Source organism: Schistocerca gregaria, chromosome 5, assembly GCF_023897955.1.
Source record: "Schistocerca gregaria isolate iqSchGreg1 chromosome 5, iqSchGreg1.2, whole genome shotgun sequence".
In the NCBI taxonomy this organism is placed as follows: Eukaryota; Metazoa; Arthropoda; class Insecta; order Orthoptera; family Acrididae; genus Schistocerca; species Schistocerca gregaria.
In genome coordinates this window covers 159,593,131-159,665,219 of record NC_064924.1, presented here as the reverse complement: position 1 = coordinate 159,665,219, position 72,089 = coordinate 159,593,131, and positions in this window count along the sequence as shown.

Sequence of the window (72,089 nt, the reverse complement as noted above, 5' to 3'; positions counted from 1 at the left end):
TTCCCAAGAACTCCTGTAGGCGGATGAAAATCCTCGTAGTACAGTCCGGGTTACGCAAGAGAAGCTGCATAAGATTAACGTGTATACCGCAACTGAAAGTGGCTGGTAGCTTAATACGTTCTCCTAGCTCTGATTATACTCCCTACAATAACATCATTCAGAACACTTGCACAGGTTTACTGTTTATGATGCACACTTTGCTGAGACAGAGTGTCTTCGTCAACGGGCAATGGAAGCGCGCGAAACTATTCCATACCGTCCAAAACTGCTTTAAAAACTGCGGCAGTCCTTAATTTGAGAATTACATGAAAATGTGGAAACAGCCGAGATATTTTGAACATTTACTACGATTTTGTCGCTAAAGAATTCAGTAAAATGATTAATCACTGAAAACAAACCATTTTCGGATATACGTTTTTATAATCTTTTTTCCTATTTTGGTTTGATGAATACTCCCCTCCCCAAAAGTTTTTAAACACATTTTTGATACGCGCTGTGTTTTTCGTGATAAAGAATCGTATACTGGACACAGTCAGTAGTGTGTAAATGTGAGTGATCAAATCTTTTTTAATGCTTCAATATTTCTTGCGGATCGCTGAGAAAATGTGATGTTGCTTCCATACAACCTTGAAATTATTTATTGAAGGTCAATGCAGTTTGGAAGATACAGAAAAGTGTAATAGAATGAATAAAGGAAGGCTGGTTACAGTTAAACGTCACGTCAGTGACGAGGGCATTGTGGATTGAGGATTACACCCATGGAACAAGCATGATGTAAGAATTCGACCTGATGTTCACGGTTTAATTTTCACAGTAACTGGATCTAAAATTTTTGTAACGTAACAAATATAGATTAAATTAGATATGATAAAAGACGTCGTCTGGTTAAGACCTAATTAACAGAAGATATATTCGTAATAAAAACACTTCAATGGAATAAAAGTCAAGACATTCGCTTTTCAACCTTCGAAATGAAACTGTTTTACCATGAAGTGACGGAAGTACAAATTAATATGATACAAATATAGATAAATACAGAATACTGTTACAAAGAGACTGTCTAATAACAAGGAAATTAAAAAGAAACTACGGTGTTTGATGAAGTGGACTTATTTAGACTATATCCAATTTTATGCAACATTCAGATGGATTTAGTTCTGCATTGTCGTTCTTTGTTAAGGGTGAAAGAATGTGAAAGATAATTCCGTATTACTGCCGCTAATTTCGAAAGCTGGAACACGCAGATTCAAATTACAGGTCATCAAATTGCTATTCGCCACAGCGAGACAAGCAGTAACCAAGTTACATTCTCAGACACCTAATCGGCTCTAGTAACTTCTGCACACAAAACTCTTCGATTTCTTTCTAATATCGGAGTAAACATAGCAACATTATGTTAAAAATTTACTGTTTGAATTTATCCTTAAAAAAAAATGTCATTTCCTAAAATATCCCGTCCGCATTTCTTCGAGTAATTTGAACTTTATCTAAGTGTTGACGTACCCCCAACACCCAAAAAACAAAAACAAAACAAAAACCGCCAATTGAACTCGCTTCCTGCCTCTCCACGCAGGCAGACGTATCAGTTCAGTGTAAGTTTGAACACATACAATTGCACGTAGATCCAATAGTCGTAAAATCTCAAAACTGTTTCGAATTCACCCCGAAACTGAATTGCTCCTACACCATCCCACTCGGCTCAAATCCTCTTCTGTACGAACTTTAGAGTTGTTTCTCTTAATGACATGGCACCACTATGCCACTACAGTAAGTGAATTTCTTTGTGTCACCTAACGTATACGAGATAATGATACATCACCCCGGGTCTTGGTGGTATTGATTTTAGTACCATGGACGGTCGTTGTGCATTAGGTCACTCTCCCACTAAGACACACACGTTCGGCCGCAACGTGCCCTAGCGACCTTGCCACTCCTGGCCTTTTTTTTTCTTCATTTCGCACGTGCATCGTGCAGCAGACTTAGAAACTATTACGTAATATCTTCTGTAGTCAGTTCACAATTTTCTGCCCTGCGTTTCACTGTCTCACAAACACATATTTTCCCTGTTGTTATGTTCAGTTTGTAGTCTACATTTGTGTGATAGCATAACATAGGTTCCACATAGCATACCGGTGGTGTGGCCGAGCGGTTCTAGGCACTACAGTCTGGAACCTCGCAACCACTACGGTCGCAGGTTCGAATCCTGCCCCGGGCGTGAATGTGTGTGAGGTCCTTAGTTTAGTTAGGTTTAAGTAGTTCCACGTTCTAGGGGACTGATAACCTCCGATGTTAAGTCCCATAGTGCTCAGAGCCATTTGTACCATGCACATAGCATTGACGAACCATACCGCCGTCAGAGTAGCAGCAAGTGGAATTTCTCTAGCAGTTTCATGCTCTTAAACAATAAAATCCACTTGCATCCTGCTCGATGTCGAATCAGTTTCATACATAGTATTACTGTTCTGATCTTAAACGTTTTATCCCCCTTACCGTCAAAGGATAGCAACAGGAATATCTTTTCCTATACGTTTTTTATCGCTATGGATAGCATATACGACCCTAACATGAAAATTTCCGAACTGAGTTCTATGCTGCGAACCACAGGAAGTCACAGACTGAACTGGTACGAAACCTAGGCGTACAAAAATACTGCTACGTGGCCAGCTCTCTGGAAATGCTACTTCTGAGCTGTGAAAGAGGTTGAACAACCATCCGCCAAGTGTTACTTCGTCCAAAGAAAGACGTATGATTTAGTACAGTATCAAAAATGGTTCAAATGGCTCTGAGCACTATGCGAATTAACTTCAGAGGTCATCAGTCGCCTAGAACTTAGAACTAATTAAACCTAATTAACCTAAGGACATCACACACATCCATGCCCGAGGCAGGATTCGAACCTGCGACCGTAGCGGTCGCTCGGTTCCAGACTTTAGCGCATAGACCCACACGGCCACTCCGGCCGGCAATACAGTATCAAATAATGCGTGAAATACCGTCGAAGTATACAACTGTCAATATTGTTAGCAATGGAAACCATAAACGAAAGTATTCCTGATTTAAATGGCATAATTAATTGGCCTTTCAGCTTTTACGGCAACCTATGTGTAAATACTGTCGTGTCGGACGAAGAAATAGGTAGCATGACCGAAGAGAAGGCGCTGACAGTTCAGAGTCAGCCGTCAAATGTTTTTCAATCATATTTTAAACATTCTGAAGTGTATGGGAAATAATCGGGATAGTCCTAATTAAAGAAACAGCTTGAACTGTATATTGTCAGGCATGCGTTAACATCACAGGGGCACGAGAAATGATACAGGGAAATCAAGAAACTTTGACAGGCCGGTAACCAAATTTACCAGTGAGAAACGCGTGGGAACAGAGACATATTTACTTTTGTAAGTTCCCGATTTATTTACATCGTCCTTGAAGTATCTTAAATATACACTCAGTTATGTTGTTACTCTTTCCCGTAGTCGAAAACTGAAACCCACTCAACTTCTGGAAAATGTGGTAGTTGGTACCTTAAGGGAAAGTCGAAAACTGAAACCCACTCAACTTCTGGAAAATGTGGTAGTTGGTACCTTTTCAACACAAACAACATGATATGAAAATTAAATTTTGTGTTTGACTGCGTCCACAATCTTGCAATAATTTGCAAAAGATTTTGTCTTCTGTTTGCACTACTATTCAGTGCATTTAATTGTGATCGTGATTTAGGCCTAATGTGCCATTCTGGAATGACAACTGTCACTACGTAATTATTAGAGACCAGTTAACTTCAAGAATAGACACTGTTCTGAGTTTTTAGCACAGTCCAGGAGGAAAATGCCGTCATTTATTGTCTATATTTTTGTTAAAGTACGGTCTTGGACTGATGGGCAGTGGAGTGGAGGGGGTACACACACAAGTCCTAATACACTACTCGTCAAAACGAGCTGTCACATGATTTAACAAAATGGTTCAAATGGCTGTGAGCACTATGGGACTTAACAGCTGAGGTCATCAGTCCCCTATAACTTAGAACTACTTAAACCTAACTAACCTAAGGACATCATACACATCCATGCCCGAGGCAGGATTCGAACCAGCGACCGTAGTGGTCGCTCGGTTCCAGACTGCAGCGCACAGAACCGCACAGTTTTGCAAATGTTCGATACTTGTTGTTTATTGTATACAGCTGTAAGATTTAAATCGCCGTTGTCTGTGGACAGTGTCAGTGTTTCATATTTAACTTTCAACATACGTCCGCCGCTAACGAAGTGACCGATAGCGGCAGTGGCGGTACTTGTGCCATACAATTTATTTTGAATGTTATTTAATTGTATACCATACCCACTGTCTGTATTTTGTCAAGAATCCTTAGGTTGTGCTGACATATAACGGCTAGTATACTGATTAGTATTTTTCTGCAATATCTGCCCCCTTAGCTTGTTCAGACAGCCTCTATAACAAAAGAAAGTGAGTGAAACATTCAATAATGAACTTGAAGGGCTGTCACGTGACGTCCACCCAGACCAAATGCCGTGACCAGTGACGAAAAAAAAAGGAGTCAGCGCGTCTGACTGCCATGCAACGGGCCCGGGTTCGATTCATGGTCGTGTCGGATAATATCTCTACTTGGGGTATGTGTACTGTGTTGTCATCATCATTTCATCATCATCGATACGCAAGTTGCTCAGTGTGGCGTCAACTTAAAAGAGTTGCAACTCTGCGGCCAACTTCGTCAGATGGAGATGCCCGACCGTCAATGCCACTCGATTATTTCACTACATTTTTTCTGTGGTTTATAGCAACTGTGTGCCGTATATTACACTACTGGCCATTAAAATTACTACACCACGTAGATGACGTGCTACACACGCGAAATTTAACCGGCAGGAAGAAGATGCTGTGATATACAAATGATTAGCTATTCAGAGCATTCACACGAGGTTGGCGCCGGTGGCGACACCCACAACGTGCTGACATGAGGAAAGTTTCCAACCGATTTCTCGTACCCAAACGACAGTTGGCCGGTGATGCCTGGTGAAACGTTGCTGTGAAGCCTCTTGTAAGGAGGAGAAATGCATACCATCACGTTTCCGACTTCGAAAAAGGTCGGATTGTAGCCTATCGCGATTGCGGTTTATCGTATCGTTGGTTGGTCGAAATCCAATGACTTAGCAGAATATGGAATCGGTGGGTTCAGGAGGGTAATACGGAACGCCGTGCTGGATCCCAACGGCCTCGTATCACTATCAGTCGAGATGACACGCATCTTATCCGCATGGCTGTAAAGGATCGTGCAGTCACGCCTCGATCCCTGAGTCAACAGATGGGGACGTTTGCAAAACAACAACCAGCGGCACGAACAGTTCGACGACGTTTGCAGCAGCGTGGACTGTCAGCTCGGAGACCATGACTGCGGTTAACCCTTGACGCTGCATCACAGACAGGAGCGCCTGCGATGATGTACTCAACGACGAACCTGGGTGCACGAATGGCAAAACGTCATTTTTTTATGATCAATCCAGGTTCTGTTTACAGCATCATGATGGTCGCATCCGTGTTTGGCGACATAGCGGTGAACGCACATTCGAAGCGTGTATTCGTCATCGCCATACTGGCGTATCACCCGGCGTGATGGTATGGGGTGCCATTGGTTACACGTCTCGGTCACCTCTTGTTCCCATTGACGGCACTTTGAACAGCGGACGTTACATTTCAGATGTGTTACGACCCATGGCTCTACCCTTCATTCGATCACTGCGAAACCCTACATTTCAGCAGGGTAATGCACGACCGTATGTTGCAGGTCCTGTACGAGCCTTTGTGGATGTTCGACTGCTGCCATGGCCAGCACATTCTCCAGATCTCTCACCAATTGAAAACGTCTGGTCAATGGTGGCCGAGCAACTGGCTCGTTACAATACGCCAGTCACTACTCTTGCTGAACTGTGGTATCGTGTTGAACCTGAATGGGCAGCTGTACCTGTACACGCCATCCAAGCTTTGTTTGTCTCAATGCCGAGGCGTATCAAGGTCGTTATTACGGCCTGAGGTGGTTGTTCTGGGTACTGATTTCTCATGATCTATGCACCCAAATTGCGTGAAAATGTAATCACATGTCCGTTCTAGTATAATATATTTGTCCAATGAATACCCGTTTATTATCTGCATTTCTTCATGGTGTAGCAATTTTAATGGCCAGTAGTGTACGTGTGAGGTCTGTCCCGAGACATCTGAAGTGAAGCTGCCTCTTCGCTCGCGTGCCGTGTGAGTAGACCTATAAGCACAGCGGCACCTAGCAGGTAGTTGATGGTCGCGGAAGGGCAGCTGTTGACAGTAGTGGAGCAGAGCTGTGTTCCCGCATACCTGTCTGCCGGCTGCCGGGCAGACCGGACCCGGCCCCTGCCCCGTGGCGCGGTTCCTCTGACCCTCCCCATTATTATCAGTCGCGTCCGGCCAGATCAACCGCGGGACATCTCACACACCGTCTCCCCCCGTCTCTCGTAATCACAGTTGTCCCGGTTGATTGTTACAGCGGCAATATTTAACACGACTATAGCTCCGCGACTGGTGTTGCTTGCTTATTAATGCCGCATAAAAGCAATGAGCAGTCACCGTCTCGCCCATGCCTGCTCGAAGCACGTTTCGGTCTGCGTGACGTAACTTCTGGCGGGACAAAAACAGTTTGGAATTACAGCGTTCTTATTTTCCTGTTAATTCTGTTCCCCAGTGGATACCGCTAGCTACGGTTTAGCTGTTCTTTGGCCATGCTGATGATATCATATAGGCTGACAACATACCTGCAGATGCTCTTCATAGTTGGGACGCATAACAGGAGAATGGGAAGAAATACAGCGTCACAGAGACTGCAAATATTATAACTACAATTTATTTCCCACTGAAAATCATGGTTTACAGATTGGGCTGGTGGTGGACGTTACCTATTATCGATTATAAGACTGGGTAACATGACGTTCACAGACTTTATACATATATATATTTTGAGTCGTTAGTCTTCTGACTGATTTGATGCGTTATGCTGCCCCCGACGACTTCCTCTCCTGTGTTAACCTCGTCATTTAAAGTACCAATTCCAACTTACGTCCTCAGTTATATGCTGGATGTATTCCAAGCTCAGTTTTCCTCTACAGTTGTTACCCTCTAAAACTCCCTTTAATGGTTCAAATGGCTCTGGGCACTATGGGACTTAACTTCTGAAGTCATCAGTGCCCTAGAACTTAGAACTACATAAACCTAACTAACCTAAGGACATCACACACATCCATGTCCGAGGCAGGATTCGAACCTGCGACCGTAGCGGTCGGGCGGTTCCATACTGAAGCGCCTAGAACCTCTTGGCCACTCCGGCCGGCTCCCTCTAATACTGAGCAGGTTACACACTAATGTCACAACAGATGTCCTATCATTCTTTATCTTCTTTTTGTCAGTGTTTTCCATATATTCCTTTCCTCAATGATTCTGCGGAGAACTCCGTCATTCCTTACTTTATCAGTCCACCCAATTTTCAACATTCCTCTGTAGCACCACACCTAAAATGCTTCGATTGTCCGCTGTTAAGGTTATCCCACAGTCCACGTCTCACAACTATCCAGTGCTGTGCTCCAAACGTACATTTCCAGAAATTTTTCCGTCAGATTGAGGCCGTTGTTTGATAGGCTTACTTTGGCCAGGAACACCGTTTTTACCATTGTTGATCTCTTTTTTATCTCCTCCTTACTCCGTCCATCATGGGTTATTTTGCTACCTATGTAGCAGAATTCCTTGACTGGATACGTAGTACGAACAAAAAATGCAAAAAACATAAAAGTGATGAGATACAAACAATGGTAATAGGTGAAGTAGCGATACGTCTTTAATAAGCTGCGAAAGGAACACAGTCCTTATTAACGTGCCCGACCGGCTGGAGGATAAAAGGTTCATTCTAGCCCTTTTGACTTTAGCTTAATGTTGCTCGTACTGCTTCAACATGCCGAACATTGATCATGGTTGATCGTGAATTTTTAACTCGTTCCGTTTTGACTTTGAATTAGTACTATTCATACTGTTGTGGCACTTTTTATTTGTAAGCATGGAATTTTCTCAAGTTTCTATTGCATTCCTTTTTTTTTTACCTTGTAGCTCTTTGGTAGTGGAATCAATGTATCTTGGCATTCACTTTAAACATCCGTAAATCACTACGAAAAGCTACAGGCTTTATCGTCTCCATTGACTTTACAAGCACTGTCTTTTGTCTTTTTCTCTGGGAAGGTATTACTAATGGCGTTGGCTGTACATACATGATGCTTGCATTCGTATTGTGGAATAAATGTCAAATATGTACAAAACTGTACAGTTGTCCATACTCAGAATATAGCAGTACAGTTTGAATTCGAAGTTCAATTACAGATTATGACAACAGTGTTCCCATCGAACGGACCGTTACATTATATATTTTTAACGGTCTTGTATAAAAACCTAAAAGTGTGTAGTGTTTATTACCGTCCTAATAGATGAGGTATTGAGATAATTGCTGAATTTTCGAAAATAACTATTAATTCTGTTGTTTCTTACTGTCTTGGTCTCCGGTTTTTATCCAGGCACTAATCTCCTTCAGGTACTTACAAAGTTAGCCAGATCTGACTGCGGACATGTCACGAAGTACATGGAATTTAAATTAGATTCGCACGCTAGTGTTTTGTTCTGTATCAGCAAACACAAATTGGGAGCCACTGCAGAAGAGCACACAAAATAATCCGGCAGACAAATTCCTTGAATCCTTTTGAAACTCTATCGCATGTATTCTAGCATGACTAAACGTGAATGCTCAGTTTAGCCAATATTTTAAATCTGAATAATTTATTTGTATTTCAGTTAATGGAGTCATTTCCATGACACTGCGCCAGGAATGTTAGCGGTGGAAAAAATGTTCTCTATATGACGCATCAAACGGTAGTACGTAGTTCTAATTATAGATCCACTATTATCAGTTGCTAGATCTTCTCTTTATGTGAGATTCAATAAATGCAAAGTCATTAGAGAAAGATTCCCAGTTTTTAGGTATTATGTAACATTTGAAACAGCAGCACATACCGAGTAGCGTAGTATTCATAACGCAGTTCAGTTTGAGTGGGATTGGAGTTTTTCCTTATCTATTGAGTAACTTTATTATGAAGCGAATAATATTCGTACTAGCACACATTTTTCCATTTATTCCGTATTTGATACTACACATCTCTTAATATACTGAATTCAGCTTACATTCCTAAATGAGATCTTTCTTAGTGTGATGGGAGAAAAAGCCGAAAACACGTTTTACAAAAGAGAAACGCCGCGCTGGAATCTAAAGAAAAGAAATACCGGTAGACCAAGGAATACTTTAACAGAACAAGTTTTGATGCTCATAAAGGCCAATACGGCTGCACATAAATCCCCCCAGTGGACGTTTAGCTATATCTGAGACGTGCGGAAAGGTTCGTTGTTGAAGCGGCAGGAAAAGAGAGTAATAGAAGATGGGGAAATGTGGTAGCTCACTTCATTGAAACGATAGCTATTAATTTTTTTACGAAATGAGGACTGTGATTATAGAAGACGAATTCTTGCCATGGATCACACAAGAACACCAATTAACTATTTTTATTTTCATTTTTCTTAAAATCAACGATCCTCGCAAGATATTTGATCCTATTATGTCGTTTTTGTTGGAATAGTCTTCGCAACGCGTCTTGCATTCTCAGAAACGAAATTAAGACAAGCAGTTAAGGTTATAGTTTGTATGTTATCTCTTCTTTTGAAATGCGAGTTCAATAATTACAAAAAGTATAATAGAACATCTAATTTATAAAATGAGCACTGATGAGATCGAAATCCACAATTTCACCTAATGATTGTGCGTCCGATGGAAGATTTCTTATGCAGGAGAAGGTCGAGGTAAAAGACGTAATGTAAGTAAAAATTCTGAGTCCCGTTAAACGTCTCGATGAACATACAAAAGACTGAAATAAAGCTTGCGAAACAACTGTTGTCCAAACGCAAATGTGGAGCTACAGTGAATTGTACTATTCCAAGCCTCTGAGCACCATATGTGGAGGCTATTTTAATCCCAAACTGACGAGGATAAAGGTAGGTCTGAGGAAGGATTGCTTATGTATCCAAAACGTCAGTTGTGAAGAAAACTGGAGATCTCTGAGCGCTATAACAATGTGAGATGAACTACACGGTTGAATTGAAATTTCAGTTAGCGACACAAATAGGAACATAATCGTTAGCAAGCTCTATGTCAACAAATCTCCTTTCAGCGAGACGTTTACAGGCGCAATTAATGCAAGCTGTGGGTTAAAAGCAATTAGCAAGAAATTTTACGAATAAGCACTTTAATTGAGGAACGAAATACGCGAGTTGTAGTGAAACCGTCAATGTGGAGAAACTGTAAGCTGAAAATACCCTGCGAACAGGAAAAAATTAACTTTAACGCCGACATATAACGCATCTGGGTTGAAGAGTCTCTGCGAAGGTTTGAGAAAAAAAAAAGAATGAAAAAGTTTCTAGGCAGCCCTTTGTAATAACCAATCTATTTACATAACTGGAATTGTTTCAATCAGAAATATGCACCAGCTGAATGGAATTTTAATTTTTCCACGATCTCCGCGTTTTATGACACGCTGCCGGGTTTTTATAATTCATCCTCAAGATATGTTTTTAGTGATAAAGTGCGATATTCTGTTTCGTGAATTAATGAGAAGTTTTTGCATTGCCACAATAGGAAGTTGCGGGTCATTGGTGTGTATCTTCAATGTAACAAAGACAAGAGCGTTCAGTGACAGAAAAGGATCATTTCTCTGCGAACGTGACATCCTGTTCATTCTGAAGCCTGAGTCGGTGTCAATGGGAAGTATGCAATTTTCGCTCCGGTAACATTTAATTTCAGTACAATCCTAGGTCTCTTGTTGACTTGCTTACTCGAACGAGATTTCTTGGATGTTGTACACATGATTTTATATTTTAACCACTCATATTACCAGATAATATCGAATCTTGATTATTACAAGACTTCATTTCATACCTTTGTCTTTCTGTCATTTCTTGCCTCTAAACATCTACAACAAAATGTATGAACTGGCCCTTTCATCACTCTGCCGAAATAGTACCCTGTAGTCATTGCTACTCACTTTACGACAACGCTAATCCTTGCTGCGCAAGCGGAGATCCCGGTAAACAATTTGCAAGTAAGTGCCTACTAAATGACATCAGATAACCTCTTGAGATTCGTATTAGATAAGCTTCATACACTCTGATTCTAGTTTCAAATGTGAACTAAAATTTCTTTTCCATTATTTTTTCTTGTAATAACACTGCTGAATTCGTGTTTACTCAGATTAATGGTCTGGTAAAGACTTTTTATTCAGTTCACTTTCGCACTGATTTCCAAGGATACATGGAGTCGGCATGATATGTATATCTCTGACTCCCAAACAAAAAATAGACACCATTAACCGATTCCACTCAAGGCTACAGAAAGAGGAAAATAAAGTATGTTGGGCTCTGTGGTCTCAAACAGGTAAAAATAACCATCACCGTTAAGCAAGCACACACTGTTCTTAAAATTATTTTTACTATCTGACGTAATCGCATGAGATATTTTAACAATCAGCGTCGTCTAGACGCGACAAAAAATGTAGTACTGCATAACGTAATTCTCTTTGAACAATATTTGTACCTCAGCTTCTCTCAGTGTTAATAAAGCGTCAATAAAGGATGTGGGCCACTCCTCGTTACAACAATAGTAATTTTCCTACTTTAAAATTTCATCCTCAGTGATGTTGCGTTGCACGTTTTCCGAGTTCAGAACAGTAAATTCGACACTCGGTGCCTAGACCAGGGTTTCCCAAACTGTATTCCACGTAACACCGGTGTTCCGTGGGAAGTGAATAAGTGCATCGCAAAAACTATTAATAACACGGCGTTTCTTTAGGCGTATTCAGTTATTTCTTTCAAACTCCCTTATGATAACTGTGTTATAAGTTATGGTTAAAAATTGAAGTAATCACTGAATAGAACAAGATATTATATTTTTTACTGTAATAACTTCCAATATAAACACGGTGTTCCATTAAAGTATCACAATCCTCAAAGTTTTCCGTCAGCGGAAAGGTTTGGGAACCCCTGGTCTAGACTACAACTTCAACACAAATTTGGGTTCGCCATCTAACATAAGATATTGCATGTTGTTGACTGCTCTTCATTTCGTTTAACCGTGATGTATGCTTTCGGAAATCTACGTTTTTTTTTCTTCTTCAGTTTCTTTGCTTCATTTTGAAAACGTACAGTGCACGCACCTACTCTTACATTTTAGTTATTTTCATTTCTAAAAGAGAAGAACGTCTTACTGAACTTTTAATCAACTGATTTAATTGACACTCGTGAATTTTTTAATGCGAATTTTCCAGACAAGAGCGTCTGTGCAAGAAAATGGATCGAGTGGTAATAGGTAGAGCTGTGTTACGAAAAAGAGCAACAGTGCAAAACTGCAGTGAGCGGCGCGTTCCATGCTCACACTTGTATATGATATCTGACGAAGGAAAGTATATACGAAGAAATAGCTGAAGAAACAGACGTCCTATATTTTGATGTAGATACATCATCAAATACGCCTAGATGAACGAAATATATTGCAATTGAAACTCGCGTCAATGCTATAATTACGCTGGAGGTGACTATAGCGTGGAGTTGACTGTGTTGCTGCTGACGGTATGATCGCGGCCCTGGCTGACATGTTTTGCGGAAGAAATAAAATCGAACGTTATGTGAACCATCCCGAACATCAGTCTAGCGTTCCATGCCATTCGAGTAATGTATTCTTTACTACAGACGTCACATGATGCCGGAGTAACTTAGTTTCGACACGCATACATATGAGGGATGAAGGGGAGTCCAGGAAGGATAGTGCATAAAAAGAAGTAGGCAGGTTTTTAACGAAATGCTTAAACTCTGGAGAAAGAGCAAGTAAAAATAACTGGAAACTGAACTGAATACTCAGAACAAAAGAACGTTTTCCGATATAAAAATTCGCTGCACCTCATTTTTTTTTAAAAGTTACTTCTGTTTATCAGACAAACCACTAAGAACAACGGTTGCTAGAAATCACTCGTTTTCGTATTATTTCCAAGTTTTCTTTGCTGGTAAACAAAAAAGCAGTTCTACTTAGAACAATCAAGCAGCAAAATGCTGAACACATAGATATTGTACTCCATCTAATGATGGACGAAACTGAAACACAGAAACTAGTCTTGTTGTGTAATTCTTTTAAGTCTGTTATAATTCGGCTCTCGAAGAAATTTTGAAGAGTCTATTTAGAAGCCGTCTTCCGTTCACTTACCAATGACGATAACGGTCTTTTGATACTCGAATTACAAACGTTATTTCGTTGTGAATCCTCTGTGTACGACATATTGAATGAGGACGCTTGGTCCGAAGAGTATGATTTATTTGCTATAAACATGGCAAAATTGGATTGTTTGTTTAAACCTCTCGATTCTGATGATGTAGAGCGCGACTAGTAAGATAAGATTGTATATGGGCCAATCTGTTTCGTTTTTATTGGGACATCGTTAGTTATATATTTCAAGAGATTCAAAGGAAAAAAGTAGAGTGAGATTAAATGCGGACATCGGGGAGGTCCACAGTTGATCCCTCTTAGGCTATTTATCTTGCCCCTGGCGTTTGTTCGGGATGACTGCAGACAGCTGCTGTCTGATGGAGTAGTGCGCCTCCGTGTTACGTCACGACAAAGCTCACGCTTGTGAGAAATCTTTGGAGTCAGCATAAGTGTTGTTAATTATACACTTCGTTACATTTTGTATTAATCGTAGCCGATAAATGGAATATCTCCTAATAAAACTCCATATTCGAAACCTTACTCACTCGGCCTAATTTCTAGCGACCCGCTGTATACGAATCTGTATGTTTGCTGCGAGAGAAAGTTTACACAACCTACGACTCCCCTTCGTGCTGCACCCCAGATACCGCAACATTTTTCTCTTCTTGACACTTGTACAATATGTAAATTAGTTTTCCCCAAGCAGCGGAACGAATCGGAATAACTTGTCACTGGACCGGTAAGGCGGTAGCGACAGGCTGCTCCAAGCGCCCGTTTGAAATTTATCTCTATCAGGCAGCTACAGTAGCTGGTCACTTATCGGCACTATAATGTCACAACAATAATTTAACTGGAAAGCACAGTCTTGTCTGCAGTCGTTCACTGGATTTTGCTAAATCATCCTCTTTCCTCTTAAGGTAGTTGTATGAGCGTACCGGCGCCCTCTGAAAGAAATACTTTGAGCAACTCTTGTTCTGTGAGGACTCAGCACAGTGGTTCAGTCTCCAGAGTCTGTGACGAAGCTCGTAGCAACGTGAAAAAATTATTTCACCAGAAAAAGTGTGCAGTGATTATGAAGAATTTTTATGTTCTTCAACAAACTGCAACAACTTTTAAGCGTTTAACGCTGATTAAGGTTATGGGAGCATGGTCTTTTCAGAATATACTTCTGACAAAAAAGTGATTCCGGTAACTGGAGTTGGACGTCTTCGTTAATCCTACCTTTTGAATTCTTGTGGTGATACTTCCACAGAAATTTGCATCCCTTAACACATATTTCTTTAGAAGTCAAATGTCAGTTTTTATACATTTAGCTTTAAAAATATTTTAATATAAAGAAATATTTTTATAAAATCTTTTGCCTCCTGTTTCACTTCCTTAGGGGCTGAATTTCCAAAACCTGACAGACGTATCTTTTTTGCTTCTAACCGAGAAGTCAAATGCCAATAACCACGTCTGTAGCTTTAAAAATACTTTAGTAGCACTTAAATAGTGATTTATTTTCAAAACAAACTTTCACCTACTGTTTTACCCAATTTGTGGTTGGATTTCCAAAAATGCTGAAGTATGTATTTTTTTATTTCTGACTGAGAAACTAAATATCAATTTTCGTAGTTCTAGCTTCAGAATTACCGTAACAGCGATATCTTTTCAAAACAACTCTTCAACCCTTGCTTCTCCCCCATAGGGCTGGTATTTCGAACAGACTTTTACTAAACGATGCTGACAGTATAAGAGCAACGCCCTCTCCAAATTTCAAATTTCCATCCCTAGCAGATTTGGCTGGGCGGTGATGCGTTAGTGAAACTGTCAGCCCCTATTTCACCCCCTAAGTTGTTGAATTTCTCGAAGCACTGAAACGCGTAATTTCTTACTTCTAATCCGAAAGCCAAATTCGAATGTTCATAGATTTGGCCTCAAAAATGCTATTTTCGTAAAACATTTCATCCCTTTTTTCACCTAGGGGTTGAATTTACAAAAATAATGATACACTTATTTTTTTAATTTCTAACCGAGAAGTCAAATACCAATTTCCACATAAGTAGCTTTATATAGCTTTAGTAGTACCTCAGTAATGATTTATTTCCAAAATAATCTTTCACGCACTATTTTACCCCCTTAATGGTTGAAATTCCAAAAATGTTCAAGCACTTTTTTTTGTTTCTCACCGAAAATCCAAACACCAATATTCGTAGTTCTAGCTTCAAAAATTGCCTTAATAGCAGCATATTTGCAAAAAATCGTTCATCCTCTATTTCACTCTTTAGGAGTTAAATTTCTAAAACTGCCGACATAACTATTTTTTTTATTATTTATCACGAAGAAACCAGCTTCTAAATTTTCTTAAATATCACATTTTTTGCAAAGCCTTTCATCCCCTATTTGACCCCCTTTAGGGGTGTAATATCGAAAAATCCCTTCTTAAACGACGCCTACAGAATAAGATCAACACTCTCTGTAAATTTCAAGTTTCTATCCTTAGTGGTTTCGGCTGAGCGATGATGAGTCACTGAGTCGGTTAGTCGGCACATTGCCTCTTACATATAGCGACAATTATAAACTACTGCAAGTATCTGTCCACCTTTCCCCTTATGAAGAGAACCTCTATATCATTTGAACACTGCGATGTGTCGCCCGCTTAGTGTTCAGTCCATTCTCTCACGTACTCACAGCCGAGCGTGCGATGTAAGGGCAAATTGAACGAGCACAATTGCTCGCATTCATTGCTTACAGAGCGTTGGATAGGCAAACTGGTTCCCAGCCTTATATGTGGCCTCGGCGAAGAGCAGATGCTACTCTGCGCACTCGTTCGGAGCGACGTATTCCGTGAAACACTTCATCCGGGATTCTCGATAGAGTCATGAGATCGTATCGGACAAGTGAAGACGATGCACTACTCACATGCTATTACACTGCAAACAGAGGACATTAAAATGACGAAATACCGTGGCGAGTCCTCAGTTATAATTCTGGCTAGGTATTGATATTTGAGACAAATGGTTATAAAATTCAGTTATTAGCTTTCAACATTTCCATTTCGAAGACTGAGCGTTTTTCAGCTAGCAAGGCAAAGATAAGATAACATGCTGGAATTTGTTAGAAGAGGCAGTAAAACTAACTCCTGAAACAGCTAACTGGAGTGGCGGAGAATGTAATAATGATTATATCAAATGAAAAAGAGGTGGCTTCATCCATGACGATAGTACCTGACGAAATAATAATTTGATTTTCAGTTGGCAAATACACAATCTCTTCGACACTGTGTTCCTGAGCAATTCCAATGCTAATCATTCAGTTTTAAGGAAGACATTGCTGTCCAGTTTTGAGAATGGTGAAATTTTCGGTATCAGTGATAGGGCTGACACTTTCCACATGTATATGACTACAATGCAGTTCACACTTAAGTGTTTGGCAGAGGGTTCATATAAACACTATCTATTTTTTGTGCATTCCGCTCCCGAATAGAACATAGCAAAAATGATCACCCATCTCTTTCTGTGAAAGCTATGATTTCTGTTACCAAATTACTATTGTAATTTCTTCCTAATTAGGTGCGAGTCAGATAAATATATTTGCTTTCAGAGCAGAAAGTTAATTACATATTTCGTACATCATCTGGCCGCAGTGGCCGTGACACTCCCTCCCATATTTCGCGATAACACAAAAAGAGCTCACCTCCTTGAAATTTTTTGACGTCCTTCGTCAACCCTACCTGGTAAAGGTCCCATACCGTGCAGCAACACTTTGGAAGAGGAAGGAAAAGCGTTGAGGCACAGTCACTTGAGTAGGTTTTTGGTGTAAGTATTCTACCAATAAAGCGAAGTGTTAGCCAACATTTTCTACTTGATGGTTCCAGTTTAAGCAGTTTGCAGCTGTAATCCCAAGGTATTTAACTGAACTGCAACAATTAATTTTGTGTCATTTACATGCAACCGAAATTTAATAGAATTTTTTTCCGTGCTCATGTGGAGGGCTTCACACTTCTCATTGTTCAGGGTCAACTGCCACTTATCACACCATATCTTGTTTAAATCGTTTTGCACTCTATCGAATTACAGACATTCGATACCTAAATAATCCTACTGTTACAACTTTCATACCAGTACTGCTCTGAGACCCTGGGTAACTACATGTGCAATTAAAAAGTTTTTAAAAATCCCTTTTGATTTTAGTTATTCGGGTATTAAGCCGTAGCCAAAGGGCCATATAACCGACGTATCAAGCTTGCAGGTAACACCCGTGAGAGCAAATACTGGTATGGTTTTAAAATATCTTAAACCATGTTAGCTGCAAAACATTGGAAATAGCCCAAAAAAGCGATACTGTGTCGCCTCCTACGGAGTATTCATTCCCTTATTTTTAATTTCGGTAATGTAGTTTACTCCGGGTCTATTTAATTTTTTTAGTACGTGTATATTTCAACAGATGTGCCACTTAGTTACGACAGAATAGATCGTCACTACACAAACGCTTTTTAAGTTTGAAACATTCAAAGGCCGTACCCTGATAACTTTTTACACGCGGACAACTGATTTGTAGCAGCCTGACACTTGAAATTCCTCTCGTGAACAGCTCTCATGTGGCGAGTAAACAAAAATGAAGAAACGGAAGTGTTTAAACTTTCCGTTAACTTTAATCGTATTTGTAAATTCAGAGTTTTAGCTAGAAAGATGTGCACCAAACATTTACTGCTTATATTCAAGAGCGGTCACAGATAAAAATTTGAATAACATCGTACGAAGTGATGTAGAATAACGATACCCTTCTCAGCTGCGTTCTTATTATATTTAATTTGTTTCTAACTTATTTTTGTTTGTTCTAAAACTATCGTTCTCTGAAGTACCGAAGAACTTTCAGCACTCTGCAGCCAAATGAACGTTAGTATTAACCATAACTGTAAAAAAAGTTCTCACATTGGATAAGAATAGATTGTAAACTTTCCGCATTGTTTCCGGAATAGTTAATCAATGTTCACTGACATCTCCTTTTCCGTAGTCAGTTTCAGCAATGAAATGATAATTTCCGAAAACGTAAACATCGTAAAGAATTTAAATGGGTCGCACTTCTGTCAACAAACACTTTTCAAAGCAAAATATGAAAATATTACAAAAAACCTCGTACGGTATCTACACGTAAAACATCCGCATCGGATAACGTCAAACTACTTTTGTTGTGAGAAAATACGGACTATGCAGTCACCACACGAAGCCATTTACTAAATATTATTAGTGGTTGGTTTATTTAATCTACTGGGATAACCAAGACGTTTGCGTGTGTATAAAGACACAAATATGAGGAAGTGTTGTGATTAGTGACAACAAAGTAATTTATTTGATAGTTTTTAGTAGCAGCTGATTGTAGATTACCTACGGGAAGCTCGCTCTAACAGGTGTGATGTATTATTTTCCTTTTCTTACACAACAGAGGCAAAAAAACTTATTATTTGCCCACTGTATAAATTATTCTTTACACGCAAGTTCGACAGTAAGTTTTCCAATGAGAGGAATATCATGAGCAAGAAACTCCATTGCCTGAGAAACATCCTTATTTTTCCATTCGCCTCCCATCTTCGCTTCCATGTATTAGCAGAGTCTGATGGTATGTACACGTGTTTCGAATTTCACGTTAAGTTGTAGGTCCGCTTTCCCCGGATGGATAAGTGAGGTAGGTTAGGGTCACGCAAGTCGTCGAAGTGGCGTCCAATTGAAAGACTTGCACCAGGCCATTGAACCATTCGAAATTATAACTACCTTCTATTGGTTAGAGCTAGGCGCCATTATTTCACACAGTCATTACGCATTATTCTCGAAGTTGTAACAGTCGTTTTGTCAAAACTCAGTAACAGGTAAGACATACACTTACTATTAATCGTGCTACATATTCCCGTGATATGCGTCGATAAGAAATTCGATAAGCAACAACTTTCGGAAACAAAAATATTTTATTATCTATATTTCAGTCCACCAAGAAATATTGCAGGTTCCATTTCTTAATTGTTGACTGTATAATCAATTACGTCGCCACCTGCAGATTTTCATACACGTTTCACGTTCCAGAGAATTAACATATAGGTCGTAAAGTAATGAAAAATAATGAATTTCCTATTTTTACGTTCCTACGTTTCTTGAGATGCATAATTTAAATTTATAGTACTTTTAATGAGAAATTCGTAGAACATACTTGCAGGAGATACTACGGTCAAGTCAAAATTGAACGTATAGTTCAGTCATAGGGGGACACTTTTGAATTGTTATTTTATTCGCTCTTTCTGTTATCTGTGTTCATAGAACTAGTAAAGCGAGAGTGATACAACTATACCTTCTTATTGTGTATGAACCTCAAACTGAGCTGCATCATCTGGGGCGTGGACTGCCCGGACTATTGGGATAGTGTCATTTGCTTATATTACACTAAAGCCATTAATCATTTGATTAGCGCAGCACACAGCTTGCCTACAAACTGCTATTTAACCCCAATTTATGTCATTTATGTAAAATTAAATAGTGGTGTTTCCTAGTCAGTTTTTCTTACAAGCTCAAGAAAGTGTCAGAAAGACGAAGTTAGAGAGACATGCATGGGAATTGGAAGGTCAGAATTTCTCCCTACTGATTTCATTGGTTGTGGAACGATCACACGTACGATTTTTATACGAAGCACTTCACTCCAGCTCTGACTACGCAAGAAGAGTCCAACCACGAAATTAAATTTCCGATTCTTCCTGTTGAATGTGAATGCGATGATACACGGACTAAATCCTTAGTATTTGCTTAGTGATACATCGGCGTAGTCTAAAGTCAAATTTCCGAGTTCTAGAAATCGTTAGAGACGCAATGGCTATTCGCACCTAAAATACGTGCCGCAATCCACCTCTTCGGAATCAGATTGCGATGTTAGAAACTTTAAAAATAAACATTTATATACCATCAACATTAACTGGCGTCGTCCTATTACTGATTACTAGGACATGTTAGCCGGCCGGTGTGGCCGAGCGGTTCTAGGCGTTTCAGTCTGGAGCCGCGCGACTGCTACGGTCGCAGGTTCGAATCCTGCCTCGGGCATGGATGTGTGTTTGATGTCCTTAGGTTAGTTAGGTTTAAGTAGTTCTAAGTTCTAGGGGACTGATGACCTCAGATGTTAAGTCCCATAGTGCTCAGAGCCATTTTTTTAACGAATATCCAACTCACTCAGATTGTTATTCTCGATTACCCATTCTGAATGTAAGAGTGCAGCAGTACTGTCGCAAGATATACCGTTTTTAAGGTCATTTTAGGAGTATATCAGCAGTTCTACGCATTGATTGCAACCTTAGTTACTACTTTAAACGCAGTTACAAATTTCTGAGCATATAATAGAATATTTTAGCTTAAATTAAATATGCAGAACCATAGTTCTACGCTGCGCCACACACAGTAATGTCACTCACGGAAAATAGAGAAAGTGTCGATAGTTCATAACGAGAAACTTTTCTATTAGTTGCGATACGTTTCCGATACTTCTGATTCAACATGTAACAGCTAGCCGTAACACGTCGTCATCTCCTACTGGAATTAACTGCAGTTACCTGAAACAGTCCTCCGGCTGTGGTGGCGACAGTAACTTATTTTGTACTGATGTGAAAGTTTCTAAAGACGATACCGTAGAGCTTCGAAACCGATAGCAATCATACAAATAAATAATAAGAATTATAGTGGAGACAAAATAGTAACGGAATACGTAATAAAATAAATCTCATAGTCCTGAATTTTTCCTTCGTTCATACGTCTTGTGCTTGTATACAAGCTCTGTGTCCCGTTCGTCATGTGACTGGAAGAGGTCTAGAGCTATCACCTACTCTAATTTCCCCCTCACATGCAGGAATGTCCTGCAATCACGCCCGGCATTACGGCATTGACTAGTTAACCGATTAGATGGGAGAGCGATTGAGGCTTTGAGCGAACGGTGGCCGAGAGTGCGGGCGCGCGGCACGAAACGTGGCCGCCGACGACGGGCCAACTGCCGGCCTGCAGTCAGCCGCTCGCCCGGACACAGTAGCGGCGTATCGCTCTGTATTTTGTGCGCTCTGAATTGCCGGGAGAGGTATATGAATAGGGTATTTTCAAATTTACGGGTACTTATTCCGCCGTTTAGCTCACAAGTAAAACTACCGTATTAGAAAACTTGATGTGACGCTCAACACAATAAAATTTGGGAGTAAAACTTGAACGACACACGGCGTAGAAACTAGTGTCTCTCCTGTCCGAGCAGTTATTGCTTTGATTGGAAATCAGTTTCAATTTAGATCAGTTTTGTTGAGAGCTATGCAGAAATTCAGTTGCTTTTTGTTCTGAAAAAAATATTTATGTTGAAATATTGTCACTGATTCCAAGATATATTTTTTTATGTTTAAAATCATTTTCACGAACGAATATTCGGCTGCCTCGCTGCTAACCTGTGAACAATATCTTCAGAATATATCAAGAACAGCGAAACTGAACTGTAATGGTTTGTGGGTAGGTACTGTCCCAACGTCATCGAAGCATTTAAAAAACTTTACAGAACTGTAAGTCGTTCTTCTAGAAAAGTAATAAGAGTGAGCATAGAAGCAGTAAGAGTAGGTTCTTGAAATTAATGTAATATATTCGCGCACCAACTACTGTCAAACGCACAAATCTTACAAGAAACCGAGTGAGGTGGCGCAGTGGCTAGTACACAGCATTCGCATTCAGGAGGATGACTTTTAAAATCCCCATCTAGCCTTACAGATTTTAATTTTCTGTGTTTTGCCTAAATCGCTCCAAGAAAATGCCCGGATTATTCCTTTGAATGGTAAATGATCGATTTCCTTCGCCATTCTTCTGTAATCCAAGCTTGTGCTCCGCCACCAATGATTTCTCAGCCGATTGGACATTAATCTTCCTCTAAAATGGTTCAAATTACTCTGAGCACTATGGGACTTAACATCTGAGGTCATCACTCCCCTAGAACTCAGTACTACTTAAACCTAACTAACCTAAGGACATCACACACATCTATGCCCGACGCAGGATTCGAACCTACGACCGTAGCGGTCACGCGGTTCCAGACTGAAGCGGCTAGAACCGCTTGGCCACAACGGCCGGCAGTCTTCCCCCCTTTCTTCTTCAACGCACAGTAAACAGATAATGTTATACCCCTCAACAAACCGCATCTATAGAGATATTCGTTCCACTATATTAGCCTCAAATACTCCGAGCAACAATATGTGATTACGTGTCTCCGATCTAGACAGCGCTGTAAAATTGCGAATGTTGTGCCATTCAAGCAGAACACGACAAAACCAAAGTATTAAAAGCGTTTTTATTTGTTTTTTTCCTTTTAACCACAAAACGATCTTCTCCTACTGTTACGTCTTATCGAGTATCACTGTTTTCAAACTAAAAAAAAAATTCAATTTATGAAAAAAAGTCAGTAACTTAGTGGGCTACAAAGTTAAGGAAACACATTGTTTTTTATGTTACCCTCTCGTGACAGTTAATCAAGCTGAAATTTACGAAATTAATCTGTCGCTTTCTTCAAAGTATAAAAAGTTATTCTGAGGGAAAATGTTAGCGGCCACGATGTGTACAGTACTATCGCCACTCTTTGCTTCCAGTCCAACTTTTCATATTTTCCGTTTTATTAAATTAGATTTTTATCTTAGAACTCAATCCGCGCCTGACAAATTCCTACAATGAACTCAGTAGAGAGAGAAATGCAAAAGAGCCATCTCTGTAGACGGGCATGTATCTCCACAGCTCTGTCTCCTTGGCATTCCACCACATTAAACTCCAGACAGCGTTGCTTCTAGCGACATTATAAAAAACTGCCTCGACCTTCCCCACGGGGGCGTTCTTAAAAGTAGTGCTTCCGAATTTTTCATGCTGATAATCTTTATGGTTTTTAAATAACACAAATGTTATTAACATTCTGCGTTTTTTTCTTCATGTCTACACATTTATTTCTCATCGTGGGCATGCTGGCGACGTACAAGTTTCTCCCAACGAGACTAGTTTCTTGATGCCGTCACTGCTTCATCAGTATGAAGGCATGGAAGGTGTTCCTTAAGTTTTACAAACATATGAAAGTCGCATGAGGGATTGTTGTAGGTATCGCAACGCTCATTGTTATGGCATTGTCGTGCTGAAAGATAGGGTGCTCCATATGTAGACGAACTCTTCGAATTCGAAACTTGATCGCAGCACGTTATTTCTCACACGCCAGTGTACCTAACGTTACACATCGCCATGTTACGCACTACAATTCGGAGCCCTCTAGCAGCAGGTTTCAAACATGTAGATTTGAGGAATAAAGAAGTAGAATGTTAATGACGTTTGTTTTATTTAAAAAGCTGTAAGACTTTTCATATAAAAGATTGAGGCATTACTTTTCAGCATGCTCTCGTAATTTGTAGTTTCTTTAATGCGCTTGCTAAAGATGGAACTTAACTGCAAAAATGGAATGACCTAGTTAGCTTTCATTGAGCTCCGATGAACAAAGGATGTTATCAAATATGTTATAGGCTAACACGTCCTAGCGAAATGGTAGTGATAGGACACAAACTACATGAGAATTGATGAAACACGAATCCTCGATAGGACTATGGTCCCGGCGGAGGTTCGAGTCCTCCCTCGGGCATGGGTGTGTGTGTGTTTGTCCTTAGGATAATTTAGGTTAAGTAGTGTGTAAGCGTAGGGACTGATGACCTCAGCAGTTAAGTCCCATGAGATTTCACACACTCGATAGAACTACCTTACCTTCCTTGTCACTTTTCTCTTTAATTCTCTATTTTTACCGCTTCGTAATGTTCACAGCTTTCTTCCTCCACGTTTCTTTTGTTTGAAGGCAGCACCAAAAAATCTAATTTCTGTAACCCAGATACTAACTAATATTATCAAAGGGCTCCCCTAACAATATACTAAGAGCCATTCTGATGCTGTTACCAATTTAGAAGAACATTTGATACGTATTTTTCTTATCTCAAAGCAAGCCTCAAACACTGCTCAGTCGGTTATTGCTTGAAACAACGTCCTACCCCCAGAACAAATATTTCTGTCATCCTGTCCTATTCCTAGCGTAATCTCAGATACAATGATGTAAAAAAAAGAAATAAATTGTCCTAACAGAGGGTGGAACAATTATGTGTGCAGTGTCTTGATCACTCTGCGGTCTATATCTGTGTGTGGAACTACTGATTTCGCTTCGATCAGGAGGATAACAACATTTCTGAGTCACGCCTTTTTTTCGCTTGGCTAATTCATATGCAAAGGCGATGGCTTTTTTCTTCCTTCTGAGTCCCATGTTTTCTTTCCATAGCAATGGTTGCCTGTTTCTTGCTCAATCGTTGATTATGATGTCATCGTCCCCCCTCCTTCTCCTCCATTTCCTTCTGATTCTGCTTCTTCTTCCCAATATTCCAACGCGTTTTTATTGCGGCGGACATGACAACATGTGTTCATTTTTCTCCTTTTTTATCAGTGTTTTTTTCGTCCTTACTTTTTCACGTTGCTCCTACTTGACCTTTTCGAGGCTGGAAACTTGCTTCCTCCGCTCTCTTTTTTTCTATTTTTTTTACATACAAACTTCGTCTTATTTTGTTGTGACATAACACACTTAACGCGTCTGACCTCTTAAACAGATAAGAATTTATTTTTCCGCTTACGTATATTACTAAAACACACTCTTGAGCCAAATACAGTCACCAATTTTTTAATTGAATATATGGATACGTTAAAGGGATTAAGAGCGGTTCACAATCTGGAGAAAGAAAGGGATTCGATCTCCTCTGTAAGAACGACGCTGGGATGTTAATACGGTTACTGCTAGAGACGACACACACCGAAGTTTATTTGCTGAGGGAGCCTGGGGAAACATTTTTTATCTAGGTAGGCAGGTAAAACAGAATTCTTCATTCAGTACCTAGCAACGTATCAGTTATCCGCCGATTCTTTAAGGAATCCAATTAGCATGTATAAAACATCCCCAGACGTTGATTATTCACTAATGTGTTTAACATTTGACCCAAAGCATCTAGTCGAGTAAAGTTTTGCAGAAGTTTCAAACTGTCTTTAAAGTTTGTTGGAAGTCGCTAAGTACTCTCACTAACAAACAGTGGGTAAATAGCCCGGGTAATTTCCGCTTCGTTTTAAGCGTCCGCTAGTTTTCCTCGCATCTCAGTGTTTATGACGTCATTTCTCTTGAACTGTGAGTCGCACAATGTTATAACTTCGTAAGTGCATCGAGTATTGTATGTGGATACTGTCTGCAAAATATGTTGCGAATAGAGTAGGTAGTAAAGAAGTAATAAATTAAAAAGTCGTGTCTGATACCGTTTTACTACTGGAACGCCGAAAATGTATTAAGCGATAAACTTTTACACTTTTGTCATTTTGAGAGGGATGTCAGCGACAGAAAGTTTCGTAAAGGTTTGAAATTGTGTGTAACTTTTGTTATAAGCAGGTAACTGCTCTCATTCTTAAAATTTGAATGAATAAACTCTGGGTAATTTGCGGGTTGTGAATTGCGCTCCCTCAAGACATACACACAGTTTCTTAACTGTAATAGTAAACTTACTATGTTAAGCCTTTAACGTAAGATCATACCTCTTAATGAGTAGTGTGATAGTATTTTAAATTTTTAAATTCGGCTAATGATCATATGAAATACTTGTATATCCCCTGAAAACCGTTAGACAGACAACCTGCAGCTGGGAATGGGTGATAGTCCCAAGGAATAGCTATTTAGTCATGTAGGATGTTGATTTCGTGTCCATAGTTGTCCATTGTGGATTGCAAAGTATAAGCGAATTTCTTTGGATTATTAGCTTCTTTGGGTTATTATTTATCAACGCACTTTTTCTAAAATATATAAACTATATTTCTGTTCAGATATCTTTCCTACTGTGGCGTCTGGAAAGAATACAAATATAACAGCGATTTTATGTATTATGCTAATTATTAAAACTGTTAATGATATAATTTTGTTCCAGTTTTGCACTTGTATCGTAAGAGAATTGTTTATGATCATTACTAACAACACAGTACGTGAGGTGTAGGTACTTTCCTTTACGTGGTAAACTGACCGTCTCCCTCTACAGTCGATGACCTAGTAAATAGCTCCTAATTTTTTTATTACGTTATTCGTTCGTTAACGAAAGTTCACCTTACTTGGCTCTATGTAGCATTAAGTAAAAGTTACAACGGTAATTTTGGTCTGACGACAAAATATTTACTTTCGTATGTATTTTTGCACGATTAATAGTCATATTGCCAAATTTCTTCTTGCTACTAAGAAGGGTACAACGACGGTAACACTGCATTAGAAAAGGACATCAGGAAATTAAATAGCAGTTCAGCACTTTAAAAACAGCGGCTGTCACGTGTCTTCTGAAGCATCGTCTGGTAAAAGCTGAAAAGCGCGTTCCCTGCAGGCAAAATACTGCAAATACTCACTCCATTGAGGAAATTCAAAATATATGAATAAAAATAAAATTGATGGGTAACCACCATTGTTTTATATGATCACCGTCATTGTTCTGTTTCAGTTTAAAAACTATATGTTGATTACACGACTCACTGTTGTTTACAGAACACTAGATTGTGACAGGACTGAAATGCGAAGTTTTACATCCAGATTATATTCACCATCGGTCGGATGAGTGCAAAAATAATCTTTTCCTGTTTTGTTATCGGGTTCCATTCTTTCTGGCTTCCACTATGTAATTTTATTAATAATTTTTTAACCTATTCTGTAGCTGCCGTGGCATCCCTTGCAATATAAAGATGTACTAATGAAACCGGCAAAGATTCGCAGCTGCTAAATATGTATGGGTCCTTTGCCTTATTTTTTGTTGTTAGAGTTTTTGAGGTGTTCTTAAATGATTTGTACAATAAAATTAGAGGACTTTAGAATATACAACGTTTTTAGTTTTTTGGTTGCTTTGTGGTGAGAGTGTCAACAGGTTTTCTGGACTAACAGTCTGTGAAAGAACGGCATACAACTGGCCATCCGGAAAATACTCTGAGCGTAAATGAATTCCCACGTATTTGGAATTCTGACATTGCGCCTTGTTTATTATCATCGCATTCGAAACATTGACTGGGAATTGAAATCGCTTACAATGAATGGGTAAATCGGTTGGGATAACTAGAATGCAAGGTATGAGAGCGACCTCTCGAGCTGCTGAACCTGTGAGAAGTGACATCACTTCTTATATGTTAAATCTGCAAATGTGTACAATTAGCGAGTTTTAGAGAAATTTGGTTGCGTAATAGTATTACTGGAACGCCGCCTTTAAACTTCAACTGTGTTTAGTGGTTTGAATGGTGTTTTCGTAGTTCAAATCAACTGCTAGAAGAAAACGAAATAGCAAATTTTCACAGTACAGCACTGCATTGTCTCCTCGCCATCGCCTTAGTAGAAAACCCGTAAGTTGTTGTTGTTTAAAAACTTAATATCATATGTTCGCCCCAAAGTAAGAAGTAAATCGCCTAGCGGTTCTAGGCGATTCAGTCCGGAACCACGTGACTGCTACGACCGCAGGCTCGAAGCCTGCCTCGGGCATGGACGTGTGTGATGTCCTTAGGTTAGTTAGGTTTAAGTAGTTCTAAGTCTAGGGGACTGATGACCTTAGATCTTAAGTCCCATAGTGCTCACAGCCAAACACTTTTCGAGATTTTTGCTAACAATCTTTCCCCTTTATATAACGGTGCATATGTTTTAACATTTAACGCGTTGGACAAGCACTCTCTTTCCGTTTATAAACATCGTCTTACGCTATTAGCACAATGATTGTGTTATAAAGAAAAGAAACTACTTTGTTACAATGGAACACCAGAAAACGAGATTAAACCCGAGACGTAAGTTGTATGCAGTATACCAACATATACAGAAATTCTGAGGAACGCTTCATTTTGTTTTATTAATTCCGTTCTTTTTTTTTCAATCTGGCGGCTGCCTATAACATGTGAAAAACAATCTTGTTGACTCACACAACCTATTATGCAAGTCAAAGGTTATCACTGAATTCTCAAATCCACTTCGCGAGTTCGCCATGATGTATTTGAATAGCTGCCTTTATACCGTAACATTGTAATTAATAAGTTTAGTTTCCTTAAAGGTTTTAATCTTTCTGCTATGGAAGAACTTCGCATTCCAGCGTCGTAAAGTAATTCGACAACATGACCTCTCAGGTTTTCTCGTCGCGATTGACTGACAATACGCCCTTGAGTATTCAGCCAAATTGTTGATTCCATTTTCATGTATGATACTTCGAAATGTCATATATATTACTTATCAATTATGTTTTTTTTGTCGGTAAGCCGTATATCGCATGTTACATAGTCAAAGATAATGACTGAGACACAATTTTCAAGGTTTCGTTCACCTCAAATGACAAAAAAGTACATACACTGTTTAAAATAATTTTTTTGTTACAGTCTATATTTTATAAAAAAGAAGGTAGAAGGTGCCATATTTGACAATCTGTCTAACTAACATGCACGACAGCTGTTACTACTGTTAAAATTCTTCACGCAAGCATTGGCTGCCACGTGATTCCGGTCATACACGCCGGTGTACAGAATTTAGAAGACGCCATCTATTGACAATATAATTTTAGTATAATGCGCAATAGCGGTTGGAAATGTTTACTTCCAAACACGCGCTAAGTATTGCCGATCAACTTTTACGACAGTGTGACTAATAATCTCCGTTATTGAGGCAAAATAATTCTGTTTGGTAGAGATTTCCGTCAAGTATTACTCGTCATTAGACGTAACAATAGAAGAGTCTTTGTCGAAACTACAGATAAACTATCACCCATATGTTCTCATGTTAAAATTCACAAGTTGACTCAAAATATGAGAAAAAATGGTGATCGTGGTTTTACTGAATGATTACTTCAGCGAAACGATCAAAATTCCAAAACTTTGTCACGATAATTATGATAGTTTTATTACTACAATATTCAATGCCAGAGAAACCAATGAACAAAATGTTTCGCAGCTGTATTCAAAGGCAATTTTATATTTAAAAATGATAATTGTCGAAGAATTAAAGAATTTGTTATTTATAATTTGTTACCTGGAGAGGCAAAGATTTACCTCATTTCAGATACTGTTCGACTAGAAGGAATAAACACCGTTTCAATTGCAATCTGTAGTATTCCTGATTCTTTAAATTTATCCAATTTACCATCTCATCAATTGGTTTTAAATTAAAAACGTTATTATTATATTAATCAGAAATGTTAACGTTAATCAGAGATTAATTATTGGTGCAAGATTAAGGCCAATTCTCTAATGCTAGTAATCATCACCACTAAATCCACAAACTCTCACACTTCCTGAACAAACCGCGGCTTTTGCAAATGATGCGAAAGCAATTTACAATAATAGTACCCTTCGCTATGACCATTAATATAGCACAAGGTGAGACGCTTCAAAGGGCACGTTTGTATTAACCAGAAACTGTTTTTCACATGGATAGCTACACGTGACTTTCGCGCGGGATTAGCCGAGCGGTTTGGGGCGCTGCAGTCATGGACTGTGCGGCTCGTTCCGGCGGAGGTTCGAGTCCTCCCTCGGGCATGGGTGTGTGTATGTGCGTATGTCCTTAGGACAATTTAGGTTAAGTAGTGTGTAAGCTTAAGGACTGATGACCTTAGCAGTTAAGTTCCATAAGAGTTCACACACATTTGAACATACACGTGGCTTTCTCACGAGTTCGCACATTCAGTGACACACACACACCATCAAAAACTAAATGTCACATTATAACTGCTAAAATTGTTTTCAAAGAATTTTTGCAAAAAGAATATAAGTATTAAGAAATAAAATTAATCTGACAAACACAATACCTGCTTTTTAAGTGTTATGCTACCGTTACTATCTTACTTATTGGTGTCTGGTCAAAATATTGCTCGATTTATTTGCACAGGTCAGCTAGTCTTATATAATATGGAGCCAACTGTACATCCGAAAGCAGACCACATTCCGAAAATAATCTGAAAATCTTGATGGCTGTTGTTGCCGTCAGCATTTTCACGTTAAAAAGTCCGCTATCCCATGTTCCTCGGCAGCAGGACTATGGCGTCCGTCACTTGTTTCCGTCGTCGACACGACAAGTAACTCAATGTTAAGATCTTCTTCCTGTTAAGTTCACAGTAGGGGAAGTAAGTTCGTCCAAGTCGGTGTAGATGTTTCTGTTTGCAGCGTCCGTTGTCGAATACCAGGCCTTTATAGCTGAGAAATGTCAGATGTAAGTTCGTCAATGACGGCGGTCGCACAGAAGCACTGGGTTTCCAGCTGCGGGCCGCATCCAGCACACGCTAGTCGCAGCTTCCTCGCAACCGGCCATATTTATTGCCCACTTGTCTGCACGCGCGTGACCGTCAGTAATGGCTCGCTCCACTAAACGCAGAAATTCCGGCATTTGTCGCGGCTATTGCACAGTGTCGCGCAGAACGCGGAGTGACGTGAATCGATGGAAATCGGACGCGAGGGCAGTTGCAGCTGGGTGTTTGCCGCAGATTGCGGCTCGGAGGCGGCCGTTTGCGTCAGCGACGCGGCCGCTCGCCGTTCATCAGCTGAACCGCCGCCGTTGCGCGGTTATCGGTGTGGCGGACGGCGAAGTCGGAACAAGCGCTCCGCAATTGTAAAAGGCCGTGCTCGACCGCCTCCTTTGCATGCTCGCCTGCCACCGCCGCTGAATTATAGCCTCGCGGCCCGGGAGGTCTGCGCCGTGTGTCGCCAGCATCCGGGAACTGAAGCCAGGCAATTCTTTCCCGATCCGATAATTACCCCCAAACTGCTTGTGACCTCTTTCATTACCATCTCACTGTATTTAAATTAACTGCGAACGGATTGCTTTCGCTAAGCTGCGGAATGTTGCCTAAGCATTTCCATTAACAGCAAATTAGAAATTAACACTTTATCGTAAGACAAACGCAGACTGTCGGCTGTGATTCACCCGTACTGAGAAGAGTAACACACATACAATGAAACGAAACGAAAGCTTCGATTCAGTTACGATTGCCTAAAGGGGGTAGGACGTCAAACGGGCCGACTTGGAGCAGGAGAGGCACCACAGGACATTTTAATTACTACTGTCTATGCTTTTACAAATAAATTCATAAAACTTTGTCAGAATGATCAGGAAGGATTGAGTACTCACACTCATAGAGCGGAAGTTCAAAAACGTAGCAAAATACCTTCTTTTTACATGTGAAATTTCATCATTTTTTCACTTACTACTGGCTGCATTTGTTTCTGTAGGTACACTTTTCTTCTTAGTAAGAGATATTCTTCGATAAATTTTGCACAGCATACAAGCACTACTTACAGGTGATTGAAACTCTAGAACTTTCCAAATCTGTTAAAAATTGTGGTAAAAATTGAGATAATTAACTTTAAAATTTGTGTTTTTTTTCTGAACAATAAGTTTAAAATGTAACAGTTCATTCATTTTTTCATAAATTAAATAAACTCTAGAGTTTTATACACATGTAACTACAGTTTGTACGCTGTGCAAAATTCATCGAAGAATCTCTCTTACTTAGGAAGAAAACTGTACCTATAGCAACAAATGCAGCCAGTTGTAAGTGAAAAAATGATGAAATTTCACATGTAAAAAAATGTATTTTGTTACGTTTTTGAGCATCCACTACCGTGAGTATGGTTCCTGAATCCTTCCTGATCATGATTTCAAAGTTTTATGAATTTATTTGTAAAAGTATAGACAGTGGAATTAAAATGTCCTGTGGTGCCTCTCGTGCTCCAAGTCGGCCCATTTGACGTCCTACCCCCCTTAAATACTAATACGCTCCTCACTGGCGCTTCTAATTAATTTTAATTCGCCTAAGTGGTGCCGGCCGCGGTGGTCTCGCGGTTCTAGGCGCGCAGTCCGGAACCGTGCGACTGCTACGGTCGCAGGTTCGAATCCTGCCTCGGGCATGGATGTGTGTGATGTCCTTAGGTTAGTTAGGTTTAAGTAGTTCTAAGTTCTAGGGGACTGATGACCACAGCAGTTGAGTCCCATAGTGCACAGAGCCATTTGAACCATTTTTTTGAGCCTAAGTGGTCGGGGTCAGAATTAACAAAAATTCTACTCCTATGTTGCGGCTTGGTGAAATATAAAACACTAACTTTCACGCTTTTATAATTTACTCATGTGTATGGAGGGACAACAAATATTTTGTTAATTTCCCAACGCGCTTCTGCTACTGATCATTTTTTTCTTCAGTTTATTGGCTGTCGGACCGTGGCCTTTCAGCTTTCTCAACAGTGTAACGTCAGTTATGACGATGCGAGCGTAAGGACAACACAACACCCAGTCTCCGAGACTGACTGACTCTTCAAAAGAACATGAAGCTCATCGTCAATGCTGACTGTAAAAATTATAAGTACAAATACTTTTGATTTATAACGGCAAGATTGATAAAATACTTTTTATCGATCTATTTCGTGTCCTAAAGGTGCCGAGTAGCTGAACGCATACTGAAGCGCCTGGAACCGCTCGACCACATCGACCGGCAGCTGAACGCATCTCGAAAATATTTGTTGTCCAGAGAAATGTATAATTAAATTGTAAAACTGCAGCTATGACCCCCATTTTCCTTTCATTTGATATATTTCCAACTGTCACCTTGTTGAGTGCTACTTTATTTTGTTTTCCGCCGCGATTCAGTTACACAATAGTGGTACCGCCGCAACTTCATTACTCCTTTAGAGTAAGATGGTGTGTTTGTAACAGAAGTTAATGAGGAGAGCCGGCCGTAGTGGTCGAGCGGTTCTAGGCGCTTCAGTCTGGAACCGTGCGACCGCAATGGTCGCAGGTCCGAATCCTGCCTCGGGCATGGATGTGTGTGATGTCCTTAGGTAAGTTATGTCAAAGTAGTTCTAACTTCCAGGAGACTGGTGACCTCAGAAGTTAAGTCCCATAGTGTTCAGAACCCTTTTAACGATTTTTTTACTTAATAGAACGAAAAACCAGTCCAAGTTGCCAATATTTTATTTTTCATTAGATGTCTAGATTCGGGCCGAGACTCATTTACAAATCAGCATAACAAAATCGAAACTGGCATTACCGAAGATGTCAACAAAATTTTTGCACCTTGGACTGGTTTTCCGGCTTCTGGTTAACAGAAGTTGCTGACCCAAGTTTCTCCAGGTTGCTGTAAGTTCCTAAAGATGTTACTTTTTTCTTGCTGCTTCTTTCTACATCTTTCGATGACAACAGGTTTTCCTCTCGTTATCGGCAGTAAGTAACGTGGATCCCAATTCATATGCAAAACTGTTTCTAACTCCAGAAGAATCAAAATGTAATAACGTATATGTTTGCAAAGTATTTACAGATTCACCACTGATGATGTCTTGACAATAAACGCGAACGTCTGGCACAACATTATATAAAAATTGGAGTGAGCTGAAGACAGACAAAAAGTAAACAGTCACTGTTATACAACAGTTGTTGCGGAAAATGGCCATTCGGACAAACATGTAAGGTTTTTTTTGTTAATTGATGCAATCTTGGTGTCAAGGAGTATTATTTGTGAGCTAGTTCAATCTTGTTATTCGAGTTCTAGTGGTGTATACTTAGTCGCAACGATATTATAGTTCTGATGATCTTGTGGAAACTCAGGGAAGAATACAGAGCCAACTTGGTTAGGAAATACGGAATCTTCCACCGCCTGTTTTGAGTTTAATATTCTTGCAGCTAACAAGCGATAGAACCGCTTTAAACGAGAATAGGGATGCGGAATAAATTATTTTGGCAGGTACTGTATTTTACGTGATACAGAATTATCTTTCAGATGTATTGATTTTTTAAAAATGAGTAACATTTTAGTTCCTCTTCCTTGATGTAAAATTAATTCACACAAACCTTCAGCTGAAGGCGGTTGATTCTATGAGTGATATGCATTTTCCATGTGTTTCCATTTCTTTACTGGCAGCTCCGGCAAGTGGACGAGTTACATTACCTCGGATAACCTCTGCAGTGAGCCGAAGTTAATATTGCGTAATATTTTTAATACCGTCACGTTAACGTGAATGGTACACTATGATACATTTCTGCCAAGTCTCGTGGCGAAGAAGTGGGTAACCGAATAAAAAATATTACATGCAGTTACAAAAAAGTACTGCTGTTCGTATCTTCGTAACGAATGAATATATAAGAAAAGCAGTTATGCAGGTTAATGTTGACCTCGTAGCTTCACATTACCTTGCAGTATTTTTTTGTTTTGCTCGTGACAAACAGTTATTTGATGCTTGAGTTATTTTATCTATTTCTTTAATTGCTCCTAGCAAACATTAGAACAGCGCCAAATAATAGGCCTCTGAGTTTTTGAGACAAACTTTGCTGCCTTATAAAAGATAGGCAGCGGCTTCGAGGCCCGTGTAGGACATGAGTATACACTATAAATTACGAGACACGAATGTTTTATAAATGTGTAAAACAACTTCACGTTACGCATTGTATTCTTTGGAATAGTTTTGGAATTAATCTAATTTCAAGCGATCTTTATAACTAAATTTAATATTGATGTTAACAAAATATCCTCAAACGAAGTAGCTGGACTTCGTGAGAAAACACTTCCTGGGAAGATAAAAGAACAGACCGCAGACAGATTTCTAGCAGGTGGACTGTAACAATAGGTAATCACAACGCTTAAACTGAAATAATAAGACAGCTTTCCCATTCTTTTACAGCAAAAGAAAATACTCTGAGAAAGTATTGTGTATTTGATTAAGATTTTTATCGAGACAGGCATTTTCCTACTTTCCCGTACGAGCAGCAATGTTATCATTTCGTAATTCTCTTTTTTTATTTGCATAGTACATATAAAACAATCATAGAGTTGGCTGACGATGGGGTTGTATAACTCCGAAATCGATAAAACATTGTAAAAATGAACAGTAAAAATAAACACAGCTGACTGGAACATTCCAAACTAAGATAGCTCGTGCGAAAAAACTGAAACCTTCTCTTCTGTTCCATCAAAGTCACCTGCGTATGAAGACGCCTTTCGATAAAATAAAACAAACCAAAATAAAAAAAATCCTAAATCAGGAAAGGTCTTTTAACCTTGAGCTTTAGAATATGATCCTATTGTATCACTACCGAATCACCTCTATCAGTCACATCTTCATTGACTCCCACACTAAAAACATTTTCACTCCAGTGAACACCCACGTATCTTCATTCTGTTGACTATCAAGCCTAATTCGCAAATAGTTTGTGATGAGGATTACACATATCAGTGCTACTAAATTACGAGTTATATATCACAAGTAAAGAGGGAACATTTTCGAAGACGTTTATCATAGTTTCGTATCATTACACACACTTTAAAGTGCTTAGAACGGTCAATAAATCAATAAGCAAATTGTGAACGCGTTCTTTAGTTTTCATTTAAAGCTCTGTATGACTTTAACGCTGGAAAAATTACAATTTGGCAATACTTTTTCCAAGTATGTCCTAGTGAATATGTTTTTGCAGTATCAGAAAATTCCTCTACTGCAGAAAGTCGGCAATCTTAAACAGCCTAACATCCATTTCCGTGTGCCCTTCTTACGCAAATATGCATAGCACATCGTACTTGACGTTTTCGAGATATCTGAACAAGGCGCAAGTCTAGGAGCCGGATGATGGATGTGCTGATAGAAACCAAAGTAGTTTTAAAAAAATGTATAAACAATGAATACTGACTTGTAAAATACGTTGTATCGTTCTTGGGAATAATAAAATAAGTTGTATTGAAACTGTAATGTAATGAAATACTTGTAATCTCGTGTACAGTAAGGGGCGCTCATTTTTTTATCCGTATCCTTAAACTGATAAACGTGCTTGGACAGCATTTTCAATAAAGTTTGGCAACTGCATTTCATTCGCATCGTGCGGGGAAGAAATGTCAGTCGCTTCTTTTTGGAAGTTTCGGTGACTTTCTCAGAATGTTTGTGTAATTTGTAGGATTTTCTTTTTATATATATGCTCTCTGTACGCACTGAGGTGAAAATTTTACCTTATATTTTTTCTTTCTTTTTGTATGTCTGTAATCACTGTTGCGATGCGTCGAAGCATTCAGCTTGGTTATTATGATGTGATACTTTAATTTTGAGTTCTGGGATACTGATGTTTTTATTGTGCCAGTTTCAGGCTTTTTATCCTTTGACTTAGATTAGTGACCCGATCTCTCTTAAGTGTTTCAACTTAGTTTCTTCACGAACACCGGCTGAAGGAGTGTCTCCTGTAACTGTTCTTATAATTAAAAGAAAAAAATAGAAATAAACACAGAAAACTGAAATATGAAGACTTTTTTAATCCGAATTTGAACACATTATCGTGTTACAGAATACCAGCTGTTGTCAACTAGTTACAATTGAAGCGTACGTAACAGCAGCACGTAACGCATGAATGTTCTGTTAGACTGCGCTTTCGAGATGTCACCGTAAGTTTCGGCGAACATAGGCTGTAAATCCTGTAGGTTCCAGCTGTCTAAGAGAGACTGTGTAAGAGAGATTTATTCTGAAATATTCGTCTGACATGAACGTCAACAGCATACAGCGTAAAGTGAAACATGATTCTCCATACTGAACATGTTTGCTTTGTAGAGGATTTAGCTCGACTGAGAAATGAGTCGTATCGTGCTCCAGACGTAAACATAAAGCGAGAAGGATAGCCTTCAATTACTTTCAGACCTGTTCCCCTCCCTCTCCAGACTGCACACACCTTCGTGTCGTCACCCTTGCGGACGTCTCCGCCTCGCCCAAGAATCAACATTTTTACTCACCGAGCCGAGCACGTGCAAGCAGATAACCCGAAGTTTGTAGCTCAGATATCTAAATATCTAAGGACAGTGTTCTAAGTGCCACTTCTTACTGTAAAACTCGGCACGCAATTTTCTTATTAAATCACAAGAGAGCGACTCTACAATTTCTGAGCTCCAAACCCGTGCACGCGACGCACTGCACGCAAGAGGATTCGCGATTTTCAAACTATAATTCGCCGCCTAACGGCGCTTCTCTTCGCTCAGTTTGCCTGATGTGAAAATTGAATGTAATCGGTACGTTGACATGTTGCCCCGTAATTAGCGCAGAAAAATGCATATCGCAAAAATTGACTTATGTTGTTTCTCTCCTTTCAGAAATAATGATTTGTTATTACCACTGCATGCTGTCTCCAGTCCTGGACAGAAATTAGCAGTGATGATTTTGTCAGTTTCTTCCGTATAAAAAACATAAATAAAACTCTTTCACACACTTTCAAGAATGGTGGAAGCTCTAGAAACGTATAAAATATGTAATATCCAACATGTTTTACTGTATTCTTGAAAGGTAGTAGCTAGTGGCAAGCGTGCTTCGCGAAGAAAATGGTCCTTAATTCCTGCGTGAAATTTTCCATGTCTGGATGATATTGGTGTTAGTGTTATATTTAAATGATGTTTTCCACAATCGTTGGATTATCAGGGGCAGAAGCGTTTCGTGAGAGAGACAGGCAACTGATTTCGAAGTGTTGTTTGCTAAGCCTGCAAAAGCCGCCGAAATTATCCACCAAACTCCGATCTCGTACGAGTTTGTCAGACAGTCATTAATTCGAAAGTGTAAGGAAGGAATAGTCAACAAAAGCTCAAAAGCAGATTAAATTACAACCAATGAAAACACATAGAGAAATCATACCAGGACTTAATTTATTCTCCTGGAAACATGCTTGAGGTCGTAGCATGGCTCTTTTACTGTCTTTGCTCGTTTCCATTGCTGGAATTTTATGAAGTTTAAGAGTCCGCATTCCTAAAGTAAGATCTGAATGTCTCCCGTCCTTTCATTGTAGGTTTTCTTTGTTTATATTGGTGTCTTCTTGTGTAAGTTTATACAAAGAGGAGTCTGTGGTTTTCACTGAGGATTTTAAAAGTGTAACTTGTTCCCGCCTCAAGAGTTTTTCAACGACTGCCCTAGGTTTACTTACAGCGAGCACGCTGTAATTCTCAAATTTGCGTTAAAAACCATATTTACTCTCCTATTGGCCTCATTTTCTCATCAATTTATAAAAGCTTTATTTTTCCAGTTTATATACAGTCCACGTCAATGAGTGTAATTAACAACAAAATGGACTTTCTTCTTCACCAGGAGTCCTGTTCCCTAAATGTGGCGTATCATCAGAAGAGACTACTTTTAAATAATTGTCTATGAAGTAAACATATTATGATGTCAAGTTTTCATGAATTCATCTGTCTTGGCCTTTTGTGTGTCTTAAAGATGAATCAATGAATAGGAAATTCGACATGGTTTTTGTATAATGCCGATGTTTAATTGCGAAATAGTATGTTTTATATTAGGGTTCATGTGTCGTTTATCAACGTAACCTCCCTCAGCTACGATTGCCTTAACGGCCCAAAACCTAAAAAAAATTGTGGACCGAGAGAATAGATGTTCGGCACTGAAATATATACAGGTTCAATAAAAAAAAAACTAAATTCTGACATTCAGTGGGTGTTCATTGATAAAGAACTTTCCGCCAAGTACACTTACGAACAGTGTTGATAAAACGATTGTAGTCGTTATATTGTGTGTAGGATTACTGTAAATACGTCTCGAGAAAAACAGCAAGTAACATTCTGCCGAGAATCCGTGTTCGACTACATGTCTGGGTGGGTAAGCCGGTTCTACGATGAGAAAAAGGTAAGAGCACACCAGGTCCAATAGCATTTTACCCCTATGCGGTCTAACTTTCCTTTTAATTACAATGATTCGAGTATTTATTGATGTTACTTCTCTTTTTCCTAGGTAATAACTGTCTGATACGCTCCTGCTTAGCGAATAAATGATAGCCTTTTGCTACAACTAGATACGTCTGCTTAAGACTAAATTGCATTCAAATGCTCTCTCCAATGCCCAGTAGTGACATCTTTGCCTCCGTTACGGAGCAGTTGCAAGGCTAGTTCTGGCCAATTCTTGGTTCGCGAACTGCGTTCCGTTTCTTGCAAATGATATTTTAATTTGTCGACCTGCTCACCTGTGATTAAAACAGCAACTCGTCGTATACAACCTTTTGATATCAAGCAAGCTTGTTTTGGGTTACCTTCCGGAACATTAACGCTGTACAAGAACGGTGCACACGGTCCTCTGTGACAAAGCGATAGTCTTAGATATTCTGCCTCTACACCAGCAATTTTTTTTTCATTCAAAACAGAAATCATTTGCCATTTTTTAGCCTAATGTGAATATGTTTAATCGAGGCGTTGCATGGAAGCCATGAACTTTAAAAATTACGTGTTGTGCAACATAAGGATAACCTAGTGTCTTCTTCTTTTCATGATTTTCGTGAGGTATGTGGACTACACACATTATCGTAAAAATTTAATAGCAGTTATTCTAATCTAGTAATACTGTGACATTTTTTTTATGTTTTCATATTTTAATAGAGCTTGTACAATTCAGCGTGCTAACCTAGAGCACTGCATTCTTTATTGTCATAAACATGAACGAAAAGTTAACGAATTACTGGGGCATAATGTATCATTCTTCAGTTGGTTATTTTATTTTTTTCAATTGGCATTAAATGATGATTAGGCTGAAGCTGCCTCTGTTCAAACGACTGCACGAATAATTTTCAGAAGGTATCGTAGATCTGCTAGAGTTTGCTCAGTTACGCTAGTACGTAACCGCCTTCATCGCAGATATTGTAATCACTTGACTGCCTTTATATAACCACCACCAAACACTCCTTGTTTATCCTCAATCACTACTGGAACGCTGCCACACGTCTCCACCACAATTATTTTGTAACAGAATTCCGTCCTCAGTTGTACTCCACTACTTATTATCTTATTCGCTCAAAATCCTTTGCATGATGCTACACCATCTCACATAAAATATTGTACCTCTATACAGAAAAGTATTCTATATTATTTGTCCTGGTAATTATCAACAGAACATACATTTACTTTTCTCAGTCAAATTATCTAAATATTATAAAAAGTAGTTATTATGAAAAAATTATCCGAAGAAACATATTTAGAATGCCTGGATCTGTGTAAAATATCTATTTCATTGACTTTTCTTCAAAGATGCGGAGCTACGGTTAATGTTTAATAGTTTTGTCACTTGTTACCACAACACTCAATATTTTTGAAAAATATTGATGAAATCGTTTCTTGTGGTTCTATTTTTCATTGAACTTCATTTCAGATTTCCGACAGTACATTCAAAACAATAAATTTTCGTATATATTTATCACGCACTCTAATGAGGTTGAGAACTTGAATAACGCTTTTACGCAAAAATTCGTAATATTTAATACCTGCCGCATGAATCGGAAAGAAGTTATTTCATGGTAACCATATGGGAAGTGGTCACATCTTCTCGAAAATTTATGCAGCGCAGACTTATTATGGAAAAAAATGCCAAAGATGGTAAAACGATTATGAAATTATATTCAGCTTTTACACAGTATGAACGTAACCATATAATAAGTGTAATAGATAACATCCATACTGCAAGGGTTGTATGAAACTCTTTTCACTGTTAACTTAATGTCATTATCATTTAAATTAATTTCTAATTTAGAAGTAGCACAGAAAAGGATAGAAGAATGCGGAAAGCGCGTAATAAACGTTCAGTAAAATCAGTTTACTGTGAAATATTTACGTCGACAGCTGAAATTTTTTCCGTGGAATTTATTGCAGTAAACAGTATTACATTTACATGTGTTAAGTAACAAATGAAATAATAAAATAACACTTTACAATGAAGTCAACTTACTCTGTTTTATAAGAACTGTTGTTGAAAGCCCGTGACTACAAAAACAGTGATTTTTGCTGCTAGAAGATTAAGTTATTTTCAGACAACGCTGGACGTGTTTCGGAAATTATTTGTAACTGCAAGAGCATTTTACATGTCAGAGCGACTTTTGTTTTATGGAAACGTCTGCATAGTTACTAGAGTTTCAGTGTAATGTGAATTGACCAAAATGTCGCAATCACTCGCACATGGTGGATCTCATTTCTGAGATGTTACGAAATAACGAAACAAATTGACAATGATAATAATTTCTTGAAACTCGCTTATTCTTTAAACAAAAAAGAGAGTGCCAAAAGAAAGTGCATTAGTAATAATAGTTGTTAACACACAAAACTGATCATTTGTAAACAAATAATCTTTGAAACAACTGCAGTTTAATAATTTCTTCTTCTATGTATCGTGTACTAACGCACACCAACTTAAGCATTTGCTACGTATTTTCGAGCCGCAATGATAGATTATTTCTTTTAGGGCACAAACTGATTGCGAGGTACTAATCGTAGCCCACAGATCCAAAATATGTTGCCAGTTAAATACATTTAAAGCTCACTTTCTCATACTACTACATAATGTAACACAATCTGACAGCTTGGTTCAGATGTTTCCCTAGCAACATTGAATGCTCTACGTTTATTCAAAAACCAAATCCGTGGAGAAGCAATTATCGAAGGTCTACTTCCCTTTTTAAAACAGCTATTTCAGTCCTCACTTTTTCGTACTATAACTATCTCGAATTTTCGAAAGTTTAAACGGAAAAGTAGTTCCAAAACCCACCGCTGTTTAACAAAGAGGGAGCAAAATCAACAACTGCCGACGTGATCAGAATCTCTACCGGAAACAGTGCATTTATGTAATTGGTCATCTTACATATTCGATATGTAATAGCATCAGCGTTTGAGATGTTGAACTACAGCATAACAAGCACCAATAAATACACAGAAAACAGTTTCGATGTTACTTACGCAACGCCGTCGAGACGCCTTTCATATAACCTCAAAACTATTTTCTTCCGTGTCCCTCATGTCACTCACTTTCAGACACATCTCGCTAAGGGTAAAGTGCTAAGTCTTTCAACGACAGTCAGCCAGGAAAAAAAAATATAAATAAAATATTCCGACAACGAGAAGAAGAACGTGTAGACAGTCAGCTATTTTCCAAAGATGATACAACATTATGCTGTTCTACAGCAGCACATTAAACTGTCATTCCTTTTCGCACACAGAGATAAGCAAATAGTTGGAACTTAGAAAAGTAAGTGGGTCGTTAAGAAGCGAAAATAATGAGATGATGTGCTCAACTCCCATTCTCCCCCCCCCCCCCCCCCCCCCCCGCCGCCCCTCTCTCTCTCTCTCTCCCCCCGAGATGATATACTCATCTACCTTACAATGCATGGCTTTTTCCATATACAACAAACGGGTGCACGTACATTACAATGCACATAGAATTCAACAGATTCGACTCGTAATTATGTAAGCTGAATGAAACAAAGGGTGTCCCGTACCTCTAATTGACTTTCATGTTCACTATGAATTGGCTAAGTCATCATGCTCTTTAAATAATGCTCATCGACAAATCAGGTTTTTTAGAGAAAAATATTTGTGTTTCATCATACAAGACATATATCTGTATCTTTTTGCGATGATTTCTGTAACAGAGATACGAGTAGTTATCAGCGTAACATTTAGTTATGTAATCATTCCCCGAGAGACAAAATGAACAGAAAGACTGTTAACATTCCGTATTCAACGGCAACAATAGGGTATAGTAGGAGTGAGGGCGCGAGTTCATCGTTTAAAATGTTCCATAAATCATCTTTTTTCTTTCAGCAAATTATGAAAACTTTTCATATGTTATCAAGGCATGAACTCCTCACAAACGCTCAAAATGCCTTCCGCTTGCTGTTTCAAACCGTGCGTCATGAGCTGCCACAGCCTTTCAGTCAATGTCTGAAGATGTCGAATTGTTTCGCACGTTTCAGTAACGCTGTAACGAAGCCTCATTGCATTTTGAATGTCAGGTGGCCCTACAGATGTCATTACAGAGGGAACGAAAGCGCAGACTTAAGGAGGAAAGGTAAGGAAAAAGGTAGTTTTGTTTAAAAGGACCTATCGGCCATTTGCCTTTTTAGATTTAGATAAGACCCGGAAAACCTAAATTCAGATGGCCAGACAGAGTTTTGAATTTCTTCTTACAGCCCCTCTGTCTTGTGTCTACGATCATTCGCGTGAGTCGCTCTCGAAATTAGTAACCTACCAATGTTAAAATCTTCAGTTCACTCACTCTTATTATCCATGTCGAAGGTTCAAAACAGATGAACCATAAATGCGTACAAAGCTAAAATGTAAACATAACTATGTATTGGCTGCGCGCCTACGTGTCACTACTGTTATTACTAGTTCTGATGATGGCTGCAAAGCTAAAACCGAAAATCAGTTTTAATAAAATAGCACTTCGACAAAACGTCGACTGTTACAATCTAATCAGTTACAAATATCACAGGTCACCTTAACGTGTCCAAACAACCAAAATGAAATGTGAACATGACCCACCACACCGCAGCATTTATAATGAGTGTCTCAGCAGACTGACTTGTGTCGATACTATCACTTCTAAGGTGTAATGCTATCTTTGATGTCATAACGTATCGATATTTTACTCCGTACTTATCGCTCGCTTCTGGAGCTTTCGGAGACGAGAGGAGGGAGCGTTGTTGCTGTAGAATGACAACAATGCCTCAGCGCTAGTGGTCGCGCGCCGTTGTGACATGGGTGGGAGAGTCGATTTCGAGCTTCCGGATAGAATGGTCGCGCCCTGCCGCGCCGTGGATAAATAATGTTTAGAGTCTGGCAGAAAGTAGAACAGATGGGTAAAAGCATTACGTCGCTTCGTAAGAAGGGGTATTTGAGTTCTTTCGCAGCCAGCCAATGTGGCAGAGCGGTTCTAGGCGCTTAGTCAACAACCGTGCTGCTGCTGCGGTCGCAGGTTCGAATCCTGCCTTGGGTATGGGTGTGTGTGATGCCCTTAGGTTAGTGAGGTTTAAGTTTTTCTAAGTCTAGGGGACTGAGGACCTCAGATATTAAGTCCCATGGTGCTTAAAGCCATTTTTTGAGTTCTTTCGCGGATTAATTAAGATATTTATGGTTGATACAGTGTCATGTTTGAGAATCACTTATTGTCGTGGAGAAACATGTTGTTAGGAGAACGTAAACGAAAATGCTTCCGTGATCAGTGACTACCTCTTTAATTAGAAATGCACCGTAGCAATGTTTACTTTAACCTGAGTGTGAAACAACCTTAACTGGTAAACGAGACTGGATGAACGAAAGCATTGCTAGGGAAGTACGCTACTTGCAAAATGAGCGATAAACCAAAGAAATTTGTCCTGTACAGATATTATTTCAAAGTGGCATTTTCAAATCATTAATTGAATAATTTTAATATGTGAGAAGTATAAAAGATACGTATTCACATTAGGCTCATGGTCAGTTTTATTACGTAACGAAGCGTAACCTCTATGTAAAAAAAATCTCTATGCAAAGCTCCCACACTTGTGTAAGATTGCCACAAAAATATGGAGCTTTATATGTGTTGCCGTGACGGGGACAGTAACCATAGCAACACGGAACAGCAGTAACTTGACGTCCTCAGTGATCCAAGAAAGTGAATTTTAAATTGTGGTTAAGAACTTTAGTAGTTGTTTTTTTTCTCAAAACTTGATGAATTTAAACTAAAAAATAAACAAAAATAAAGAAGTATTTGTTTTTTTTCTTGCTTTGGTGTGAGTAAATGAGAAGTCCCTTCTCCTTGAGCCGTGTTACGACCGATGAGAACTACTTCACTTAATTTAACAATACGTAATTTTACGTGTATCTGTCACATTGCATCACACAAGTGGCAAAACAGCTACTCAGTGTCGTAAGAATACGATATACATATAGATACCTCAGGCATTAAAGAAGAAAACACAAGAGCAGAGGAAAGAAAAATTGAGAAAACATTAAGGGTAAAAATTAGTGTTGCTTAGCCGTCATAATGAAGCCTGTTATAGTTGAACAGTAATAACAGTTAAATGCTGTGCCGTATTCAGAGTTACTAATATAAGGAAATAAGGTCGCTAGTAATCTCGTCTGCGGTAGCAGCGCAGCCAGTTTTTTTACCTCTCGTCTATATATTCACGACGGTATGTTACCTTGAGTTGTGAGAGGACACTACTTTGACAACTCATTCATTATTGTCTACTGTTCAGACCTGTGAGCGATATGATCGCTGTGTTGTCACTTCGGATAGCGGACCAGAGCAGCAAACTTTTTGCACTTTTTTAAAATTAAATGCTAAACTCGTTTTTATGAGGGAATTGCTCGTGTGACGCAAATTCAGGCTCAGCAATGATAGCGTTAAATCGTTTATACTGTCTTGAAGAACATCACAGCTCCTTCGCTCTGAAAGCCACATTAACTGAACAAGTTTTATTTACAGTTCTTCCACACAAACGCAGAGGAGTCCTCGTATACACTTCTATTTATTTTATTTTATTATTTATTTATTTTTTCTTAGTCACATAATGGTTCATTAAGGTGGGGCTGCATTCAGTTTCTTCCCCGATAGTCATGTAAGTATTTCGGCGTTATATTTCTTGTGATCAAGTGGATGTTAATGACGAAAAATGTGTATTAAAATGCTGTGAAAAAATCTAGATCGAATTACCGAATAAATTTTACTTTGTACCAAGTTTTTGTACTTATGGCGTTTTATTCTGTTACAGCCATCCGTTTTAGATTCATGCACTTCAGACACGCTAAGTTCTTCACCGATTTTTTTTTTACTTTTTACATCAGTATACCGACCAAATTGCCACTCATAGATACATTTTTCTACGTCAGAACATCACTCAGGCATGTAGTAGTATAAAAATAAAAATTAGTAGGTGTGAAAGTGCTGGTGTGATGAGTGGAGCGTAACTAGTTCCTGTCTACAAGTAGGAAGGAAGGCTAAAGCTTGACAAGTCGACAACGAATCTTTAAAGATGTTGAAGAAGCAGGGGTTGGCGAAGAAATGGGGAGGAAACCGCGTGTGTTCATTTTAAAGGAACCGTCTTACCATTTGCCTTAAGCGATTTAGGGAAACTGCGGGGAAACGTAAACCTATATAGCTGGACGGAGATTTCAACTGGCGTTCTCTGAAATGTGAGCACAGTTTCTCACCACTGACTCACATAGTTCGTTCCACTCAATGACGAAGGCAACAGAATCAACGCTATACTGCCTTATTATACCAATTACAACAACGACATTCATCAGTGATAAAAATTTTGGTAATTTTATACACCATGAATGTCATCAAAAAATCGTGACGAAAAATGAAAACACCTACAGCCGTCTTTATGATTTTATTTCATTTTGTCGCTACCAGTTTTGACGCTTCATTGCGTCATCTTCAGGCTGTTTTGATGTGGTACAGGTTGATACGATCCCCATGCATGACCCACCAGTTGCCAGCATTACTGGATTCGCAGATAATGTGTCAGCACTCAAACCATCAACTGTCAAACCACAGTTGACACTTGATGGTTGGAGTGCTGACACATTGTCTGCGAAGCGGGACTCATCACTGAAGACACTTCTGCTCCATTCAATGAGATTTCAGGCCGACTGAGTCCGACACCACTGATTTTTGGTGTACGGAAGTCAATGGTAGTTAGCGCAAAGGGCGCCATGAACTCATTCCACGTTTCTGAGCCTCCTATTAATGATCCTTGTGGTGCACCAGTTGCACGTCAGATCGATGATAGTGATGAATCCGGGACTGTGAGTGCCTCTCTGACGATTGCTCTGCGTTCTATCGTCTCTTCACCCATTCAAGCCAACATCGTCGAATACTGACATTGCTCCTACAGAAATGTCGAGCGATTCCCCGATTACACCAACAGGCTCTCTCAAATTCTGGCATCAGTGTACATTGTTCACGCACCTGTCTGCGAAGCCTAGTTACTGTCCAAGTGACAACACGGAATGAAATTCGCAAAGACTTTACTCCCCGGTATCGACATTTCCCGTTTACTACCCTTGTCACTAGCGCTCTGAAACTGTGTTGAAGCGTCGTACATTCATCCGTCGGCGGCCGGCAAAGTTTACAATTTTCCGTTTTCCGTCGATACCTGTATGAATATCATACTGTGACTAATTTCAATAACTCCTTCTCGTGCGTCGATTTTGTTTTGTTTTAGAGTGTATGTTAAATTGAATACACTGAAGACCCTAGAAAATAGTACATCTGCCTCATATCGTGAAGGGCACCCGCGATCACGTTTAAGTGCCGCAACACGACGTGCTATGGACTCGATAATGTCCGAAGTAGTGCTGGAGGGAATTGACTCCATGGGTCTTGCAGGGCTATCCATAAATCCGTAAGTGTACGAGGGGGTGGAGATCTATTAGAAGGCTGCGCGGGGTAGCCGCGCGGCCAAGGGGTGCCTTGTCACGGCTCCCCACGTCCGAGGTTTGAGTCCTCCCTCGGGCATGGGTGTGTGTGTTGTCTATAGCGTAAATTAGTTTCAGTTAGATTAAGTAGTCTGTAGTCTTACGGACCGATAAAACGTAAATATCGTGTGACTAGGGCATCCCGTCGGGTAGACCGTTCGCCGGGTGCAAGTCTTTCGATTTGACGCCACTTCGCCGACTTGCGCTTCGATGGGGATGAAGTGATAGTGACCATTCAGCTACGAGGGATGGACTACGGACCGATGAGCTTAGAAGTCTGGTCCCGTAAGACCTTAACATATCCTTCCAAATCTGTTACAAGGCACCCCAGATATGCTCAATTATGTTCATGTCTGGGGAGTTTTGTGGCCAGCGAAAGTGTTTCAATTCAGAAGAGTGTTCCTGGAGCCTTACTGTAGCAATTCTAGACATGTGTGACGTCGCACTGTCCTGCTGGAATTGTCCAAGTCCGTCGAAATGCACAATGGACATGAATCAATATAGGTTATCAGACAGGATGCTTACGTACGTGTCACCTGCCAGAGTGGTATCTAGACCTATCGGGAGTCCCATATCACTCCAACTAAACACGCTCCACACCATTACAGAACCTCCACCGGCTTGGACAGCCCCTACTGACATGCAGGGTCCATGAGGTTGTCTCCATACCCGTTCACATCCATCAGCTCTATGCGATCTGAACTAAGAATTGTCCGATCAGGCAACATGTTTACAGTCATCAACAGTCCAATGTCGGTGTTGACGGACCCAGCCGAGGCGTAAAGCTTTGTGTCGTGCAGTCCTCAAGGGTACACGAGTGGGCCTTCTGCTCCAAAAGCCCATATCGGTGACGTTTCGTTAAATGGTTGGCACTCTGACACTTGTTGAAGGCCAGCATTGAAATCTGCAACAGTTTGCGAAAGGGCTGCACTTCTGTCACGTTGAAAAAGTCTCTTCAGTCGTCGTTGGTCCCATTCTCCGGTCTCAGCGATGTCAAAGATTTGAAGTTTAGCCGGATTCCTGATATTCACGGTACTTTCGTAAAATGGTCGTACGAGAAAATCCCCACCTCATCGCTCCCTCGGAGATGCTGTGTCCAATCGCTCGTACGCCAACTGTAACACCACTTTCAAACTAGCGTAAATCTTGATAACCTGCCAATGTAGCAGCAGTAGCCGATCTAACTACTGCGCCAGACGCTTGATGTCTTATATAGGCGATGCCGACCGCAGCACCGTATTCTGCCGTTTACGTATCTTTGCATTTGAATACGCATGCCTATACCGGTTTCTTTGGCGCTTTAGTGTAAAAGACAAATAAAAGTGACTGGTAGCAGAAAATACAAATAAACAAACTTTAATTTTATCCATACTGGATGAGAGGTCGTGGTTGTGAATATACATGTTAAAAAATATATCGACTCAACCACTTGTTTATAGTGTAAAACACTAAGATTGACGCGTTTCGGAAGTCAAGCTTCCATCATCAGAATAATAAAAAGTAAAAGAACCTGTTAAAACTCGCTAAAATGGGACATGCACCAGGCACAGTAAAACTGATAATAAAATTAAAACGTCGTGGCTACTTCCCTTGTTGCAGCCGTTTCTTCGAAGGCGCATCTCCACGTAGTCGTCAAAATATAAAAAAAAAAACTCTAGAATGGTGTCGCCTGTGGTGTTCAACGTCTAACGTAATGGATCTCGCCTCTATCGGTGTAAACCGCCCGTGCGTCTTCGTTGATACCACACACCACGTATCCAAACACGACACTGAAACGCGAGTGAGCTCACGCGCAAGTAAACAAGGAAGTCACAGAGATGTCTATACAAACAGATAACATATACATGTTCCAAGGACCTCATGAAAGGATGGTATCCTGCCAATGGCTAAACATGTAGTTACTGAAAGAAATCAGTGAAATGTTTAAAAAAGTTATTTGTATCACCAGTTAGCTGTTCATTCAGTGTGTTCTGATTGGCCACGCTATGTATCGTAATTTCCAGCTGTTCTAGTAGATCCAGCTTTTTACCTTTGTCCTGTCTATGTAAAATAACGAGATCCTGATCTATTCCCAACATGGTGAGTCCCGTTTCCCAAATATGCGTGGCTACAGCTGACTTTTCGGAATTATTAAGCAAGAAAGCATCGCTATGTTCTTTGTAACGTACTTTAAAGGACCTACCAGATTGGCCCACATAGCTTGCCTTGCACGTGTACACTGAATTTTATAGACCCCATCTCTCTCATATTTATCGCTTTCCTGCTGCAAATTATTTCCTAGTTTAAACCGCAGCGTATTATTGGTCTGAAAAGCGGTATCAACTTTAAAAGGTTTGAAGATGTTAGCCACTTTTTGTGAAATATCACCGAAGTATGATATTGTGACTCTCGTAATATTATCTGCGGTATTCTTCCTTGTAATCTTAGTGTTTTACACTATAAGCAAGTGGTTGAGTCGATATATTTTTTAACAAATAAACAAAGTTTCAGTGTGTTTTCTTCAGCTGTAAGCGCCTGTATGGGACAGTGACACGTACACTGCCCAGAGTTGCTCTTTAAGGAACGCACAGGTGAACGGAAGCTGCTCCAACTCGTGTGTGGTTGGGATCAAGGCTGGCCTGCGAGTGTCTGACTCACCTGCTAGCGGCTCACATGTGAGTGTTGGGTAGCTTGTCGGCTCTCAGACACGTGCAGCTTTTGTTCTCATTTGGTTGCCGGGCGTAGCTCTCCGGAGCGGCTGTCGGAAGGCCTCGCTGGCCGTCAGGGGGACTTAGGCTAGCCGGCTCGGTCCGACAGCCTCGGAGTTGACGTCTGCTGGAATTAATTGAAACTGGTGCCCGCCGGCGTTTCAGCTGCCAGCGTGAACCAGTACCAAGCCTCGTAGTCCTCACTCAGCCCATATGATCCTTCTTGTGGCTGTACGCATCGAGTTCGGTATCAAGCTCGACGGAAAAACCGCTGTAGTTTGCTAGAGCAGTACTACAACAAATACTCGCAAGCATTCTATAGTTGTTTACATAAATCAAGCGATGTTAAATCAACTCACAGAACCGAGAACATACTGAATAAACAAGGATTACACATTGCTTATAGGATAAGAAACACAATTTACAGACAAACAGAACGCAGCATGTCATTCTCAATGGAGAGAAGTCTTCCGAAGTAAGAGTTATTTCAGGTGTGCCACAGGGGAGTGTCGTAGGACCGTTGCTATTCACAATATACATAAATGACCTTGTGGATGACATCGGAAGTTCACTGAGGCTTTTTGAGGATGATGCTGTGGTATATCGAGAGGTTGTAACAATGGAAAATTGTACTGAAATGCAAAAGGATCTGCACCGAATTGACACATGGTGCAGGGAATGGCAATTGAATCTCAAGGTAGACAAGTGTAATGTGCTGCCGATACATAGAAAGATAGATCCCTTATCATTTAGCTACAATATAGCAGGTCAACAACTGGAAGCAGTTAATTCCATAAATTATCTGGGAGTGATTTAAAATGGAATGATCATATGAAGTTCATCGTCGGTAAAGCATATGCCAGACAAAGATTCATTGGAAGAATCCTAAGGAAATGCAGTCCGAAAACAAATGAAGTAGGTTACAGTACGCTTGTTCGCCCACTGCTTGAATACTGCTCAGCAGTGTGAGATCCGTAACAGATAGGGTTGATAGAAGAGATAGAGAAGATCCAAAGGAGAGCAGCGCGCTTCGTTACAGGATCATTTAGTAATCGCGAAAGAGTAACGGAGATGATTTTTAAAACTCCAGGAGAGACGCTCAGTAGCTCGGTACGGGCTTTTGTTGAAGTTTCGAGAACATACCTTCACCGAGGAGTCAAGCATTATATTGCTCCCTCCGACGTATATCTCGCGAAGAGACCACGAGGATAAAATCAGAGAGATTAGAGCCCACACAGAGGCATACCGATAATCCTTCTTTCCACGAACAATACGAGACTGGAATAGAAGGGAGAACCGATAGAGGTACTCAAGGTTCGCTCCGCCACACACCGTCAAGTGGCTTGCGGAGTATGGATGTAGATGTAGATATTGTTTACATAAATCGAGCGATGTTAAATCAACTCACAGAACTGAGAAATATGCTGAATAAACAAGGATTACACATTGCTTATAGAATAAGAAACACACTTTACAGATATACCAAACATCTGGAGCTGGTGTACACCAGTTACAAAAGTCGACAATGAAAATCAATGTATTTGGGAATGAACGGCAGAAATTTTAAAATTACGAGCATACAAGAAGCTGGAAGTATGAAAGAAGTCCTTCAACCTTTGCAGAAAACGGGATAAAACATGGCCAGGAACCATCTAACAGGGAACAGGATATTAAAATTACCAGAATGTAGAATTACAACAGAAGACTCGATCATTATAAGAAAACTTTCACCAAACGCACACACACACACACACACACACACACACAAAATGGTTCAAATGGCTCTGAGCACTATGGGACTTAACTGCTGAGGTCATCAGTCCCCTAGAACTTAGAACTACTGAAACCTAACTAACCTAAGGACATCACTCCATCGACAAATACAACGCACGGCGGCCTTTACGTATCGTATGGTCTTACGACGACTCCGTTTCACACATCCATGCCCGGGGCAGGATTCGAACCTGCGACAGTAGAGGTCACGCGGTTCCAGACTGTAGCGCCTAGAACCGCTCGGCCACTCCGGCCGGCCGCACACACACACACACACACACACACACACACACACACACACACACACACACACACCACATAACAACATACGCACACATACAGCAAACAATCAAATATCAGACTTTATGTAGACATTACAACACGAACAAAAGATGAATGGTAACACACAGCGACAGTTGGTAACCCCACACAGTGCAGATACACACACACAATACACAGTCAAAAGTTTAAGTGAAGCATTTATATAAATGTTTCCCAAAAAACGCCGAAAAACGGTCACTTCGAGGTTGCAGACCAATTTTGTAAATTTGACTCCAGCACAACACATATGGATTAATAAGATCAAAAATCGAAAGTAACGTCACATCGAAATCTGACATCACGAAACTTGTACTGCAAAGTTGTTTCTCACACAGAAAACAAGATAACAACAAGAAAAAGTGTAGTATATTGTATGCCATTAATACACATCTCAGTTATGATCAACATGAAACAAACGTGTGTTACAGGGAACTGAAGATGCTCTACAAATAAAAGAAGCGTAATTCGTACGACACAAAACAAACTGCCTTTCAGTTAGTTGCAAAGAAGGAATACATTTTACGAATGCAGAATCAATTAAGGAACGACCTAAAACATGCATAAATGATGACTGAGTTTTTAAAAATTTATTTAAGTAGGATTCGGGCACTGGATCATACAGCCAGGTACAAGATTTTCAAACGTCGGGCTACATCGTGGTTACTTTATAAATAAGAACAAACTGAAATCTTTAGATTAAAATTTGTACGCATTGTTGTTTTGATTAAGCTTATCTTTAAAATAAAATACGAAGAAACCAATGAAGTAATAACTACAGTCTTAAACTATCATCGAAGATCATGTGAGTATTCGGAATTTTAGACCGTCAGACCTACAAATGCATTGGTAAGTACTTTATACTTTGTCAAAGGGATCTGTAATAATAATTTGTACTTATCAACTGATTAAAACTCTGAAGTTTGTTAGAACACATAAATAGAACAAGGAAACGGAGAAAAATCGAGTCTCCAGGTTTGCCAACAATATTCTACTACTGGCCACTGGTCTGCGTATCATCTTCTGTTTCCACTTTTCTACTTCATTTTTCTGACAGGCAGATGTAACTAATGAGTATTAATTCTGAAGTACGGTATACGTAATCTGGCGTTATATAAAGCCATGGCTTCCATTAATTCTTCTTTTATCAAATTTGTTTATGACAAGAATCACTTAGCTTCATCTAATCTATTGTGCCATCATGTGATGTAGTAAGGCCACTATTTCGGATGAAGATATTTTTACCGTGGTCAATGGCTAATAAACCTTTATTTGCAACTGACTGGCTGTTTTTCCCACCTCTTTAGACATTTGTACAATGTTGGCTGTCCATCTCCTCCTGCTATTCTTTCTGTAATAACGAACTGATTTTGCATTGTCACCTTAACTTGGTATCTTTTCCTCCTTTTCCTTGCTTTCTTTTACCATTTCATATCAAGCTCCCATCAATGAGCGTTATATTCTTTGACGGTATCATAACAAATTCTTTTATCTCTTTGAAACCTCCAGTACTATTTGTTTTTTCTGTGCCAAAATTTCATAATATTTCAGCATTCTTAACTATTTTAACTATTTCTGTACAGCTTATCTCCTCATCTTTTTCCATGTCGGCACCTCAAAAGCCTCCACTCTTTTTCTTCTTCTCTATCGACCACGGTTTTGCTCCATACTAAACCACACCCCACACAAAGCACTTAACCAGTATTTTTCTCAGTTGTCGGTTCTGTTTCCGATTTAGCAGCTTCCTCTTCATGTTGAATGATTGGATAACCATGACATGTTATGATTTCTGTTTCTCGACAACATTTTATATTCTCTCTTATTAAGGTGTTTAACTATTCAAAAGGCCGGCCAATGTGGCCGAGCGGTTCTAGGCGCTTCAGTCTGGAACCACGCGACCGCTACGGTCTCAGGTTCGAATCCTGCCTCGGGCATGGATGTGTGTGATGTCCTTAGGTTAGTTAGGTTTAAGAAGTTCTAATTTCTAGGGAACTGACGACCTCAGATGCTAAGTCCCATAGAGCTCAGAGCCGGTTCTTCAACTATTCAAAATTTTTTACTTGTTTCTTCCCTTTTTTTTTGTACCAGTGGTCATACTCTTGGTTTTCTCTCAAATACTTTGATACGCTGCATTCAAATCATCTGCCACTTTGTTCAGTGCCATCTCTTTTTCATCCGAAAGTTCAATGTTGTCAGCAACTTTTACACATTTTATGCTTTCCCATTCATAGCACTTCTTTACATTTTTCCAAAATATATACTGTACTAGATTAGATAGAGACGACAACCTTGTCTGATCCATCTGTAGCCTAGGCATCCATTTGTTGTCTTTTCTCTATTCTATCCGTTGACTTTCTTTTGCCGATACAGACTCTTAATCATTCTCTTTTTTCTCCAATCCACTGCCTTTTCTCTTTAAGTCTGTAACATCTTCTCCCAGTGTGGTCGATCAACTACTTTTCCTAAGTCGTTACATACATCACAAAGTTATATGTTTATCACGATGTACATCTTTCCCTCTTAATAATCCTGCTGTACCTCTTATTCGTCTTCCTCTCCCAAAATCATAACTTCTTTCATCATTTTCGTGTATACCCCTGTTAAATACTCTGTAACGTTTTCACTACGTTTGGCATTTGGCCGATGGTCTTGAATGCTTCACATTTCTTGTTGTTTCTCTTCCTCTCAGTGTGTGTCATTATCGTCGTCAAGAAGTGCTATGGCCACTTCCCGCGTTCATACCCTACCCCTAAGTTAAACTGCAATCTCGTTTAATTCCCTACTTTATAGCCTCTTTAATGCCCATGCTAACTCTGCTAGAAGTTCATTCAGTCCACTTGCTACACATTACGCAAACGAAGAATATTACATGAAAAAGTTTCGAAATGAAAAATTTTTGCCGGCCGGTTTGGCGGAGCGGTTCTAGGCGTTTCAGTTGTCCGTCAGTCTGGAACCGCGCGACCGCTACGGTTGCAGGTTCGAATCCTGCCACGGGCATGGATGTGTGTGGTGTCCTTACGTTAGTTAGGTTTAAGTTGTTCTAAGTTCTAGGGGACTGGTGACCTCAGATGTTACGTCCCATAGTGCTCAGTCATTTGAAGCACTTTTTTTTAAAATTTTATTTGTAACATACAAAATGGACGTGGCAGTCGAATAGGTAAAGGTTTACTGTGATCTCCGCATTCGGGGTACGTGTAAAGGAACGATGGAGGGACGCAGTACTGACTCTCTTCTGGCTCTGTTTTGAATACGCACTATAGTGGGACGTCAGGATATTTAAGTCTGTAAATCGATTTACAAATGCAGTAGACTTCATTACTACTTAAAGCAATGTTAAAACAAAATTAATGAGAACTATCCCGTTTCTCTCATCCGCTACGTGATGGGAAACGCACGTTGTGTGGCACTTAAAGCTTTTTCTTCAGATGCATTCCGACTATAGCCTATTTTACGTTATAAGCGAGAATCATCACTTGCCAGCCTGACAAGGTGTTCACCAGACGGAGAACAGACGAACTGATATTCCAAGTACGGCATCTTGAATATCGTCTGCGGGTTATGGAAAATGCAATTCCGCACCTGTTGCCGCTGATCTCGGCACTTGAGATCTTTAATTTAGATTGTTGTCGTGTCCAAAAAGAAACGCGCCCCGCTTATTGGCAGGAACTGACGGCGGACACGTAACAGGACAACAGCACTACTTCCTGCGTAACACAGTTTTATATTTATACAACATAAACATGCAAATATAGTATTTACTCTGATTGTTACACTGCCTGAATAAATATCGACGATATTTGTTCATTAATAATTAAATTATTTGGCTATGAACGTTTATCATAATCAGTCATCCGTCATAATAGCGACCAAACAAAGCTCAAAACGCAATTTATAAAAGTACTTTACTGAACAATTTTCGTATTAGTATAAGGCATTAAAAATAACAATATTAAGACGAAGCACGTGACATTATGGTGAGTATAATACAAGGGGCGTTCTGTAAGTAATGCAACACTTTTTTTACTGAGAGCAGATTGGTTTGATTCAAGATTCCAGTACACCATGTTATTCCCAACCCTTTAGCTACAAATACTATATTTCAACATAATTTCCATTCAATGCGACGGCCTTTCTTTCATCTTACTTTGGTTCAAATGGCTCTGAGCACTATGGGACTTAACATCTGAGATCATCAGTCCCTAGGACTTAGAACTACTTAAACCTAACCAACCTAAGGACATCACATACACTCATGCCTGAGACGGGATTCGAACCTGCAACCGTAGCGGTCCCGCGGTTCCAGACTGAAGTGCCTAGAACCGCTCGGCCATACCGGCCGGCCAGCCATCTTACTGAGACTGGATGTATGCCAGCGTGGTACCACTCCACTGGTCACCGTTGAAGCGAACACCTTTCAGCACCAATAGCCTCCCCATTACCCACGTACTGCTTCATTAGACCTAGCAGATGGAAGTCGGAACATGTGAGATCCGGGCTTTGGGGTGGATGAGGAAGAACAGTCGTGTGAAATTTTGTGAGTTCCTCTCCAGGGCACAGGCTTGTGTGAGATCTAGTATTGTCATGGAGAAGGAAAAGTTCGTTTGCAATTTTGTGGCGACGTAGACACTGAAGTCTTTTCTTACATTTCCTGAGGATATGACAGCTGTATCCTCTTGGCCATCAAGCGGAAGCTCGGCCAGTTTTGCGCGATCTTGTTGCGATGATGACAGACGCCTAGCCCAACGGCTCACTGTGCTTTTGTGCACTGACTGATCTCTGTAGACATTGTGGAAGCGCCTGTGAATATCTGCCATGCTCTGGTTTTCCGCCAGAAGAAACTCAATAACAGCGCATCTCAATAACAGACGCCATTTTGAAGGCTACGTATAGCGTTGCCACCTATAGGAACTTCGCGAAACTGTAAAAGCTGTAACAGAAATATTCCACGATGTTCACAACAGATTCCGCATTTTTCTCACCTGAAATCGGCCGAGGAAAAAAATATGTTGCTTTAATTACTGAACCCCTCCCGTGTAAACAGATATTGAGCATAACCAACTCCGAACACGGTAAATGAGAACAGAGTTCATCTAACTTAAGTCGTAATGGCGCTTATTTGTAACACTTCTTTTGAACATAGTGAGGACTGTTTTATCCCAGGTCTAAGGTCCCCGTTTATAGATATTCTCACTCCCGTTATGTTTTATTACGTGGTCTTTATACATTTCTTTGAACGTTTAAATTGACAATAATAATCGAAATTTGACCTCCTAGTTACCAAACCCATTCTCTACTTCCGATATGTGATTATTTAGGAAATTTTTTTTACAATAATGGTAGCCGTATTTAACTGGTCTTATAAACGAGAAAGAATTATAGTGAAACATTTTCTTTTATATCTTTTCTGTTTGCAGACGTACTCCGATATTAATTACAGATGCCCAAAGTAATTTTAGATTTAGTGAACTAAAGGAGAGATTACATTCATGTTTATGTTTTTAACACGATATTTTCTGACAGTTTCAATGAGCACCACAGCTATGTAGCTTTATTCGCGGTTGGTTCTAAACAGGGGAATTCCGTCGACTGCTCTTCTGTTTTCACTGGTCGTGTCCTCAAGATTCGATTGCCTTCAAAGTTCACTGTCTTTGAAGCCGATTTATCCACGATCTTGAGGGCGCTGGACCAAATGAGATGTGCGGCGGCTGCTAAATTCCTTGTCTGATCCGACTCCGTTAGTGATCTTCAATCCCTGCAACGCTCGTATCCGGCAGGTAAAGTGGTCCAGAAAATGCAGGACGCCCTTCTCCGCTTACAGACGCTGGGGAAGGAGGTGCCTTCCTTCTGGGCGCCAAAAGGCACATGGGTATCGCTGACAACGAAAGGGCGGTTGTAGCAGCCAAGGAGGTGTGTCGTGATCCTCACTTATATACAGAGTCCGCCAGAATACACTCTTTGTCAGGCTCTATCGAGATATCGATTTTGTCGGTTGATTTGAGTTGCAAGTGTGTTGTAGTATGGTCTTCGGCTCAATAGATGTTAGTATTTTCATCTCGGTATTGAGAAAACAAGATGGCTGGAGCACTCTTGATATTCGAGCAAACAAAATGTATTGTGAAGTGGTTTGTCAAGTCTGATAATGGTGATGAAGTACAACTTGAGTGAAGGAGGGAGTCTGAAACAGAACCGCCAACCCCCCTAACAATTAAACGCACCGTTGACAAGTTTGAATTGCTTGAGACGATTTGTGATATTCACAAAGTAAGATCAGGAAGACAACGTACCGCTCCAAGTCCTCCTTCGTCGGCTCTGGTGTTGGAAACGTTTATTAATTCTCCACACAAGTCTGCTACGCAATGTGCACATGAAGCGGGGGTTAGCAATACAAGTGTACGAAGAATTCTAAAAGCTGCAGAGTAGAAATTTTACATTCCACGATTACCGCATGCGATTAATGACGACGATCCTGATTGCCGAATGCCAGTTTTCGAATGGTATCAGGAAATGGTAACTGATGAAGAAAAATTTGTGACGAAGGTAGTGTAGAGTAACGAGGTACAATTCAAACTTAATGGAACCGTGAATCGGCGTAACAGTATACTGGGCACCGGAGAATCCTCATGTGTATGTGGATAAAGCTGTCAATCTACCAGGGGTTCGTGTGTGGTGTGGACTGTCATCTAGGGGCTTAGTAGGACCCTTCTTCTTTGTTGCTACTGTCACTGGAGAAGTGTACCTAGAAATGCTACGCACACCAATTTTGTCAGGTATACGTGCGTTTTATGCAGCTGATCAAGAGGTCTTCTACCAACAGGACGGGGCGCCATCACACTATCACCTAGTCCAACGAGCTTTCCTGGATGATAATTCTCCGGGACATTGGACTGGACCGAGAGGGCCCATTGAAGTCCCTCCACGTTCGCCAGATCTAACACCTATGGACTTTTACTTGTGGGGCACTGTGAAAGATAATATCTATCGACGTAAGCCACGCAGGTTGGAGGAACTTTGCCAGGAGATTATAGCGACATGTGCAGCGATCTCCACTGTAACATTGACTGACATCGCTTTGTTACGTGTATAGCCGCCCATGGTGAACATTCTGAATGCTTAAAGTAACCTTGTGCGAAACTGTAGGTTGTACAACATGTGCGATCAATTATTAAATGTAAAATAAACACGTAAGTAAAACTTTTTGTTCCTTAAAGTGTGTTTATATTTTTCTGGCAAACTCTGTAGTTCAGTGTGCCATCCTCCTGCATGTTATCACTTCTCTGTTGAGGTATATAGTAATGCGTCGATGTGAGGAAGACCGGCTGGAAGTGACGGACAATAAATTGCGTGTAGTAAAGCACACAACACGGCCGTGGCGTGCGTCCTTCCAGAAACGTAGCTGAGATGAAGTCCTCCGTACTCGTCTTCACACAGGCCAGAGTCGTGTGACACGTGGCTTCTTGATCCGGAGAGAGGACCCTCCAGTGTGGTGCTTCTGGCATACAGATCACTGTACGCGGCATGTTACTAGACTGTGTTTTGTTTCCGGACCAGAGGGCAGCGGTAGGCTTGCCGAAAGATCTGCCCTCTAGTTTAAGTGACATACAAACGAAAGTGGTTAGAGTGTTAATATTTTGTGGTATGCCAGTCTCGTTTCCTAAAATTTTAGGGGAATGTTTTTAATATGTTAACGGTGACGCTGACTCACCAACGGTTTTTGTAAGTTGTCAGCCAATCACATTAACCTATGCTGCTATTTTAGCTCAAGTGTTTCTTGTTCTACTTTCAGCTTTGGCGCCTTTAAGGTGTCTTACGGACTGGTTCACTCTCGCGTTTGTGAGTGGTCATCCAGTCACACTTTCCTGTCAGTTACTTTAGCACCTCTGTCTTTTTCTTTGTGTTTTAATCCAGGTACAGCACTTGTCACCCTTTTTCTGTTGTCCTAAGGCGTGTGACAAGGACCTTGTAGGTCACCACGAATGAGGTGGGAGTGAGTGAGTGAGTGTCATTTTGTTTGTTTACATCTCACGATCTATTTCCAACTTTATCTAACTGAACTAGACTCTGTGCGTGAGCATGTGTATTACTAGCTCGCTGCTTGTGCGAGTGAGTCAGATTTTTCTGGGCGTCGCTGTTTCTTAACTTAATTACACGCAGTTCTGTTTATCCATTATCTACAATGTCGCTTTTAATTGGAATGAGCCCCCGCATAAAGTGAACCAGTCAAAATCTAAATTATTCTTATGCAGCGAGGCTAATTGGTTTATCATCTTTGATAACAAAGCGGTAGTAGCCATATTTAGCATGTAACGGTTGCCAGGTACCACACTTTGAGCATAGTACCATTTGACTTATGGGTCCGGATAGCGGTTGAAATTCTCGGTTTTTCCCGTGGCAACAAGCTGTAGTGGAACCTGAACATTAAATACACCACTGAAAAGTGCAATACATTGATCTGACTAACGCTTCACTGCCCTCTATTGCGAACTCACTTTGATTATGCCTAGCTATGCTTAGACTCGACGTTGATTCAGCATTACGCCGCCTTAAAATGGGTCAATACAAAGCACTCACAGTTCATCTTAACGCCATGGTGCAAACGCAAACGAACGCCGCTCTGGTGGAGCGTGTAAGATTTTATTCACTACGTTTTTTGGTAAAATGTATCATATCACTCATCTAACTTCGGACAGTATAGTATCTTAATGTTAGAAGAGCATTTGAAACTCACATGTACCTAAAAATCTGTTACTCAAATCCCTGATCTGTGGGAGATTTTTCTCGTTAGTTTTAAATTAAATTTACGTCGGTGTAATTTGGCGAAGAAATTGAATTATTAATTCCTCAACTTTCAAAAAAATTCTCAAGGCAACCTAGAAGATACTTTATGTATAATCAAGCTAATGGGATAAAAAATTGCGAGCGTCAGGTATGTATATTTATTTATTGAGCTCCGTCTGTGAAATACTCCTTGTACATGCGGACCCAATGTTGAAATTTGTCTTAACCGGTTCCAATTTATTTAGAGTTATATAGAACGCTTTCAGTAATGAAACATAGTACATTCGTCGTAGCTCTAATTACGATAGCGGATATTTTGTAAGAAATTGTATTTTCATTAATCTGTCAACACCTTTTAAAATTCTTACATGACATTATCCAATTACCACATTAATTGATCCACTTACCATCGTCACTCATGCTCCAACAACATTCTGGAGCACCATTATCTTGAAAGACTTTGAAAAATTATGCCAATACGAATTCACTTGTTACGACATCGACAGAACTCTATTTGTATTCTTACCGAAAAAAGGAAACAGCGTGTCTGGAATGTAGTGATTTGTTGTTACTAGGTCTTCGACTTCTAAAACGACACTCGTCTGGTTTCTGAGATACAATCAAACAGGATGTATCACTTAAAAAATTTCGGATGTGGTAAATCGATAGCGCGTCATACTGTGCGATACAGGCTGGATCAGCATTCTTCAGTGGGGCATTTCTTGTTCTTAATATCCGTTAACAGTCCATTCTGTCTACATCAACGTCTTTTGACAGCTGGTCCGTTTCTACATTCTCTTCCGTGCTTTGCCACCTGTCTCTGAAGGCTTACCATGAACTAAATACACTCCCGGAAATTGAAATAAGAACACCGTGAATTCATTGTCCCAGAAAGGGGAAACTTTATTGACACATTCCTGGGGTCAGATACATCACATGATCACACTGCCAGAACCACAGGCACATAGACACAGGCAACAGAGCATGCACAATGTCGGCACTAGTACAGTGTATACCCACCTTTCGCAGCAATGCAGGCTGCTATTCTCCCATGGAGACGATCGTAGAGATGCTGGATGTAGTCCTGTGGAACGGCTTGCCATGCCATTTCCACCTGGCGCCTCAGTTGGACCAGCGTTCGTGCTGGACGTGCAGACCGCGTGAGACGACGCTTCATCCAGTCCCAAACATGCTCAATGGGGGACAGATCCGGAGATCTTGCTGGCCAGGGTAGTTGACTTACATCTTCTAGAGCACGTTGGGTGGCACGGGATACATGCGGACGTGCATTGTTCTGTTGGAACAGCAAGTTCCCTTGCCGGTCTAGGAATGGTAGAACGATGGGTTCGATGACGGTTTAGATGTACCGTGCACTATTCAGTGTCACCTCGACGATCACCAGAGGTGTACGGCCAGTGTAGGAGATCGCTCCCCACACCATGATGCCGGGTGTTGGCCCTGTGTGCCTCGGTCATATGCAGTCCTGATTGTGGCGCTCACCTGCACGGCGCCAAACACGCATACGACCATCATTGGCACCAAGGCAGAAGCGACTCTCATCGCTGAAGACGACACGTCTCCATTCGTCCCTCCATTCACGCCTGTCGCGACACCACTGGAGGCGGGCTGCACGATGTTGGGGCGTGAGCGGAAGACGGCCTAACGGTGTGCGGGACCGTAGCCCAGCTTCATGGAGACGGTTGCGAATGGTCCTCGCCGATACCCCAGGAGCAACAGTGTCCCTAATTTGCTGGGAAGTGGCGGTGCGGTCCCCTACGGCACTGCGTAGGATCCTACGGTCTTGGCGTGCATCCGTGCGTCGCTGCGGTCCGGTCCCAGGTCGACGGGCGCGTGCACCTTCCGCCGACCACTGGCGACAACATCGATGTACTGTGGAGGCCTCACGCCCCACGTGTTGAGCAATTCGGCGGGACGTCCACCCGGCCTCCCGCATGCCCACTATACGCCCTCGCTCAAAGTCCGTCAACTGCACATACGGTTCACGTCCACGCTGTCGCGGCATGCTACCAGTGTTAAAGACTGCGATGGAGCTCCGTATGCCACGGCAAACTGGCTGACACTTACGGCGGCGGTGCACAAATGCTGCGCAGCTAGCGCCATTCGACGGCCAACACCGCGGTTCCTGGTGTGTCCGCTGTGCCGTGCGTGTGATCATTGCTTGTACAGCCCTCTCGCAGTGTCCGGAGCAAGTATGGTGGGTGTGACACACCGGTGTCAATGTGTTCCTTTTTCCATTTCCAGGAGTGTATTTTATAAAACTGGTTATTTTTCATGTCTCCCATACAAACTGTAGTTTACATTGGCCTTTCCAAGCCCTGTTACCGGTTTCAGCAGTGCATAGACCATCATCAGATCAGTAATGTCTCTGAAATTAATAAAGTAGACCAGGAAAAACACAGCTACTTACCTTCTTTTGTAGCTAACGTTTTAATGTTACACAAATAACACATATACCATATGGAGATTTTATAATCATTGTACACGCTGTTTTGTGTGTCTTAACATTACTGATTCTGCATCTGATCACTCGCCGATCGATGAGCGCAGGTCTCTCTCTTTATAGCTCGTTGGCGTCCATACGCTAGCTAGCAGTTGCGGACAGTAGCTTCTCACCCCCACGCCTAACCAACAGGCGTATACATGAAGTATTTTCATTTTATTTTTAGCGTTTTTACCTAATGTCATTTAAGCTGAATATCTGTTTTATTCCTGGCTACTTCTACATCTACATGGATACTGTGCAAATCACATTTAAGTGCCTGTCGGAGAGTTTATCGAACCAGCTTCACAATTGTCTATTATTATAATCTCGTATAGCTCGCGGATAAGACGAATACCTGTATCTTTCCGCACGAGCTCTGATTTCCCTTATTTTATTATGGTGATCCTTTCTATCTATGTAAGTCGGCGTCAAAAAAATTTTCGAATTCTGGTAAGGATCCCACACAGCGCATCAGTATTCTAAAAGAGGACGGACAAGCGTAGTGTAGGCACTCTCCTTAGTGGGTCTGCTACATTTTTTTAAGTGTCTATCCACAACATTTTCTATGTGTCCTTTCCAATTTAAATTGTTCGTAATTGTAATTCCTAGGTACTTTGTTGATTTCACAGCCTTTAGATTTGACTGATTTATCGTGTAACCGAAGTTTAACGAATTCCTTTTAGCTGTCATGTGGATGACCTCAAACTTTTCGTTATTTAGAGTCAACTGCCAATTTTCGCACCATTCAGATATCTTTTCTAAATCGTTCTGCAATTTGTTTTAATCTTACGATGACTTTACTAGTAGATAAACGACAGCGTCATCTGCAAACAGTCTAAAACGGCTGTTCAGATTGTATCCCAAAACGCTTATATAGATGAGGAACAGCGAAGGGCCTATAACACTATCTCGAGGAATGTCAGAAATCGCATCTGTTTTACTCGATGACTTTTCGTCAGTTACTACGAACTGTGACATCTCTGACAAATTACGAATCCAGTCACATAACTGAGACGATATTCCATAAGCACGCAATTCCACTGTGTTGTACGGTGACAAAAACCTTCCGGAAATCTAGAAATACGGAATCAATTTGAAATCTCTTGTCAATAGCTCTCAACACTTCGTGCGAGTAAAGAGCCAATTGTGTTTTACAAGAACGATGTTTTCTAAATCCGTGTTGACTGTGTATCATTATACCGTTTTCTTCGAGGTAATTTATAATGTTCGAATACAATATCTGTTCCAAAATACTTATACATAGCGACGTTAATTGTATGGGCCTTTATCAACTTCAGAGACATGATCTGGCTGTTGATGGTCTAAGCACGAATGAAACTGGTTGCCATGACATAAAAATTTAAAAAAAATCGTTTGGACTGGTTGACATTCCAATTATGAGGTCAAAAAAAATTATTGAAGTAACCACTTCTCCCAAGATGCATTTCTCATTGTAGGAGAAACACCCTCAAGAAGTACACTGAAGAGTCAAAGAAACTGGTGCACCTGCCTAATATCGCGTAGGACCTCCGAGATCACACAGAAGTGCCACAACACGACATGGTATGGACTCGACTAATGTTCGAAGTAGTGCTGGAGGGAACTGACACCATGAATCCTGCAAGGCTGTCCATAAATCCGTAAGAGTACGAGGGGGTGTACAACTCTTCTTAACAGCACGTTGCAGGGCATCCCAGATTGGCTCAATAACGTTCATGATCGGGAATTTGGTGGCCAGCGGAAGTGTTTAAATTCAGACGAGTGTTGATCTAGCAATTCTGTAGCAATTCTTGACGTGTGTGGTGTCACATTGTCCTGCTGGAATTGCCAAGTCCGTCGGAATGCACAATGGACATAAATGGATGCAGGTGATCAGGCAGGATGCTTTCATACGTCTCACCTGTCAGGCTCGTATCTAGACGTAGCAGGAGTCCCACAACACTCGAACTACACTCTCCCCACACCATCACAGAGCCTCCACCAGCTTGAACAGTCCCCTGTTAACATGCACGGTCCATGGATCCATGAGGTTGTCTCCATACCCATATATGTCCTTCTGCCCGATATAATTTGAAGCGAGCCCCGTTCGACCAGGCAACATATTTCCAGTCACCAAAAGTACAGTGTCAATGTTGACGGGTCCAGGCGAGGCGTAAAGCCTTCAGTCATCATGGGAAAACGAGCCGGGCCTTCTGTTCCGAAAGCCCATATCGATGATGTTTCGTTGAATGGTTTGCACTCTGACATTTGATGATGGCTCAGCACTGAAATCTGCAACAGTTTGCGGAAGGGCTGCACTTCCGTCACGATGAATGATTCTCTTCAGTCATCGTCGGTCCCATTCTTGCAACATCTTTTTTCGGTCGCAGCGATGTCGGAAATTTGATGTTTTACCGGATTACTGATATTCACGGTCCTTTCGTAAAATGGCCGTACGGGAAATCCCCACTTCATCACTACCTCGGAGATGCTGTGTCCCATCGCTCGTGTGCACCACGCTCAAACTCACTTAAATCTTTATAACCTGCCATTGTTGTTGTTGTTGTTGTTGTCTTCAGTCCTGAGACTGGTTTGATGCAGCTCTCCATGCTACTCTATCCTGTGCAAGCTGCTTCATCTCCCAGTACCTACTGCAACCTACATCCTTCTGAGTCTGCTTAGTGTACTCATCTCTCGGTCTCCCTCTACGATTTTTACCCTCCACGCTGCCCTCCAATGCTAAATTTGTGATCCCTTGATGCCTCAAAACATGTCCTACCAACCGATCCCTTCTTCTAGTCAAGTTGTGCCACAAACTTCTCTTCTCCCCAATCCTATTCAATACCTCCTCATTAGTTACGTGATCTATCCACCTTATCTTCAGTATTCTTCTGTAGCACCACATTTCGAAAGCTTCTATTCTCTTCTTGTCCAAACTAGTTATCGTCCATGTTTCACTTCCATACATGGCTACACTCCAAACAAATACTTTCAGAAACGACTTCCTGATACATAAATCTATATTCGATGTTAACAAATTTCTCTTCTTCAGAAACGCTTTCCTTGCCATTGCCAGTCTACATTTTATATCCTCTCTACTTCGACCATCATCAGTTATTTTACTTCCTAAATAGCAAAACTCCTTTACTACTTTAAGTGTCTCATTTCCTAATCTAATTCCCTCAGCATCACCCGATTTAATTTGACTACATTCCATTATCCTCGTTTTGCTTTTGTTAATGTTCATCTTCATTTTATATCCTCCTTTCAAGACACTGTCCATTCCGTTCAACTGCTCTTCCAAGTCCTTTGCCGTCTCTGACAGAATTACAATGTCATCGGCGAACCTCAAAGTTTTTACTTCGTCTCCATGAATTTTAATACCTACTCCAAATTTTTCTTTTGTTTCCTTTACTGCTTGCTCAATATACAGATTGAATAACATCGGGGAGAGGCTACAACCCTGTCTCACTCCTTTCCCAACCACTGCTTCCCTTTCATGTCCCTCGACTCTTATTACTGCCATCTGGTTTCTGTACAAATTATAAATAGCCTTTCGCTCCCTGTATTTTACCCCTGCCACCTTTAGAATTTGAAAAAGAGTATTCCAGTCAACATTGTCAAAAGCTTTCTCTAAGTCTACAAATGCTAGAAACGTAGGTTTGCCTTTTCTTAATCTTTCTGCCATTGTAGCAGCAATAACCGATCTGACAATTACGCCACACACTTGTTGTCGTACATAGGCGTTGTTGACCGCCGCGCCATACTCTGCCTGTTTACGTGCCTCTGTATTTGAATAAGCATGCCTATACCAGTTCCTTTGGTGCTTCAGTGTATTACAGTAAAAGTACTCTCTCGCATGCACCTGCCAATGTTTTGCAGAGGAAGAGACCTGGAAGTGGACGCGCGAGCTCGCGAAGGCAACCAGTTTCCTGGAACCAGTAGCCGGCCACGGCGGCCTCTCCCGGCTTCCGCCAGCCACTTCGCTCGCCGCCCGCTTCCTGTTCTGGACCACTCGCCGAGGCGCCAAATTCCGCAGTTGCACGACCCGACCCGCGAGACCTGCTCCCGTTGCCTCGCGCCGCGCCACCCACAGGTTCCGCCGGCCTGTGCAGACTTGCCGGGCAGTCCAGCGGGTACCGGTTCGCCTCTGACCAGAGTCGAAGTGGCTGCTCGGCTACGCTCAGTCGGCGACCACGCTCCACGGAGCGAAGGTCGAGGCGTGCGCCCTCCATCTGGAAGGCGTCTTCAGCCGTGACGACTCTTTCGCGTTCGTTCATTCACTATCTTGTAAAAATCGAAATTTTTCCTGCAGAATGACACCGAGTCATTCGTCTCAATATTTTTTTTGTTGTTGTTGGCAATGCCATATTGGTAAGCCACCTACAACTGAGTCTCATTCCAGTTCTCTAGACTTCACGACCAACTACAGAGGAAGAATTTTTCCTTTCGAGAACAAGATTAGGCTTTAACATCCCGCCATCGATATGATCACTATCGATGGAGCGTCACCAAGAATTGCACAAGGATAGGGCAATGTGCTGTGGGTACACTAGGCTACCTTAGCCACTGCATCATGTTTTAATTTAGCGATATGACAATATTTCATTTCGTTCAAACAACGAAAGGAGGGTGGGAAGAGTAACAACTTGCAAGCTGTTTGGTGAGCTGTTATTTAATTTATGGGGCCGCTGAAGGAGCGAAAGGGCACGTCTGAAAAATATTAAAAGATAAAATTCTGAACATACATGCGCTGAATTTTCGAAGTAGGTTTTCGCGAGGCATTTTATATTCATGTGGCCTATAGTTTATTTTTGTTTCCATTGTCACACCAGTTGGTTATTATCACCAGTCTTCCTTGTATGCAGTCGAATTAATTAAGCCAGATATGGATCCAACACTATTGAACATGATGTAAGCAAGCATTTTCGTAGACAAGCTACGACTTTCCTCACAGCCCAGGTGTAACTGACTCTTCAGCTTTATATTATTAAGTAAATTACCCTGGTAGATCCAACTTGTGGCGAAGGTTTTTGACGAAAGGGATATAAGGTACGTTAGCATGTAACATTATTTTGAAAGGTCCTCTAAACACGGGTCCGTGTGTGATGTTGCCGTTTAAGAGGTCGAATTGCAAGCTGGATGTGTGGTTGAAAGGTTCTTAATTGGGAATAACTGTGAGAGAGCTTCCAGTGTTCGACAGATAACTAAGGGAAGTATCTCGAAAATTTTGATCGGAACCGCGGTATTTTAACTACTTTGGTGTAATTTGTTCTGGTGACGCTCCAGAGCTACTAATTATTTCAAAAAGTTAGCAACGAACACCGAAAAGCTAGGAAATAATCTTTACATTTGGCGTAGTCCATTAACATAATGTTACCAGTGGGCTGCACGAACTGTACAGATACATTTACAGATATTTAAAATGTGTAGCGCTTCACGGTATATGATGACAGTGGTTCGTAGTGAGAGGCGGTATGACTGTCGTTTAGATTATATAATGATCTCGAGGCTTGTTGTAGAATAAATAAAATGATAATGCAGCTATTTGGGAGTTTTGTCTTCCTTTTCCAGAAGCTATTTTTAGTTTCAGGACAATGTAACAGTTAATACTGCTACGGCCCTTACTAGATTTGCCACCTGCCAGCGTATGTGAAAGTCGCGCTTCAAGTTTTGCCCTTAGATCTACATTATAACAAAATTCTCTGGCTGAGGAATTGTAAAGTACGTTGGCATTGAAATTTTTTGCAGGGCTCACTTAAGAGGCATTCGTTCGTGATCTTGCCGTTAGGAGCCGTTATTTTCTATCTCGCTATGTGATTTGATGTGGGAAAGTCCCGTAGTGCGGTAGGGAAAAAAGATCAGTCCGAGTTATCCTTTTGCGGAAGCAAACAAAATACCTGCCAACTCGAAGAATTGTTTAAGGGACAGAGGTGAAGTCCGTTGGCCGGAAGTGAAAGGTCACCCCTTTGAAATTTCGTCTGTAAGATTTGGGCACGGAGCAGTAAGGGTCCGGCGGGAAACTAGTAAGCTGAGGCGATGGTCGAAAAATTCCGGCCCGTGTATTGTACGGGTGGTGGCAGGTTCCCGTTAACCCTTCTCGGAAGGTCGCGTCAGCCTCCAACAGAAAACACGTTCTTTCCTTTAAACGCGGCTCCGATTTACGTTGGGCGCCAACGGATGGTCAGTCACCAGCAGCGGGCAGGCAGCCGCCTTCCCACGGCAGAACTCGTCCAGTTGGTCATCTGCAGGTAGGGCCCAGTGGTTGCGGCGGGGAAACAGGTTAGTCAGCCAACAGCAGTATCGCACCATCTAGGGCTGCCGCTTCGCTTTGAATAAACTGCCGGCGGCCGATGGATATTAAGTATTAACCCGATCCGGCCCAGCGCTAGCCCTTTGGCAGCGGAACTGGACTGTCCAGTCTCCGACTCCCGGAGGCCCAGCTGGTCATCGCAACCCCTTCGCGCCGGCAGGTTCTCACGGGCGCCTCCCCCCGCAACCGGACTGTCCAGTCGGGAGCAAAGGCGGGTGGCGCGTCCCTTTGATCCCGTGGTCACTCGGATCCCATTCAGAGGCCGGTGGCAGTGTAGCCGCCGCGGCCGCCGTTGTAGCGGAACCGGGTCGTCCTGTTAGAGGCAGGCGGTTTATATTAAAAGCGCGAGCGTGAGGAGGCAAGTGGTCACTCGCTGACCGGTTCGGCCGCGCCCTTTGTCATTGAAATGCGCGCGCGCGTGTGTGTGTGCCCCTGCCCTCGCGCGCATCTCTGTGGGAAGCGCAACAGGCGACTCGCCGGCACCTGGGCCGCGATGCGACTCGTGGACACAGCTGAATCCTTTCGGACCGCCACCGTATCTGTTGGGCCCTTGTGCCCAATTTCATTCTTTCGAGCTCACTGGGAAGCAGCCGTTACGTCGCGGTCCGGAGATGACCGTTGAAGACCGCGATGTCCTAACGAAAACCTCTAATTCTTATGAAGGAGAATATACCTGCATCTTGGCGACGGTTCGTTACTCCTTGTGTGACCTACTATGGTTCAGTGGACGATCACATGTCTTCAGCTAACGGTCCCTCATTGCGAACACTACCATATACCTTATGTAAAAAAATTTAACGGAAAGCGTGAACATCTCGGGAATTTCAAATCAAATAAATAATTCGGGGCAAGACTCACAAGCGATAACGTAAAATCATTATTGCCGAAGTAGAATCACGGTTTAAATTTGCAAGAAGAGTTCTGAAAAGAGCGTTACATCTCTAGCCCGATCGTCCTTATTTTCCAGTATTCTTAGCCGATGTAGTCTCCTTACATTTCCTTCTCCCAAAACAAACTATATCAGGAAAAATGGTTTTGTAAACTGAGAAATTCTTCTCCTATCTGCCACTGTTGTTATTGTTATTAACGTCACAATAATTTTCATTATTATTATTATAAAGTTATTTTATTATTATTATTATTATTATTATTATTATTATTATCACTATTAGTGCCTGCAGCTGTAGTAACACAAGTAATGCCAGTATTAAATTTGTTACTTCACAGTCAGTGTATTTTAGAAACACAGACACTCAAATCATTTTAATATTAGTTGTCAGTCTACATTGTTATTTTCTTCGGTAACTATGATGTAATATATATAGTATGTGTGAATACATGGTCCAATGTAAGAGAGGGCCTGATGGCTCAAATAAGATAAAGCTAAATAAATAAATTAATTAATAAATAAACAAATATAATAAGTGTCTTTGTAAAGGCGTATCAATTTCATAAATATCAGTCATTTTTCGTAAAATTGAAAGCACTCATGTCCGCTTTCATAAAATTATAGATCTGGCGCTTGGCTGATTATATCTTGGCTTCGTTGACTCCATCATGGTGTGATTGTTGTCTCGAGTTTTTCCAGTGCAAAGAAATATGCAACTTCGTAATAGCTCAATGGTTGATTGTAACTACTAAATCGTAAAAGTTCATTCATTTTAGCTTCTATGTTTTTTTCAGCACAACTTGTTCACAATAATCATTCAACTTCCAGTGGGAACTTGTAACCTGATGTTGTCTGCTATTAGCATTTGGTAGTGGTGAGGAAACCTGTTTATACATGTACCGGTATTTCATCTTTTTAAACTGAAAAATAGTTCACACAAATTGAATGAACGTCATAAAAAGTTGTCATTCTAAATTTCTAAGAACTATTGTATTAGTCGTCCACAATATTATGACACCTGGGACTTAGACTTGTCGGATGAAGTGGTTTGTCTCAATGCAAAATGTGGATTCAGTTCAGCAGAGTGCAGAAACTTTATGCATATCCCATTACCGAGGACAGCTTAACTTTTTTGTACTCCTGTTTCCTGTAGTGGCAGCAAAACTACACGACATGATCAAAGCAAGGAGGGTATTGTGGCAGATTATAATGAAATAATAAAACT